The 72,089-nt window shown below is 40.9% G+C and overlaps 1 protein-coding gene across 1 annotated transcript; it reads right to left on the bottom strand.

The window, feature by feature from the left end:
* Positions 1 to 13,336: 13,336 nt before the first annotated feature.
* On the bottom strand, positions 13,337 to 68,971 carry CCDC34 (coiled-coil domain containing 34; the record flags this gene model as incomplete). The annotated part of the gene is made up of 7 exons (XM_082000867.1): positions 13,337 to 13,452; positions 38,116 to 38,226; positions 40,937 to 41,078; positions 42,062 to 42,220; positions 55,398 to 55,505; positions 64,794 to 64,926; positions 68,772 to 68,971. The coding sequence occupies 7 exons, from the start codon at positions 68,969 to 68,971 to the stop codon at positions 13,337 to 13,339; spliced, it is 969 nt and encodes a 322-aa protein (XP_081856993.1).
* Positions 68,972 to 72,089: the final 3,118 nt, after the last annotated feature.

The raw sequence follows: 72,089 nt of genomic DNA, 5'->3' as shown, positions 1-72,089 counted from the left end.
TGGGTGCCTACCATTCTTTCATTAGCTTGCCTGTTACTAAAACCCCAATATCAGCTAAACTAGGATAGATTTACCTTGATACAGATTTTCCAGATCATTTAAATCACTGGAGCACCCATGGGCCAACGTGACAGGTAATGTAGAAATATCCCTCCTAGGAAATGGAGCGAGGGAGGAAGACACATAGTTACTGAGAGCCGAGAACCCTTTAACTAAAAAGTGCTTTAGACTCATTAGTCTTGAACAGATAGAAACATGCAAGTTCTTGGCTTACACAACAATATCCCCTCCAGAGAACTGCTCGCACGGTGCGTGCGTGTGTGTGAATGTAGCAGGTATACAAAGGCAGTTACAATTTAAGGAAGTGATGAGAAGTAATGACTAAGGTCATATATAAGCTAAATGGCATATCTGGAAACCATTCAAACCAGGCATATTCATTAAACACAACCCCACTGTCCATTATTCATTAAATACAACTCCACTGAAGTCTCCATCAAGTGATTTTAACTGATTTAGAAACTGATAGTTGTAAATGCCTGAAACAACTGGGCCCACGGTACAGTTCTCAAAACATGGTGTGGTTATGGTCAGTAAATACCTGCCATTTACATTACAAAACACCCTGTCTCAACTCGGGGCAGCTGTTCAAAGGGAAAGGAGAGCATTTGTGTCAACAGACAAACCACCAAGCTATCGCCTTCCTTTGTTTCAGGTGTTACTGTACCACCTGGAGAGCCCTTGTGTCCAGGTATCACAAAGGAGTTGCCATACACTTTTTGCCACTGTTTTGTTTTTTTTTTTTTTCTTTCTCTAGCGAAGGACTTATCCACCAGCCGTTGGAAAGGGCTGGGGATTATGCTCTGGACCCCACTTGCTGTTCCACTCACGCTGGGAAGGAGCCGTCCCCAAACCCCTGCTTGTGGTGCAGCAAGCTCCCCAGCTCATCTGGAGCTGCCATTCACAACATCCTTGATTGCAGCTGGCTTCGCAAGTGTCTTGAAAATTACTCAAAATTAAATTAAACTGTAAAGCTTGGATAAAACATTATGATTTGATTTGCCAAATTAGTCTTTTTAACGAGCCAGTTAAGTTCCTTACTAGCACGAATTCTTGAAGAGCCAAGAACCGCTGTCTCCCAAAATAGGCTTAGGAAAAATTGGAACCGATCTTGGTTTTTGGAAGTGAACATGGCAGGCGAGGCATTGCCATCATTATTCTAAAAACGCAGTCTGTACATAGGCAGCTAACCAAGGCACTTTCTCCCAGATGAAATACCAATGTTTGGTTTGGAATCAATTTCACAACATGCTTGTGAATGCAGACCATACATCGATGCCAACGCATATCGTGAATTCATCTCTGTGTGCTATTAGGAGAGTGGGGTATAATTTTACATGAAAGGTGTCTACATCTGGTACTGTTCATACGCTCTCTGCCCCTTTCCCATTCAAAATAAAAATAGCAACATAGGAAGAAGTTGGGTAGCTTTCAAGAATTGCTGTGAATTACATGAGAAGGAAAGTTTCAGTAAGTCTGGAGATTTGCCATGGACATTTGCACACTGATTCCAGCAAATTTGTCCTGGTGGCATAGCAATTTGCCAACATGTTGCATGCGGTGATTCAGAGCCTGCTTTGTTTTTAGGAATAGGCCCATGGCCCCTTTTACACCCAAGGAGGACAAAACCTCCTAGGGACAACTTGGAGATGCCCTCTGAGGAGTGTCAAGAGCCCTGTGCTTCCCAAAGTTCCTCGTAAGAGAGGAACTGCTTTAGGAGATGCAGAGCAGAGAACTGGAGGGTCTTTTGCTAAAGTCATCTATCCCTCTCCCAGCGGAGGGCAACACTTGCCCAACAACTGTCTCGGTACTACAGTTGCAAGGAGCACAAGACTGACCACAGCTAGCTCTTTGAAGAGAGAGGCCGTTGTAAGAACGAAACTTTCATATCAGTTTCTTGGTAGTTTTCAAAAATTGTCCTCTGTCTGGGAGACTGTAAAGGGAAATAATTATGAACAAGACAAAAATAAATAGTCACCCTCCCTGACATATGTTCACGTGCAGATACCTGGAAAGTACTAACTGTGTTTAAGCCAAACTATTAATCCAGACTTTCTATTGCATTAACAAAAGGAGGGCTCTTCCCTGCCTCAGAATAAAATGTATTGCTTCTGCCTGTATTTCCTTCAAACTACTAGCATTCTTCTGAAGACGCTGATATGACAAAAGCATCCCAGATCTAGACTCAGCAGTGACAAAAAAAGGGAATATCTCGATCCAATATTAAACAAACATATAATATATATAAAAATATAAAACAAACCAAAAACATATCAGTATTTTCCCCAGAATGCTACATTCTTCTATTCAGTTCTAAAATTCTCATTTCTTCAACAACCTTTAGTTCGTGAGGCCGTGCAGCTTAAATAAATTGACTAAATTTTCAACTAATGTTTCCTGATGTCATAAATGTTTACTGTGAATGCAAATGCTCCTTTACCCCCTCCACAGCACACTGGTATAGCTACCCAGTGGGGCTTGTTAGAATTCCCTGAGCGCTTTTTCACTTCAAGAAATTTTATGGATTGTCCCACAGTGAAGTACTCAAAAATAAAAAACAAACCCCAGAAAATTCATGTTCCAATACTTCCTAATGGAAATAAAGCTACTGTAAAATTTATTTTTAAGTATGTGTTTTATACTAGCGAATACAGTACTGCAAAACCAAAATACAAGGTACCTCCTACTATAGTCCCATTTTCTTCAGTCAAGTTATTCCTCACTTATATTGTACCATGTGGCAAATATCAAAATTTGCCCCAACAAGCCTTAAGCTCCTTCAAACTTTCTGTTTTCAAAATAAGCTAGAAAAACATACTTCCTTAAAAATGTCTTGAAGCAGCGCAGTAGTTAGTGCTGGACTGGCACAAAGCCAAACAGCAACCTTTTCTTCTATTCCCGTTGTACACCTAAGAGCGATATTACTCTTCCTAACCAACAATTTTATGGGCGCCCATCACTGGAGAGCTCTCTAGAAACAGCACTCGCGCTCAGCCGGCGCAGGTTCTTTATGTCTATCTTGCCTCCATTGAGGTAGTTTTACTGTTAGCGCTAAAAAAAAAAAAAAGGGAAGGGGGAGAAAGGAAAGTAAAAGCCAAGTAATATTCCTATCAATATAATAGTAGGAAAAAAATTCCATAGCATGATAATATATGCAACCTATATTCCTTTATTCATTCTGTTGAACGGCAGTAGGTACTTACTAGTGACAGCACAGCTTTTCAGAAACCTGAGTTTGACCTATGCAGTCATAAAAAATGGCCTATCACCACCATTTTTACTTGTATGCAGGGACAGATTTTAGCTAAAATATACTGGCGTAACCTCATTGACTTCAAGGACCTATGCTTACAGGCATGTACTAAGAATATGACCCAATGTTTATTTGTTTTTCAGACCACAAAAGTAGTATTGCACAATCTACCAATGTATTTTAGTAAAGCTGACCAATGGAGACTCCCTTTGCTTTAATGCACGTATTTTCATGTTTCCCACAGATCTGCTACTTTTTCAGGCTCTCACTAAACCAAAAAATGCACGTGACTTCCAAACATCTCCTGACTTAGTTGAGTTTGTTCCCGTTACTTCATTTTTTTCTTTTGCACATACATCAGCTAAGGTTAAACAAAGACGACAACTAAAGCAGAGAGTTTTGCTCACAGGTTATTAAATGACCATTAATCTTTCCCTTTCGTTTTGAAGTTCTCCAAACAGCGATGGAGTTGGCTTAAGTCTGGACATTACACAGTTAGAAATACAGCTGTGAAAGCTGGAACGGAGAACATGGCTGAAGTGGTAACCAAGATGGTGTAGCAAATGAACAGACATGTTTGCGTAATATCATGGCAGCCTCCTGAAAGGCAAAACTATATAACTTGCCAGAGCAAACAGATGGTTACACAGCATGTGAGAATGTATTTCTTTTGCACAAATTTAGCCGAAGGAATATAAAATAATGAGCTCATAGTTAAAGAAGAAATGATGAATGAAAGGTAAACAATGAACAGGAAAATGTGATTAGTCATCCTTTATTTATTTCACTGGGCCTGATATTTTTGTTACCTAAATCAATGACAAAACTGCCCTTAACTGTAGGCAAAAGAGTCTTGAACCCATTGTGTGTGCCCATTTGTGATGTGGTAAGCTTCTAGGGGCACCTGCCAACATGTGCTTTCAAGCACTTGAGCAATTCTTACAGAATTAGCCCAGTTTGTCAGAAATAAAACTGTAGGTTTCAAGAAAGAGTACCTGCAAAGACAAGGTGGTGTAATTTCAAATGTCAAAACACAGTTTAATAATATTTTAAGTGTTATAACCAAAATTTTAAGGCCACCTACGATATTTGATACCCCATTCCTACGTTTCTCTTCATTTGTTTATGTTACACTGCTGCAAGCTGCTGAACAGGAATAGCTGCATTTTAACGATGGATCTAGTAAGCCCATAAACAGAGATTGGGGAATTTAGGGTGAGGGAGAGAAAGGGAGAGGGCATATGTTAAGGAGAGAAAGAGCAAGAGGGCTTAAAGATCTCAAGTGAGGATGAATTCTTGGCTCCACTGAAGATTATGGGAATTTAATCAATTATTTCAGCAGGATCAGTATGGTGGCTAAAGTTCACTTGGATCTTATGCAACAGATTTAAGATGAATGCCAGGTATCCTTAGTCCACATATAGATAATGAACAGTATTTTCTCCAAACTGCCTTTGTACTTGAACTTCATTATCAAATTGCTAGATTATCAGATTATAAACTCTGTTCCCATAAAAAAAAGTAGGTAAATCATCTTCTTCATAACCTCTTGAAAAATCCACTAGCTATAGCACACTGAGTAGAAAGCTGACTGGAAAGAACAAGCTTTGTGATAAAAACAATAAACTAATTTGCTCCTTCCCTGATTAAAAGTTTAGATGACCATTCCAGAAACAAATTGCTGTGATTAAGTAGTTATCTCTTTAAATGGTTACCACAAGAACAGTGAAATAAAAATAAAATGGTTAATTCTTTTATATATGTCTGTGTGGTTCAAGAATGGAAGAGAAAGTAATACAGAGGGTAAGTAAATATGGAGCAAGAGTGAGGTTAGATAGAAATAAAGATTATGAAGCCAGACATAAAGATCACGAAGCCCCTTTTTAACTACAAAATGCAAAAATTCTCTCTATTCCTTACAGGAAGTGATTCTATATGAGGAATGGTGACAGAAGGTCTGGATATAATACTAAGTTCAATGAAGCACAGCTGCTGGTCATATAGAAAATGTCTTCACACCTTTCTCTTCAGCTGCATAGTACTTATGGACAATAGACTTCCTCTTTAAACGGCCTCCTTACAATGTTCCATTAAAAAACCTATCCACAAAGACAGCCTTCAGAAGCTACAAATCTGATCTCATGGTTAAAAATCGGTATTCTTTAACTTTTCAAATAAAGGAGGAACGATTAAAATACTGAGATTTTTTTCCCCGCAAAGACATTTACCATGCAAAATACTGGGAAATGTTAAAAGCTTTTCTTTGGACTACTGTCCATTCGGTGTTCACAGCACCTCGTGCAGTCCACCTGGATCCCATTTCTGTGCTTTGTGCCAAACTTCTCCATGGACTACGCTTTCCATCGTGATAGCACTTCGGTGATGCAAACTGTGCTGTGCGGCCATAGTCTGGCATGAAGGACGTGGCTCTTCCAGCGAACCCAGGCCCTGCAGCAGGAGTGAAATGAGAGAAAAAAAAAAACCAAACAACATTTTTCCATTTCTGAACCGTTGGACAATATAGCTGCGATCAACACAGAGTAATAAGAAGCAGATCTAAAAGGAAAAGAATTGGCTTAGGTTTACAAACCGACGTTTTTAGAGCTAGCCTGACAAAAAGCAAGTGCTTTCTTCTCAGCTGCAATTTCTTTTCCAGTGGCAAATCCAAAACTTCAGCAAAATAGTTTCAAAAACACCTTGTTTCACTTTCCACAAGGCGACAGAGCAATACCCCTCGGCTCACGCAAAAGGGCAATGTTTCTCCCACTTGAAAATTCAGCTTGAGGGCTCCTGCAAGGGCAGACCGTGTCTGACACGGAGCTGCCAGCTTTTGCTGGAGTGGATGAGCCCAGCTACGGCAGCGTGTGTGGAGAGCAGCAGAAAAGGAGGAGGGCAGGATGTGGTGGTGGTTATTCAGTAGGTGGCACTTCTCCCTGTGAGGTTCTTCTGGCCAGAAGCCCCGCTCAGTCAGACCCCAGACAACAGCTATATTGTCCAACGGCTCAGAAATGGAAAGATGTTGTTTGTTTTTTGGTTTTTTTTTTTCCCCCGATGCTTTTCACTTGCAGAACATACACATATGGTAGATTTCAGTCGGACTAAACTAGAGGGGCGAGGAGTCCATCTGCAGCGAGCTGCCTGCCGGACTGACCCCGCCGCTGCCGATGTACTGCGGTCGAAGAGCACGGCCGCCAGCCTCGCCGCGGCGGGAGGCGCAGGCTGCTGCTGCAGGCGGGGACGCGTCGTCGCGAAGCCTTGCGCTGGGTGCTCTCACCAATTCAAATCTGGTCAACGTCGCCCTGCCATCCGACGGCATCTTCAGAGTTTAATTTGGCTGATATGTTCTTCCCTGTGTGCTTCGTACACACTTCTTCTGTCAGCTGCTATTTCTGTGAGAGTGGCTGCTTTCCAGGAACGGAGAAATTGATTTTTGTGTGCAATTAAGGGAGAAAGAAAGAGGGAGAGAGAAAAAAATCCAACTGTGTTCACGGTTCATCTGACACTGTTGTTAGAAACTCAAAGAGGACGCGGTACAAAACTGTGGCCTCCTGAAAACACTTAATCGGGAATTAAACAACACAACAGTTACCTTGCTTTAAGAGAAATTTCTCCAAAGGGTTAATTACAGACACAGAAAAAAACTAACAAAACGAAACAAAAAAAACATGTGGAAGGCATCAAGCTTAAATTTTCAACATGAGCAACACTAATAGACCTTTTCTATAGCCAGGCACAACCCCTGTAATTCTACAAATTAGACTGAGCCCCTGGGAAGTATGTGCCTGCAGCTGCTACGCAGATGTGCAGATAGAAAATGAAGCAGATTCTTCCAAATAACACTGGATGGTTCTGAGGCTAATAAAATTACCACTGATCCAGTGTTAACTGAAAACTTTCCTTTGAAAAAAAACAAAAGGCCATACGTTTTATCTTACAGCAAAACACAATCGGAGCTGAAAAGTACCCTCCCACGGATGGGCAACAAATTTAATGCTTCTCACTTCAGAGTGATTCCCACCTTGTAAATATCAATTTATTGTTAAACGACTCTCTTCGGCAATTCGGAAAGTTGTCCTTGGTGCTTGTTTGGGAGTAAGAGCCCTTCCTGAGGAAGCAGGTCAGTATGTGTCAAGGCAAACAAATACACATACTCTCCTGCGAGTATTTATCAAACATGAAAACACAAACTTAGTTTCTGCTTGTGAAAGACGAAGGAATAGCCCCAGACGACACGTATGGTTGGCTGACTGTCAAGATCAGCTAAGAACAAAGTTGCATATACTGCCTTCCTGCTTTGCTATCATGTGACTACATTAACTGCTTTTCCTACAGTTTTTTGGCCTCCATATTAATGCATAGTGAAGCTTGGATTCTGCAACAAACATGGAAGAAGAGGTTCTCAACAGAGCTCAGAAAAACCAGGTAACTAAACTCAACTGCATTGCAACAAGCACGAAAAGCAAACCCCCATTTCAGAGATGATTAGACAACTAAATAAACCTTCAAAAATCTGGCCGTGAGCACTTAGTCTTTAGCACTTTTGACAACCACAGCTCTAGGAGCTAAAGGATCTGCCTGTGGCAAATGTATGTTTGGCATGGAGTCCACACGGATCCTACAAAGACCTTGCATAATATGATTTGAGGGTCATATGAGCTTGACCAATTGAGAACCTTCTGTACATAAGTCATAAATATTCAGGCACTGAACTGACCTTCAACAACCTTTAGAGAAACCCCAATTAAGAGGAAGAGTGACAGCACACCAAACACTTCGGAATACGACTCCTTTATGAGAGTGTCCTCGTTCATAGGTAGATTCAAAATGACCAAAGTGGAAAGATCTCCCCTGCATTTGAGGAGGGAGAATCAAAAATAAACATGATGATGGATATAGAGGGTGAGGCAGGAGGGGACCAGAAACAGAGCAACCAGAAAGAAAAAGGAGGACAAGGACTGAAAATGGAGGAAAATGGATGAGCGTTGAGAGGGAATGTTACTGACGTGATGTGTTCACAGGCAGGCGGCAGGGGCAAGAGCTCTTTTGCCCACTGGAAAACACAAGGAAGTGGGCAGGGCAGAAAGGAAGCAGAGGTATCCGACAAGAATGCTTCCAGGAAGCATTTTTCCTCCCTCTGCCACCTTACTGCAGAACTGAAATTCATTTTAATCAAAAAGGGGTTTTATACGCTCTTCTTGGAGCCTGATCAAAGTGTTGCCTCCTCAGTCAATATATTTCTTAAAGTCCCCAAATGTGCCTAAAATATTCCCCTTTGCCATAACGCTAATGGCCTACAATCACTTCAAGCTGTGGTCTCCTCGGTTAGGATAAACAATGTTGTGCCAATGTTTGGCTGATGAAAACCTCCAGAAACATACCAGGAGCTTAAAAGGGAGACATTGTAATTTTGTAGAGGGCACTCCTCCCTGTGAATTACTGTTCTGGTAGCATCCCACCATGCCATTAGGAGACACCACGCCGGCACTAGCGGTAGCTGTCCTAGGGCTTGTTTACAAGGAAGCGTATTTACTAAGGCACCGCCACATCAATGTTACTCCCTTTCTACTCCTCAACTACTATAAATCTCTCAAAGCTTTGCCTTACACCCCACAAAAGTCCCAGGGACCCCTGCAATCTTCCATGGAAGTGAGGAGTTCAACGAGAGCGCCCTTTGCCATTGCCAACATGTTTCTTAAGCTAAGTTCTTCCTACACAGTTTCCTCTGGGTGCTGGGCATCTTCATCCGCTTCCAGGCCAGAGCTACTGAAGTGGACTAACGGGTGAGTTATATAACGAGTTGCTATTTTCCACCCTCAGAGACTGGTGGCTGGAAAGACTTGCCCATAACACCCTGTTTTTAAAGCTCTTTTCCGGATAAATACGTGATCATGTTTTTAACGCTGTTTTTCTGTAGCAGTTTAAAACATTACAGACTCTTACACCTACCTCATGGGAAACGCCCTCGCGGCTGACGCCCGAAGCAGCGTTCAGGGCGGCGTCACAGGAGATGATCCCATCCCTACACCTCGCAGATGACCCTCAGCACATGGCTGATTCTGTGCACCCTCCACCGGAGACGTAGGTCAGGATGAACGTCCTGTCACCTCTGTTAGCACACGCCGAAGGAAGAGACACTGCTCTGGCTGCTGGTCCCACTGGAACCCCTTGGGGACCACTCTCATTAGCGGGGCTTAGGCATCAACGTGACGCCAGGACATGAGGAGCAGCTGCTGCTTCCCTACAAGTCCCATTCAGAGGTGAAGGGAGGAAGCTACAGCTTCACTCATGGCTTTTGGCACTGGCTGTTTCTTTACACAACAACAACTGGAAGGCTAGACAAACCAGGGAATTAGTAATAGACAAAATAGTGCTGTTCTGCAAAATCGTAAGTTAAAATGCTTGCTCTCAAAAGCTTGTGTGCAACACAGGTACTGGAAGGAAGGAAACGCTCGCTCTGTTTTGCTATGGCAGCTGATGCACCAGGATGTTTGTGCAGGGTCACATAGGAAATCTGTAGCAAAGCCAGAATTTGAACCCACACCTTCTGCATGCAATTACAGCACTAGCGCAACAGGTCCTTCCTTCCTCTCAAACGCTTGCTGTCTGACTTCTAGCTGAGGGCTTGAACCCAAGGACATCAGCATGGAAAACAAGCCTTAAACTGTCACATCGAGGAAGCAACTCCATCAGCAACCGGCAGTCGAAAATTACAACTGTGCCTGCAGACCAGGACAGAGCCGTCGTTCCACTGGCGACTGCAGTCGGACACAACCTAGCTCTATTTATAAGGTTCCACAACACACGTGCTAGGAAGCATTTTTCCATGCCAAGTTTGAAAGCCATCCATGAGGCAAAACGGCAAAGCCTGTTTTCCTCCTGTATCTGCACCGTGGAGGTGTGAACGCGGTGCCAGGAGACGCAAATTCAGACCTACCCCTACTGGCAGGGAGAGCTGGACGTAGCTCAGGGTATTGCTCAACATCTCTACTGGTTCACTGCTAACATCCCTGTTTTCCTCAAGAACCCCTAAATGAGGTCTTCAGAAATTCTTGTCCTTCCCCAGAATGAATGTCTGCAGATATGGCATTGTCAGAGCTGATGCCTTTTGACTGAAGTTGAGCTTGTACAGAGCAAGTTGCCAGTTCAGAGAACAAGCGCAGTAACAGAGAAGACAAAGAGCAGAAAGGGAAAAGCAAGGAAACTGATAGCAGCAGATACTGTGAAAGTGATAGCCTGAAATTGCTGTGCATCCTTCTCAGGAGTTATGGTAACGGAACATTTCATTTAGTCACAGATTTGAACGAGAAAACGTACGTTGCCTGATTAATAGCACAAATCCTAGTATTAACCGTAAACTAGCATAGCACATTCTACTTCAGAAATTTAAGTGCATTTTGCACTATTTTTCTGCACTTAGCTGCATGTCTCTGAAATCAGAGACTTTCAATTTACACCACTTTTTTTAGATTTTCCAGAAATCTGATAAAATACATACATATGGTGACACAGCCTTTGTTTTCTGAAACAAAATTGTTCCTGGACATGCAGCTTTGTTGCCTGTTGGCCTAGGAACCCAAATGCTTTAAGAAAATGGCATTTCAGACCTGCTGAGTGCCCATTAGAGGTTTCCAGACCCCCAGTTCCCTCACTGCTCCAGCTGGGATCCTTGGCCCAGACCAGGCCATGGGCTTCTAGGCTCTTGCCTCCTGGATATCCCTGGAGATGCAGCTTCTACAGTTTGGGGAAGATGACCATTCAGAGTGACCTGGTCAGGGAGAAGCCGGACAGATAAAGAGAACGAGACCATTAGAGTCCGTTAGAAACCTGCCTGATGGGAGGTGTTCCATTGCAGTTGTGCTGCTGCTTATAAAACCCCTTCATTTCTTCCAAAATCCATCTGATTCCAGAACGTTACCAAACAGAACGTTACCACACTCTCATTTTCTCAACAGTGATTGGGAATGAGACAAATGACAAAAGGTGTTGATCTGATTTGTTGGTCTGCCCAGTGCTACAAATTTCAAAAGCTGTTTGTCATGTAAAGCAAAATCCTCAAAAAGATGGGTGAGAGGAATGTGGATTCACTGATTTTCTTGGCCACGCTTTCAGAATCTTGTAAAGTGACTCGACAAATCAAAATTTTGATGGTTAAAAGGTGGCAGAAAGTTTTACAGGAACAAACAAGCTGCACGAAGCACCATACAGGGCTTCCAGCTAGAAATTCAGATGGAACAGGGAATAACACAGTTAACAAAAATCAAAACTAATAAATGTTAGAATAGTGGCGTTCTTCTCGTGGACCCACAAGATGTTATCCGGAAGGGGAAGGAGAGGGTGTTTGAAGACAGAAGTATACGTTTCTATACTACTCGCAAAAGTCTTTCCTAACACACCAGGTCGTTTAGGAAGTTTTACATACTCCTTTAAAACGCCTTTTCTTCAGCTGTTTTTGACATGCTTTTCCCATTAACATAACTGGGAAAGCAGGCAAATCAAAATAACCCCCTGGGGCTACTGTAGGGAATGTTCCTGCCACTTCCACCATTGCCTCAACTCCGCCCACCACAAAACCTGTAGTTGGAGAACTGGCGTAAAGAAAGCGTTGGTGACCTTGTGCACACAACAAGGACCTAAATCAGTGTGCAGGAGTCTGCTGCTCACAGCTAGAGCGCCCAGTGGTGAAATACTATTATTCAGAGCCTGATTTACCACTAGTACTTCCACATGGTTACCTGGAGGTTAGCAAGCCTAGGAAATACAAGAGCAATGTATAGGAAATACAAGGAAATATGGAGCAGAGCAACCGGCAAGCAGGAAAGGTACACAGGCAGCGTTCACTGCACCCCCTGAGCTCATAAGATTTAAGCCAATATCTGACTGTACAGTATGTATTCATGCGGTTCTGTGCCACTCTGAGACTTTTATGTCCTCCCAGTCCAATTTTCCACCAATATTTTACCAGTTAGCGCATAGTAACTGTTGAAGCAGTTATTATTATGAGCCACATGTAGATATGCTCTCCAGTACAAACAGTCCCACCGAAGCAAACAGCCCCGCTCATGCTGTAAGGCACTAATATTCAACGTGAGAATGCAAAACAAAACCTGTTCCTAAATCTCGAAGGTTAAAATAAGAGAGGAATTAAACACGATTTTTCAGTTACTACGAGACACTTTTCTTTTAGAACCGCTTCTCATAATCGTAATCAGTTAAGTGATTGGCTTAAAATCATTATTAAACCAAGTAAAGTGTTCAAGAATTTGCTATAGTAGCAGTCAGATTTTTATACAGCGAGCTGTATTACTATTCAGTAATTGTCCTCTTCATTGTGGGTATATAAAAAAATTACAGTTTACCTTTTCACAGTAGCAGAACTACTATCAGAACCGGTAAAAGGCTTGTTGAAGTATGAACTTTCGGAACTATTTGTTTCAAAGTTAGAAAAACCAGCTGAACAGCTATAGATATAGGACGCAATCTAACTAGGGATAATCCCTAGATCCAGTAAAATTAAACCCTAAAACCAGCGACTTCACCTGAATAATAAAGGGGATTAGGATTTGATCCCGTGTCCCTGATGTTAATTTGTCACCCTATATTGCCTAGCAGTAAAGAGTGGAGGGTAAATCCTGGAAGGTTGATCGGAGTCCAGGGAACTTAATGCCTGGCAAAGATAAAGAAAGTATATTGTTTCCTGTTTACACTGGACATGAGCTTTATATAATTATCCTACCAGTTAGGATTAACTGGGCAATTACCCTGGCAAACAATGGGACATTGATGACAGCAAAACAAAGGCAGCTCAGAGCAGCTCCGTGGCCCCGCTGCTGCCAGCCCCAGCCCCACCGAACCGCCTGGGTCCTGGCTGCGGTCCCGGCGCTATCAGCCCTCCAACAAGGGCTGCACAGTTACGGGGGGAGCAGCAAGGGAAACAGTTTTCCTAACCTGTCAGCGTTTAAGAACTCAAACATTTTTCCTTACCACAAAAGGAGCTGAAAATTTGGAGGGAAAAACGTCCACAGACTAAGCATATGCAGAAGAACAGATTGGCTGGAGAGAGCAGCTTGGCTTTCCACGCTTTTGAAATGTTTCCTTCAGATTTTGACCTCCTTTATGTGAGCAAAAGCAGCATTTCAACACTGGCATAGAAAAAAGAAAAAGAGAAAATGTCAGAATGGGAATGTCAAAGGGCCTGCCTTTTTTTTTTTTTTAACCCAAAAAACCTCTAAGCAGGAGGCTCAGCTAGCTGAATCTTTCTTGGCAACAATTCCAGTTCAGTGAATTGACTCATTTTGTCAGAAAATTTCTGACCCGCAACAGTCGGTGGTTCACACAAGACAAAAGCATAAAACAACAGTGCCATTCCCATGACGCTATTTCCAGCACAGGGGACTCTGTTCAGGCCTGGCAGGGCAGGCACCGTGCTCTGCGGTAGCATTTCTACGCCTCTTGCCGTACCAGACCTAAACAAAGCCTGAGTCGTGGAAGGCACTCGCTCCGAGCAGCGATTCCCATGTTAGGTGAACCCTTAAAGTTACCCAGCCTGAGCAGCCGTACAACACAAAATATAGCAATTAAACGAGTAATTCAACATTTTAACAATGAATTTGTACTTTCTCAGCGTATTTCAGAGACAACTGAAGACTGCTCTGAAATGCACTGGTGCCTGCTGGTCCCTTGTTAACCCGAGAATCCCAAGACACCAGAAGTTTAGACTTAATTCATAATCTGGCCAATTACATTTATCCCTAATGTTTTCTCTCCTGTACAAAGAAAAGTGAAAATTCTCTTCTTTTCTGAACACAAATCAAAAGATGACTGCGTCTATACAACACCTCACACTAAACCTTAAATACTTAAAAACCTCAATCTTTAGATAGATATTCAATAGATATGGCAAAATTGATCTTTAAAATCTCCGATATTCAAGTATTTCAAGCATTCTGTCTCTATAACCATATCTACAACCACGATTTAGTTATTCAAATTCCAGGCTTTCCAAGACGAGCTGAACCACACTGAGAGCTGGTGCTGCGTACTTGTGACCAACATTTATTTCGGTCGGGATAAGCTCACTACCTTACTGAGGCTTAAGTAAAACCTACAGCAAAAAAACTTGGCACCTCAGACATATTACAAAAGGGACAAATTCTGAGTCTAAGTGGTTCCTGGTCAAGAACAAAGTCTAAAACTCATTGATGACTTCTATGAATTCAAGTTGCTTTTATTCCTCATATTTCATTCTGGGGATCCATTGCCACAGAATACTCACCACTAAACAAATAAAAGTGCCCTTCAGTTTGAGGAAACTAGTTACATAGGTACATATTCTTCCAGAAATTGAAGGCGGCTGTGAGATGATAGGATGACATTTCTTTTCTCCTTTTCGTTTTTTGTGTTTGATTTTTGGTGGAGTTTTCTTAAGGTGAAGAAGAATCATGAGGAGAGAGGGGGAAAAAAATCGTTTGGAAGCTGTGCGGGTTAGCAAAATACACCGAGAAAACATGAGAAAAGGGTCTTAGTACTTTCACAGCGTTAAGCAGGAAAGAAACAGAGAATAGATACTTTTTAATGAACGTGATGCTACTTTTACATCCCTGTTCTCTCCGGACTCTTGTACATACATTTTAGTTTTGACTGATAATAAATAACAGGCTTCCTGCCACTGACGACAAGGCTCCCCTCTCCCCTCCCAGGTTAACCGGGTCTGCCCAAGAGATCTGGCCCTGTGCACACAATAGCTCGCTTGCCGCAGAGCCCCTGCAGAGGCAAGCTGAAAGCACACAGAAAAATATTTCTTCTGCTCTCTTCCTGAACTTCTTAAACTCTAGGTGACCCAGAGTAAAATCCATTTTAATGGGGCCTCAGTTAAATCAGTCAACTGAGTCCCTGTTGAACTAGGCAACACTATGCAGAAATAAAAAAAAATAATTAGAAAAAGACATTCTTGTTTCTTTTTGGGGTCTTGGTTCTTACTATCCCTTCCCTAGGCAGCGTGGAAATAGTTATGTTCCCAGTTTTAATCTTCACTTCACTGTAGAGTTAGGCAGCATTAGACAAATAGTGCAGCTACTGATCATTAAATAGTGGTGCATTTGATTTTATTGCAGTACTCCTCCAGTGCCAGAGCAGATGAGGTCCTGTTGCTCCACTAAACTACTCAACACATGCTTGTGATTTTCACTCAGTAATTCCCTCTGATGGTGACAAGTCCAGTGAGCAACAGTTAGAACTGAGAATTGGTAAGGAATGCATCAAAGCTGGTTTTAATGTAAAAAGAAAGTAAGAATCTCTCTCTCTCTCCCATCAGAACACCAACTTTTTAATCCTCATTTCAGTCTGATGCTGCAATGAGGGAAGCCAGAGATGTTACAGTAGATGTATTACTTTACCTCTGTTGTTCTCTTCTCTGGAGTAGAAGTTACATTAAGTTTAACCATATGGCTACTCTACCGATTTTAAGAAAAGTGCATAGAAAAAGTACAGAATATGTAAGATGTCTTCAAAAACTTATTAGTATCGGAAGCCTCAATCTTCACACATCCAAACTGCTGCAAGTATGATAAATCTACATTACCAAAACAGTGCATTCTCGAATCGAGGTTCAACTTGGATTAGAGTAACAGCGGCAAAAGAGCCACGAAATCTCAGCTCTTGATATTGTCACATGTATTTAAACAAAACTAGTTACTCCAAAGCAGTCACAGTAAGGTAAGAACACACCTTTCCTGTAGCACGAGCAACAAGTACTCTAGTAGGTGTAGGAGATAGTGGGAGAGAGAGATCCTTCCCATCTTCTTATTCTGTAGCTTCTCTTGAAGTGTTTCAGTCTTTCATCGACCTTCGGGCATGTTCCTGTGAGTGACAAACAACAAACGAGTCTTAGGGCTGCAGCATCAAACTTCTGTTGACAGTGGTTCATCTGCGGAGCCTGCAAAGATTAAACAAACCCTGCCACGCTCACTAGCCTTTCAGGACTCCACATCCACAGTTCCTTATAAAATTGCGCGTTCTCTGGATTTATGTGTATATAACACTACTTTTTATGACTGAAAGACCTAGGCACACATTCCTTCAGGTCTCCCTTGCCTTCTAGTATTTCTACATCAGCAGCTGTAGTCTCTACCGATCCATGGCTACACAAACTGCACTTCTTTCAATGCTGGCAGTAACGCATTTCATTCCCTTTTCAAAAGCATTTTTAGGAATGAGTCTGAGGCAAACAAATTTGCCAAAGTGTTAAGCAGTTCCTGGTTTTGAAAATCTTACCACATTGTTTAGATGGCCAGTCTGTAAGGCCCAAGGCAAATTTTCAGTGCCGAGACAACAGAGGAAACACACACTCCTTTTAATACTACCAGTATTTGATCATTTAAACAGCCACGTACATTTTGAAATGCAGTCCTTGGAATTTTTATTCTACCCCCCAGGCACTCTTTAAACAAAGGGTGCCTACATTTGCTGTACAGGTCTTTACACAGAGGTTAGGAAAAACTTCTTACAGTAAAAACCACAGAAACAAGAAAAACACCGGTTTAAATGATGAGCCGCAGCTGGGGATCAAAGGGTCAGCATTTTCACCAGAAGGGAATCCCTTTTCCACTCCTTGTATTATTTATCAAACTAATTACTGGACTTTACTTCAACAAAGAACACTGTTTCTCCACTTCTGGCTGTGTTTGCCTCTGAATTTCAAGTAATTTAGTGAGACTTGCTCTAAGTAAGCAAGCTGTTAAGAGCTACAACAACACTAACTGCCTCTATTTTCTTTTTGCCTCTCTCCCAGCCCATAACACACACCAAGTTTTCTTCTCTCCATTACCCATAACTTAGATACACTATATTCAGATTAAACAGTCACAGTCCTTAGAACAAGATGCTTATCTCCTTTCAACCGTTCCAGTCTAAAAGCGATCATAAGTCCTCAGCCTTTGTGAACTTTACAACTTGTTGGATTTTTCTTGAAATGTGTCTATTCTTAAAAGCCAAACCCATGGAAAAAATAACTGAAACCAAATGCCATGTGATCAGGGCCAACCATAACACATGAGAGCCCTAAAATAACAGGAGAGATACTGCGGTAATGCCTGACCTTCTGAACTGTGCACATGGATTGAAGCAAAACAGCCCATATTCACGTCTTAAATGGTGCATACTAATAGTTTATTTGTAATGCAGAAGAACCCAGTTTACAGAGCCATGATTTTAAGGCTTCAAGGACTTGCTTTAGATGCCAGAAATTACTTCACTTCTGGAATAAGCTTAAGCAAGGTCACTGCTGAACTTTATTAGCTTATATGGTCAAAATCAGTTCAACAGGCAGTTTCGATGGCTGGAGACATTCCCTCTTTCTCTGGTCATGCTTCCACCTCAAAAAGGAAGGTGCTCTAGCAGATTTTCTGTTCTAAACATCTTTGAAATATGGAGTTATTCCAGCTGGCCTGAAACTAGTAGTTCAAAACCTGTTATTTAAAGTATATGGGCAACACAACTTCAATAAGAAGTTTCTTATAGAGATGTTATCAGCCTGTTCAGATCTGCACCCAGCCCTTAACTCGGGCGATAATGTCTATCAGTTACACTCAGGATCATCCCTGTAGAAACTCAGCATCTGTAACCCCAGTAACCTAAAATGTAAATTACGTTGCTGCTGACAAAGATGACCACAGCCCTTCATATATATCCATATGGAGACCATAATGCCACCATGATACTTACTGGCAAGAAATAGTAATCTCTGTGAAGATAAACAAAGAAGCCACGGTACATCAACAAGCAGTAACTTCAGGCAACAAAGCTATGGCAGCGTGGGGATAACGGCCATGGCTATCCAAGCTACAGGTACAGTCAGTCAGGGTGTTCGGTAGCTCTTACTGTTACGAGCTGAGTTAAATCTCTGTACAAAGTACGAGTGCAAATGCTACCTTCTATCCTACCTCAATGTTCGAGATGGTCGGAGACACAAAACTGAACCACAGACACGTCGCCTACACCCCAACGAAATGACATGCAGGTTTGCTCAGGAATTAATAGAGGTGTTTCCTGGGAAATGTTTCTAACAGGATGTGCAACTGTGATACCAGGAAAGGAAAAAGCATTGGGGAACAGGACAGATGCATCAAAGAAGATGACATCTGGGCAGTTGCTGAAGTCTTGGTAGTGTGAATAAAAGGGAAAAACTTTGGGAAAGTTGCTGGGTCCGGTGCTAGCTGAATAAGAGTGACAGCTGAAAGCAAGGAAACCTTTTGCTATTTTTCCTACCCTGTTTTCAGGGAAACTGACTGTCCCACTTTCTTTGTAAATGAACAGGATAATTTCTTTAGAGAGTCCTCAATCCACAGCCATGCTTTCTTCCCTGCAGGAATAACTTTAACACCCTTGGCCTTCCAGACAGGCACACAGTCAGAAGAGTAAACTCTTGCCAACTAGCACCATTCGTGCTACCTAGAGCCTTTATGCTACACACGTACAATGAAATCCGGATCCCATTCTGGTTCAAAGTCCTTCTCCTGCTGGCAGCAACACAGACAAGATTTTCTTTTTAACTTCATTAAAAAGTTTCATATGAATGAAAAGCATTACAAGAACTATGTAAGTTAGTTTTGTCTTTCCCTCCTTTTAGGTCTTGAGTACATACATATCCGCATACCCATGCCTACAGGACTCCTGCAGCAGAAGCTACCAAAGATCCTGGCAGAGGTGGGAAAATCAACAGGTAAAAGATACTGAAACTGTGTGCAATTTGCCATGCTCCACTTGATAGGTCATCATCTGAAACAAACAGTTTTGACAATAAAGGTGAGATGTGGCAGCCAGACCACAGGGGAAAGGAGAACAGTGAAATGTCTCAACGCATGAAGAACTCAAGCAGAAGAATGGAAGCACTTGTACACAGACAGGGTAGAGCGGCCAGAGGATGAACTGTTACAACAGTTGATTTTGGCACAGGATCATACTTCGCTGGACTACTTCCTTCAGGTGAACTCCTGCCAGAAATATTGCTGGGCAGAATCCAAACTTTCATCTGACCAGAATCACCGAGCACAAGCAGAAACTGTTCAAACTGAACTGCAGAGAAGGGGTTAAAAATATAAACCACCACTTCCTATAGGCCTCAGAAAACAAGATCACCATAAAGATATACCTTCTTTGTAGGACCTTATTTCAAGTCAGTAAACTGGATGCTTCTAACTGTTAACAGGGATACTTCTGTGGTTTTGGGGGTTTAGTATCATCCATCCAGAACACTGATTTCTTTCTTCTCTGTTGGTTACAACCTCAAGAGAGAAGATAAATATACAGAGCTAACAGCGGCTCACACAAGAAGGACTTGCAGCAGGCTGACTCTAGACGACGACAGTTAGTGCCAATATACTGTTCCACCATCTTGTACTGTATCTTCTGCTGGCAGCATTCATAATGCTTCCCGTATAACGCTGCAAAGTGTTACTTTACAGGAACGTGACTCTGCAGGGAAAAAAACAGAACAGCTGCTGCAGTGTCCTTCTGAAGTCAGTAATTATAGTGGAAAGTCCAATTATTTAATATCGTCAGGAGAGAAATCCTTCAGCTCTGACATCTGCCCAGTCCTATGACATGAAGGATGATCCTGATGCCTCCAAAAACATCTCTTCATCTGCCTCCTCTCCCATCCCATCAAGCCACTGAGCTATTGTCAAACACTTGTACAAACAGGAAGAGGAAACTGAACTAACATCCTTATCTTCAAAAATGAGGTAGCTCCCTTGTGCTGTATCATTTGCTCCCTTTTGAGTCCTGATGAAGTACAAAACATAACAACACACAACAGCTCTGCTTAGCCTTAATTCTTAACGTTCAAGTTTAATTTACAGCTTACTTCAAAGTACTTTGAGCAAAAAGGTCTTACTCCAGAACTTTGAATTGTTATCTACATAAGATTTTTGAAGTCGTAATTTCTGACTTTGGCAAAATATTTCAGTTCTTCTGCATATCGTGCCCTGTTTCTAAAAATAATCTTAGTTTCCTGTCTTAAAAATCTGTCTGTCTTCAGTCACAGAAAGAGGATGATTTGGAAAATTTTTCCTCTATCCATCTGATACTTTCAGAAGTGCGAGAAGGCAACACATAATAGTGCCATTCTTCATAATAATTTTGATTACACGAGTGTCCTGTGAATTAAAAATTAACAACAATGCAGATCAGGCTCATACAATGTACGCTATTAACAAATAAAACATGCTACATTTATACATGTCCAGGATGGGACATCGCTAAACAAGATGAGTCAGGGAAGGAAAGAAAACTCAGGTTTAGCCCTGTTGAGAAACACATACTGAAATTGGGCACAGTTATACTTTTTCCTAATAGATGCAGCACTCCTCAGAGCAGAAATGCATGACATCATGTCAACATTTGGCTTTGTTAACTGCTTTTGAAGACAGCTTTGTGATTACAGGAACTATCCTTGAATAATATTGGCTCATACATACAACAATATCTCAGTCCTCTCCTTTCACAGCTGGCTTTGTCTTGCCCTACTGGTGTGACTGTTATTATGTGGATTGGTAGAACTGTCTGGCTGCTCAGACCTAAATCACCCAGAATAAGGCTTTTTTTTCCCCTGTAGCATCTTTATTAGCTTGTCAAGAATGGGCCCAAGTGGGAACCAGCAACACAGAACTGCAATGAAAGAGCCCGTTGCAGAGCATCTGGTTTCCCTAAAACACAGAACATCAGCACAGACTCCTGCAGTCTCTTACATGAATCCCTTTTGCTGAGTTACTTGGATCTCAGAAATCATGCACGTTCATTCTTCCTACAGAGATCAAATATAAAGATGTGCTGACAGCATAGATGTCAAAGACAAAAAACCTTCCTTTTACTCAGACAATTAATCTTTCTAGTAATAGCATGTTCTTTTAGGGATTTTTGTACCTAGGTCGTGACAACAGCTGGAAAACAGAGTGAGAAATGCACGTAGCAAGCCACAAGAAATGCTGACGGCTGACAGAGTCCGAAGAATTTGGGGAGCACAATAAAGGGCTGCATGTTTGTAGCTTCCTCTTGCTTGTTCTGTCAACTAGGCTAAGCACCCAAAGAACACTTTAAGAAGTTTCCATTAACCTGGGTTTTCTGAGCTTCGCAACCATTGAGCTCTTCCAGGAAGCAACCACATAGAGCTACGCTAGCAGAGGATGCTGCAGAGCACTGGCTAACCCTAAAATGCTGAGCGGCATAAAAACCTCCTGCCCTGTTACCTGAATTTGTGTGCCAGAGGTTAGACACCTAACTCCACAGTTTGGTTTTCATTCTTAGAGATAGTGAGCATCCTCCCGAGTGATGCCAATGCAAGATGAGGATTTACATCTTTAAAAACAGGATGAACAATTAATGCCTGTGTTAACGTGCTCAAGTTTTTACAAGCTGGAGCCTGAACATTTGAAATCTAATGATAAGTGTAAAAATTTGGACATAGAATTTGACATTTTATCTTCATCACCTAAATCTAACACATAGAATATAAGTTCTTGTATTTCACATGTATAGCATATATGTGAGATATACTTTGGAAAATACAGCCAGGTCCTTTGCCACATATTGAACTGCTCTCCTCAGCTGCTTTTAATTTTTGGAATCTCTTTAAAATGTGCAGATTAGCTCTTTTGTAAATACGTTAGCCAGCCATAAATATTCAGCATTATAAAGAACAGTAAGGTCAAATATTTGCTTTCCATAACAATTTACTCTTTCTACAACATTTTATGAAATATTTTGTGAAAATCAAGCATCTGACAAACTAATTAAATATCAACTCTTTGTCTGCTTTTGTTAGATTAAAACAAACAGATTGAGGTTTATGCAAGTGATGAAAGGAAACATGTGCAATGTTAAGAGTTGCCTCCTTGGTCTGAAAAAGTCTGGCAAAGTTTTGTTGAAAGCACATATACCAACACAAAAGTTTATATGCAATGTCTCTGAGAAGCATACTACCTTCCTGAATAAATCGAAAGGAAACCGTAACTGTATTAGTTACACATGCAGTTAAGACCATGCCAAGCTAGTTCATATCTCATGACTGACTGTACATTAATTGTTGCACCCCTCCCTTATACGGGTCTGGTGATACAAGGAGAAAAGGTAAGTCCTCATATTCCCTTACCTCCCTGTAACCTGCCTGTGCTATCAAGGCTTACTTGGAGGAGGACAAATAAGAGATAAAGAAAACATGATTAGGGGGTTAAGAAGTCAACTCCACAAGAGGAGGCCTGGAAGGTATGCAATGTGCTGAGTCCTAAAGATGAAACATTTGCTTTTCAAAACAGTTGAGCAGAATGAGCTTCCAACAACTACAAGAGAACCTAGAGATCCATTAGGACCTAGAGTTCAACTAGATGAAAGAAAAACCCCTCATTTCTATCAGCACTGCCATCTAAACAGAATATTTTGAAAATGTCTTTAGAGTGAAACTCCTTGCCATTTGCCTAATGCACTGATTAACTGATATTTTCTTTGAATTATGTGCTTTGTGTAATCTTTTTATTATTTAGATCAAGCTGAACGATTACATATTATAAAAAACTAAAGATAATGGGAGCAGTCATATTAATTTTCCACTGGCCTGAGAACCCGACAAACGTTGCAAACCTTTCATTGACACATGGATTGTTTGGTTTGACAGAACTATTTTCAGATTCAAAATGTACCCGTTCCTCCTTAAAAAGCAAAATTAGTGATCTAAGGCATACTGTGTAATCATATCCTCATCACACAGCAGGCAATGAGGAATGCGCATTCTAGATACTAAGATCCAGGAAAGGTTCTCAGATGGGTGGGACTTGTGCTAACAAGTATGGTTCCAAAAAATTCAAGAATGCAGTTATGTCTCAGGTTTTTTTCAAGACTCAGTTTACCAAGAATTATACCATGTCCAGAATATTACAGAGCACCAAGACACCTAGTGAGTGAAAAATATATTGCAAGTAAAATTACTTTACATTATGTAAACTAAAGAGTGTTGGGTTTAGTTATTAGAGGTAGGAAGTCTACGGGAGCATTGCTAGAGGAGTATCATTACTATATGATTTTTTCATATAGTACAATTCTTAAAGTTCCCAGGAAAAGAAACGAGTGGAAAGACACTCTGTCAAAACCCACCTGTGTGGGATGTCCGACACCCAAGTCTATTCCTACACTGCATGCCACCCTGCAATGAAAGGAAAAACTCAAGTTCCACTGGGAAAGGCATTACCCAGCTGGTGCTTTTGCAACTGCCGCTTCCCACTTCCCCTAAAATGGCTGAGGCAAACCCTTTAATCTGTGTCTTTGGGTGGAGTTTTTCTTATCTTGGAGGCTTTTAGCATTGCGATGCTCTGGTCTTTTATCAGGTTCTTGCTTTAGTAAAGACCTTGTACCATAAGAACTCAGAAATAATGTTTACTGGTTTTGCTGATAGTGCAGGTCTGGCTTTAAGTCCTACCCATTAAACAGCTGGCATATTTATCACCACAGACCACACTTATTTAAATTAAAATTCAGAAACTGATGAAGCACACGGAATAGAAGGCCTGAACCCTTCTTTCTTTTTAAAGGAAACATGAGTTTTCCACAACGAGATTGACATAAAGAAGTATGAAAAAAACCTGGAATGACTTAATTCCTGAATCAATAAAAAGATAAAGCTAATTATTTTCCCTATGGGCCTGGCAAACACAGTTCAAGCAATTTACCATCATCGGCTTCAAATACATCAGAACTGTTTCTTGGGGCTCATAAAATAAAGAGCAAGCAAATAAGTTCAGAGAGCAGAACCCCTGACATTCTGCCAAGAAACCATGTGTGGAAGAATACGTAGGAAAGATGTAATGCCGACACATGAATCACGTTTGAGAAACGGAAACATACTCTTTCAAATTGAAGTTGAAATTATCAAATAATCATGACCAAAAATGGAGTTTTTTTTAAAAAAAAGAAATCAATGTATTGATTGGGTTCACTATAAATTGCAAGGGTTGGTAATTATAAGAAACATTCAGGTTCTTAGAAATTGGAAATTAGGTCATAGTCTCTTGTTTACATAATTTTCTTTTTTTTCTTCATCTAAGCAAATTCATATACACCTTTATACTCAATAAACAGCATATATTGGATATACACCGCATCTATATTTGTTTCTGCTATGTATCTTCCATAAGAAAAAATATTCTTTAAAAAAGCAGCAGTAGGACATGATTTTTTTTTTTTTTTTTCCCCCCTCAAGTTCTTGAGGGGGAGGAAAAAAAAAAGTATTTTCGAACCACACACACACAATTACAATTCCTGTTACATTTGAGACTAACTATGTTAGTAGGGCAGGAAAGGCTCAGTGGGAGTTTCTGTTTGTCAGAACCGCTTGAAAACAGACCCCTCAGTCTTTACTCCTACACTTTACGCAGCCGTCTGCTGAGATGGAGACAGACCTTGTATTACCCATTGGCTGGCCTTTTTGCTGGGTCAGACATCCTTGACCTACTAAACTGCTTAGTTTTTAATTGCTTACGTTTAATTGCTTACGTTTGACCTGGTATTTTCAGATTTTTTTGGTCTGTGAACTTTGTTTTTTGTGATGTTGTGAGAAAATTTTGGATTGAAAGAAAAGGGAATCCTGTAAATCTTGAGTTCAGACTGACTTCCGTTACCAGTGAGAGTTTCTCCTTCACATTGATTAGGATCCCATCATTAGTTATGGTTACATATCAAATTACTTTTGACAAATCTCTTATATCACAATCCATCCAGAGGTTCCTAAACCAGGGTTTCTCAGAAATCTCCAATCATTTCACTAGTTGCAGCATGTCTGGATTTTTAAAGGTGTTCGCTGAGCTGCTGGAAAGCGCTAGGAAATGGATAGTTAGGTAATCTAGCAGGGCGGTGAGCAACAGTCCTACTAATAGTGAACACAAAATTAAGGGTTATATATCTGATATTTTACTGGTGCTGTAAAAGAGTGGGGTTTTTTCCAAGTAGGTTAATTAGGTTTCATAAAAACCCTGATGTTTTTCACATATCACAATTTTCAATACTGCAGTATCATTATGAAACTGTATGCTGAGAATTTACGCATATCATCACCTACCTACCTCATCGTTGTAACCACCGCACAAGCTTCAGAAGTCTCATACAGGTTTCTTCACAAAAATAATCTTCCAGACAATTTGCAGGGTGTTCAATTTTCGAGAATAAATAGGCATAACATTTTTTGCTTTTCTTTGTCACGTTGCTTTTCTTGCAACATATAATGCTGCTAGGCACCAGATGCACAACCCATACCGCTCATTTATTTGTGATACGTTTGGGTCCTGCCCGAAGTGACGCTGGAAACTCTGTAAGGACTAAGGATATACAGGCTGCTAGCCAGTCTTCTCTCCTACCAGGAACCTACACAACCATACAGGCATATTACGTCTTATACTTCTAAGATTTGCTTCTTGGTTTCCACCATCTGACAGCGCAAATGAAGTTAGCTATGAGACACAGTACAGCGTGTCTCATATATACTTAGTGCCAGCTAAAATCTAATAGACAGATGCGACTTAAATATGAATGTCTGTGCTGAAAAATTACTGTGCTGTATTCACCTGATGTCTGGGAGGAACTGGAAGCCAAACAAATAGAAATTTATTTTGGACTGACCAGTAGTGCTGCTCACCAAAAAGCATGAGCTGATTCTCAGTAAATTATTGGGGCATTAGCTTACAAATCACAATACTAAACTTTCTCTGTTTTCATAATATTTTGAGGTGGTGGTTGTTTTGGGTTTTTTTAATGAAGGTGAGATTATCATTCAATCCAGGATTTCAATGAAAAAAAACCCCCAAATACAAGACTCAGAATAAAGTTGTGACAGTGACAATACTGATAGACAGTTTACCTCAAGACACAGCAAATGCTACGAAAGCTGTGACCAGAAATGGCGGAGATAGGATAAACCTGACCAAGCAGCAGAGACCTGCACGGTAGATAGCCTCCAAGGTAGCAGTTATATACAATGGAAAGATACACACACTTCTAGAGTTAATTTGCAGCACCCCGAGCGTGCCAGTATCTACTCATTGATGTAAAAGAACACAGAGGGAGTAGTTTACGAGGTAGGTGTCTAAAGTTAGGTGAGAGGAAACTGAACCCAAGTGACTTTCGCTTTTCCTTTTGTCTCCAATTATTTGAGATAAATTCTATGAAAGGTATATCTGATTGAAACTGATAAGCAGTTTCTCAAAATTCACCCACTTGGAGGCCTATCAAAAGATGATCACCGAAGGAAAGAACCAGCACTTAAAACCGCTCTTGAAACTAACACAGCACTGAGACCAACTCTAGACGTTGCAAATCAAGTTGCATTTGAAATCCATGACACAGACTTTCATCCCTCCCCTCCTTTCTCCAGCAACAGGAAGAACTCGTCTTTCCAAAAAGCTGGATTCTAAACTATGCCTCAGGCTGCAGTGAGTCAAGGTTTCATATGGGATTGGTTGAGTGGTTGTTTCTTTTTTGCCCTGTGGTTTTTGTTTTTTCTTCCCCTAAAAAACTACCAAAGGGATTTGGGGTGGACTTAAAGTGTAGAAAAGTTACCATGTTTTATAACTGGTTAAGAGAGAGGAAAACTTTTATTACTAAGTAATAACTGCTCTTTATATAGTATTTATTTGTGCAGTACTGGACGTTACAATTGGTTATAATTTCCTTTATTGCCAAAGGTGATTTTTTTCCTTTTTTTTCCTTTTTTTTCCTTTTTTTTTTTTTTTTAAAGGGCATTTCTGGATTATAATGTTAGTTCCAGACATTCTTTGAGCTTGGTTTGTGCCCTACCAGTAAGCTTTTATTATATTTTTTAGCTTTTTAAGAAGTTCATCTTGCCAAAGTGCATTTAGTTGCCTAGCAGAGCATGTCTTTAACTCATAAGCAAGAACAACAAACGTGGCAGCAAAGATAGAAACAAAATTAAAACAAAGTCGTGGAAAATATGTAGAGATCTGGTTTCGAGATAGTATTTAATTGCATCTGTTTGAGACAGTGCCTCTTATAGCAATGGATCATCAGTGCAGTTAAAGTCATACTGTACATGCTAGCCACTGCAAAAAAGCCAGACAACTGAAAGTCTCCCTTATCGCCCAGCTACTCAGAGGAACCAAGCCTCCTACACCCTGTTTTATATGTGTGTTTTTACCTGGCAATCAGAAGTGCTAATTTATGAAAGCTAGTAGCTTTCAGACACGCTCTAACTTTGGCAGAGAGAAGTTACTTAGCTTGTCCTAGATCTAACAAAGAGTCAGAGGCAGAGTCACATATATAACTTGGGAGTTTTAAATCAAGTTCTTTGATTTCATCACAAGACAGCATTCTTTACCCACTATATATTGTCTCAGTGTTAATTAAAGAGTATACTGTGTAATTCTACAAACTATACACAGCTAGACAAGAACTATTTTTTGAGATCATGATTCAAAAGCTTATGATTATTCATTTTACTTCCCTTTTGTGTTGAGAAACTGAAGCAACACTAAAACTTAGCCAAATGTTTTTCATATATATAAAAATACACATATTATATATATTAAGACTCCACGAGAAGTACATTTGAAATCTTTATGCAAATAAAAATATAATTTCATACCTGCTTCTACTCTTGAAAAAGTCCCGAGATAAAACAGAACAAAAATGTTTCATAGTATTAGAAGGAAGACGAAAACAAACCAACCTCTGGATACACTTTGTAGATCATATCATTAACTTATGAGGTGTGTTTTTTGTTTACCAGTGATTTGGTCTAGAAAGTCTAGATCACAAACTCTTTTTATATAGGACTTAAACATAATTTACAACTGAATATATACAAAATTAAAAGGAAACTAGCACAATATTGCAATACTTGTATTACAAATACAGTCAAAATGCTAATTAATCTTATTTCTCCTCCTAGCTAATTCTGTTGACCACTCAGGGAAACACAAGTTGCCGTGCACCAATATGAGTCACCATCCATGCATTTGTATCCTGCCAGCCAGCTGTGAGCAGCAAAACCTTAACTGTAACCTAGATGCTAAGGGACACAGTTGTAAAAATAATTACGCTTTTAGCATCAGTTGAGGACCTACGTTTTCCCACCTCAATCCTTTCTCCAAAATATCATTCAAGGTGCACCCAAACCCAGGCTAAAATTGTCCTTATCAAGATCAAAAGCCTAAAATATTGCTCACTCAGCATTAAACTTTTGACATAAAACATTTTTTGTTACTATAAATAAAATATAAGATGATTAAAAGAGATTTTTCACAAAACTTCTGAAAAAAATCAAAACACCTTATTTCCCAATAGTCAACACTTACCGGTGATTTCCATTAATTTCTCCCACAGGTATTCAGGTGAGTGGCCTAGCAGCCAAATGAGAATATAGTACCTGGAGATGTTTAATCCCTTCTGCTGGAAATAATTTACTTTGCATATGTAAGTAAACGTTCATGGATCAGAGACTGAAATTCTGAATACCTTGTTTTCTAGGCCAGTGGCTCTGAATTCGTTATTACTTGCAAGTTATTCTATAAGAACACAACAGTTTCAACAGCAATGTCTGAAGGAGGTAAAATTCTGTAAATTTATTGTCAAGGACAGTAAATTAATGATAAATCACCATTCAAAACACTGAACTAGGCATGAAGTAGATTAATATTTTAAGTGACTATACCAAACATTTGAACTGCTTTACAAGAAGATTATGCTTTAAAAGTATCAAAGGCTTAAGGGTAAGCAGAAGGTGCGATGACACTTTTCAATAGTTTTAAAAGGCATAATGTTGAAGCTTAGTTGCCTTACTCCTGTTTAAGTATTTTAATCCTGAAATATTATACCTCTGAAGCAGTCTTAGAAGAAGCCTAACAATTCTATGTGTGAGCAACACACCCAGACCACCTGAAATAACAAAAAAGTGAGGAGCTTTTGTGAAAGATTTGTTTGCGTTGGAATCTGATGAGACATGACCAGCACATCCACTACATTCAGGAGATTACATAAAATCTTACCAATTTTCAAAGCAGTTCAACTTAATCAATATGGAAGTGAAAGTAGTTCCATGGTCAGAATTTAAGCATGGACTTTACAAATAGTTCAATAACACCTTCGGCCTAAAAAAACAAGAGAAAAAAAAAAGAATAAGAGAAAAAAAACATCAGCAGCACCTGGATCATAGAGTTTCTTCAAATTATAGTTCCTGTAACTTCTTGTATTACTAGCAGATTAAATCAGTATGAGAACACTTTCCTTGCTAAATTCATTGGGGTCATATTACCCACTTCCCCTACACCAAGAATCTTGGTACAGTTAAACAGACTTACCCTCCCATTTTCCTTCCTGAGGAGGACAAGAATTTGGATATTAAACAGTACTAGGTTCTGGAAAGGCATCTGAGGTTGAAGTACATGCAAAAGAAACAAGGAAGTTTCAGTACAGTTCCAATAGCCCAGAACATTATAAACAAGTGCTAGCCAAAAGCTTTCATGTTCAACCCTAGATCAATGCAGCAGCTTTGGTACTTACCTTAATAAATATCACACTATCTAGCTTCTACTGATGAGGGTACTTCAAGCTGTCGTCATTCATACTTGGCTTAGGATAATTTTGATGTGCCTCTGACAAGCTGTGCACAGGGTGGCATAGAAAAAAGTGCTGTATGAGCACAACTCACTCGTTCCAGTTCTACATTTCTACGTCACGTGAAATAAATAATGCAACACAGGTACCATATTCTGCCCGTTCACAGCTGCAGCCACAGTTGCCATCTGCCTTTCATCTTTGTTTCCTGCATCTCTGGCAGTTACATCTGGCGTGGAAATTGTTTCTGCCAACTTCACATGTCCTTTTATACATTTGTCATTGCCTAACTCAACGTGCTGTGAGCTATGCTCAACTGGAACAGATGTCCCAACAAACAGAGACAGAAATCACTTCTGAAGAGCGGAAATAAAACCGTTGGTGTTAGCCCTTTAAACTAGTGCACTCACTTAGCAAGAACAACACAGGAATTCCTGGGACCCATCCTCTATAACTTGATCACAATTTTGTTAGCGAAGGCTGAAGTGTGGATTTATTTGGGTATCTTTGAAGGGCTCTCTGAACTCAGGCATACCACAGTCATCTTGCTTTCCTCCTGGGTACTGATAGATATTCTGCAGAGCTTTCAGTAACTGTTATTTAAAGTTGGATGCACACATGTCAATATAAAGGGGCAATTGAAGAGCTTTCTTCTTACCCTGATCAACATCTTCACAAAAAGGGCCTATGCATTATGGACTTCATACCTGTACAACCATATATGGTGGCATTGTATAATAAAACTTGTAGGGATTTTTTGGGTTTTGGTCAGACTCAAGCTACGGAGAAAACATTCTAGCATCTATTAACATTTTGGCATTGCTGGATTACTTATTAACAACTTGTTGCCTTAATCCCAAAACACATAACCTTGCATTATGTAAACGAATTACCTGTGAAAGTCGAAGACCCATCTTCCACAGAACCTGTATAAGAAAGCACCTATGATGAGATTTATCTAGCTGGATTAACCATTTGTCATTGTTTAGCGCCAATAATATTGACATTATTTCAGTTGTGACTTCAGTAGAAGAAACCAAAGTCTGAGTCCTTTGTAACAATATCATTTCCATTAACATAACGAATCCACCCTTGCATCTGCCCCAGCATAGTTCAATAGATTTTGACATTAAGAGCTTCAAGTATCTCACTTTTCAGATCACCCACCCTGCCAATTTTCTGTAAATTCAAATTTGCCTGAGTTAAATATTTGCAATCCTTGCTTGCGTCACTAAGTTAGACCAAGCAAACATTTAAGTCCCTTTATTAGGAAAAAGCCTTCGCATTTTGCAAAAATTTACTCTCACTTAACTACAGTTTTAGAAAATTGTTTAATAGGTCATTATAAAATGAGTTACACGTGTAAAAACATGGACATAGCATTATATATGAAATGGAGGCTACGCTAACTGAATAGGCTTTAGGTCCTAGGCCTCAAATCCAGGAAAGCGTGACCGCTTTAGCCCTGCTTTATCAATGATCTCCCTAACACATTTCAAGTTAATCAAGTGTTTATATGCTTTACTAGATCAGGGTGCTCAGATTTCCTTCTCATTACTGAATTTAAACGCAGCTCGTGACGTTGCCGAGGGGACAGCAGTCTGGAACACTCACCTTTTGACCACAGCAATAAATAAATATTTACGCACAAAAATCTCCCAGTGAAAATTGTATCAGGACTACTGACTGCTCTTCAACCCGGTTTTCAAAATGATAAATTAAGAAATTAATTTTACAATTAAACATTACACTGGCAAGGACATTATTAGAATCTGATGTGATTACTGGGTTCAGGTTGAAGCCTTGGCTCCATACCAGAACCAGTAACAAAACTTCCAACAGAGAAGTTGGAAGCAGCATTGAGTTGCATAATGTTACATTAAGGGGACTACTCCTAAGAATACAAGGGTGCCTACCTTAATAGTGACCTCTTACTCATCATATGCTCTTCTGTGACTTCTTTTGATCCACTTTACTGCTTGTAGACTTTCAACCCTGAAACGTCTGTGTGAAGATCTGCTGTCAATTACCGGAACGTCATGCTACTTTACGGAGCACCTACACAGTAATTTTCAAAACCAGAACAAGTTCATAGGAGATGTAATCCTTCACAGTGAGGTTCAATGCGGCACTCTATTTATGACTGACAGATGGAGAGGAGGAAAGGTTGTGAATCGTAGAAGGATGCAGCAGCCAGGATTTTGAAGTGGTCTATGAATTCTTACAACTAGAAGTCCTGCAAAAACCAGGGGATGAAAATTAAGCTGAGGTTGAGTCTCATATTATTTTAGTAGCATAGACATCAAGATGCAAGGTCTTGGATTGTTTCTAGTGAGTAATTCTAGATTCTGCAACTTTATCTACTGTGAAATTTCATGAGCAGAGAAATCCAGCAGAGAACTTAATAAGAGACTGCAGAATGCTGTTTAAGCTACAACAAAGTATTAAGATTTTATCTTTCTAACATCTGAGAAAGAATGGTATAAATTAATTATTTACCACAACAGCATGAAATTATAGCTTTCTGTAGCATACAATCTTAAATTATGCTACAAGGCCAGACCATTTTATTGTGTGGTTGATATGCTGTTGGAAAAAATCCAAACAATATTCCTTTTCTTTGCTCAGCAAAACCATCATGTTGACTGAATCAGAGCCAACTCATGAGCTATCTTGCCTTATTTGTAATTTAGTTAGGACAGAACTGCATTTCTAATGCTATAGATAAGCTACAGCAAGGGCCTCATCTTAAAGCTGCTGTTTTAGGGGTTGTAAGTCCACTTAAAGCTGGCTGTTGCCAAATGAAATGTTGTTCTGATTCTGAAGACAGAATAAACCTTTCACAGAAAATTTGGTGGAGGAAAAATAACACTATCTTTTGTTGGGAGAAAAAAAAAATTAATAAGGGTTTTAGAGATTTATTATTATTTTCTAAAATCTCTAAACCTGAATTCCCGTAAGTACTGAGCTCAATTATTCTGGCTGAGGCATCTGAAAGAAAACTACTAGGTTTCAACATTTACTGATATATTCCCATTCCTGAACCAAACACACATTTAAGATTTATTTAGCACTTCACCCTGGGTGCAGACATGCAATCCTGAAGGACAACTCAATTTGGGTTAGCACAGCAACCCCTGTTAAATGTCCATGTGTCACTGTTCAAGCCAACAGAAACCTTGTCAATGATGTGTTCCAGCAGAATCGAGCCATAGGTTTTTTCATACTTGGTTAATATAAATGCTCTCAATGCTATCTTCATACGATAGACCATGTAATGGCACTACAAGCAAATAAATGCTAAAACAAAGTCATAAATATGCACTCAGGTAATTATGTCAACATACCTTGCTGGTGGCCACATGCTATTTCAGAAAAACTATTAGAGAAAATACTACTGTGATAGTATATGGCTCTTCAACTAAATCAGTGTCCCAAGAAATCTCTGTAAACTAATCCAAAATCAATGATTTACATTACAGTAAAATGCTGTCCCTTCATCTAAACACTAATAAGCTTCAGGTAGCTTACACAACTGTCAAACTTCTGACTGTCATAAGACATCTCCACACGGCAAGGTTGGCTAGAGAGATGAACAGCTAATCCATTCTTTTACTAGTTTCATACCAATCCATCGTGGACCTCCTTACTTTTTCTGGCTTCTTCTGCCAGGCACAGAGTTCTACATCCTGAACATAACATGCAGACTTCTGTGAAGCCCATGTTCTCCTACTTAACAGAAACACAGTTTGAGACTCCGCATATTTTATGGAGTCAAGACTTCTCCTAAGTGTGCATCATAAAATTACTATCAAATTAACACACAGAAGAGAATAGTGCAGGAACATTAAAATTATTTTCTGCTCTTAAAAAAAACAACTAACCTGCAGTGAACCAAAAGCTGTACACACTTTATAATATGGAAATAACCTATAAGCAGCATTAAGAGAACACTCTAGTAAGCCATGGCGATAGGAGTGTTTATTTTCTTTCATGAGAGATGCGTTAGGTGTCTTTTTTTTTAACATATCAGAATAAAAAGGAAAATAAACTATTAAATAAATACAGCATTAAAAATTAACAGTTTTTACTCTGTATGCCCTATGACAAATATTAGACTGCAGAAAGCCAGGTACTCTTAACAGATATCCATTATCTAATATAATGATAACCCATGTTGTATATTACATATTCATAAATGTTTGGCCCTTGATTTACACACTGTTACAGAAGTAACAAGAACAGACCCATCACGGACACTGTGGAGCCTAGATACCTTACTGATAGGGGAAGCGAAATGCATCAGATCAGCCCGTGTGCCCACCATTTGTGACAAACATGAATATACAGGTACACTCGTACTAGCTTTTGTCTACTTTATCAGCTTAAATGATGCACCTTCAAGCATTAAAATGGGCATCCACTTGTATTTAAATCTGTAGTACACAGCAGTCCCAACTTCAGTTATTTGTAGCCACTACTATACTAAAATGATAGAATTGACTTAAGATTCATATGTTGCTCTTTAAAACATTTTTTTCTTTTCGTTCTGATGAAACAGTTTTATGTTCATGACTTCACAGTGTAAACTGAAAAATTAAACTCATTTGCATAATGTCCTTTGCATTGCTTTAAAAATAGATGAATATGAATTACTCTCTGAAAGTCTAAATATGTAAGACTTCACACAAATGCATATCATAAATTACTGACAAACACAAACCAAATAATCTATGAACACTAACTACTGCAAGCTGTTGCGGTCTTGCTAGCATTTGGCATTATCTAGAAAGAACAGTCACAGGCATATTGTATAAACTGATTCAGTCAAAGTAAGGGTACAAGTAATGTTTTAAGTATAAACTTGACACAAGGTGGTTTAGTATTTTTCACAATTTGCTCTCAAGAAATTTTAAATTTATTGTTACGATTAGAAGCAGAATCAGTATATTAGACTACTTACATGCCAGAATGTGCCTTAGTACTTTTTTTTGCCATTTAAAATTTAAAATGCCTAATATACCTTTTAATATTGTGTAATTTTTAAAGGATATCAATGTATTTCTTAAAGTGATACAACTATGATAACATATATGCTTTCTCCTTTTTACCATTAATCACAGAATTGTTGAGATCAGAGGGGACCTGTGGAAATTGTCTAGTCCAGTTCCCTTGTTCAAAACGGCCAACTACAGCAGGTTGCTCAGGACTGTGTCCAGTCAGCTTTGAAGTATCTCCAAGGATGGAGACTCCACAATATCTCTGGGCAAGCTGTTCCAGACTTTGATCACTGCCACTTCAAAAATTTCTGTCTCATGTTTAAATGGAATTTCCTGTATTTTAATTTGAGCCCATAACCTGTTCTCCTGTCACTGAGAAGGGTCTGCTCTGTCTTCTTCACCTCTCCACCCATCAGGTATTTGCAGACATTGGTAAGATCTCCCCTGAGCTTTCTCTCTTCCATGCTGAAGAGTCTGAGCCCTCCAAGCTTCTCGTTTGTCAGATGCTCCCATCCCTTAACTTTTTTGTGGCCCTTCACTGAGCTTGCTCCAGTATGTCCATGTCACTCTTTTACTGGGGTGCCCAGGATGTGGTCTCAACCAGTGCTGAGTACAGGGGAAGGATCACTTCCCTCAACTTGCTGACCAATGCTCTTTCTCATGCAGCCCAGGAGGCTGCTGGCTGCCTTTGCCGCATCCATCACCGTTCTAGATGACTGAGGTGAGGCTGACTGGCCTGTAGTTCTCCAGGTCAACCTTCTTGGTCGTCTTGAAAATAGGATTGACATTCGCTTTCCTCTAGTCCTCAAGAACCTCCCAATTGCCACAACCTCTCAAAGATAATTGAGAGTACCATTACAATGACTTCTGCCATCTCCCTCAGCATTTACAGGTGCACCCTGTCAGATCCCATAGACTCATGTATGTCCAGCTTGATCAGATTATTTCCTAAACTGATCCTCCTCCACCAAGGTTGTCCTTTCTTCCAGATTTTCCCACTGGACTCTGGGACCTGTGATTGCTGAAGTCAAACAGCAGATTGCCAGAAAAAAATAAGTGAAGAAGGCATCAAGTTCCTTGCCCTTTTCTGTGTCCATTGTCACCAAGCCTTTGCCCCACATGGCAGTGGGCCCACATTTGTCCCAGTTTCTCTTTTACTGATGATATACCTACATAAACCCTTCTTGCTGCCCTTCACATCTGTTGTGGTTTAACCCCAGCCAGCAACTAAGCACCACACAGCCACTCGCTCACTCCCCCACAATGGGATGGGGGAGAGAATCGGAAGGGTAAAAGTGAGAAAACTCATGGGTTGAGAAAAAGACAGTTTAACAGGTAAAGCAAAAGCTGCGCACGCAAGCAAAGCAAAGCAAGGAATTCGTTCACCGCTTCCCATCGGCAGGCAGGTGTTCAGCCATCTCCAGGAAAGCAGGGCTCCAGCACATGAAACGGTTACTTGGGAAGACAACACCATCACTCCAAATGTCCCCCTTCCTCCTTCTCACCAGCATTTATACTGAGCATGACATTGTATGGTATGGAATATCCCTTCGGTCAGCTGTCCCGGCTGTGCCACCTCCCAGCTCCCCGTGCACCCCCAGCCCTCTCGCTGGCAGCCCAGCCTGAAAAGCTGAACAGTCCTTGACTGCTCAGCAACAGCTGAAAACATCAGTACATTACCAACATTATTTTCATCCCAAATCCAAACCACAGCACTGTACCAGCTCTCAGGAAGAAAATTAACGCTACCCCAGCTGAAACCAGGACAACATCTCTTGCTAGCTTCAAGTCCAGATAGGCTTTGGCTTTCCCAATCCAACCCTACACACTTGGACAGTGTTTCTATATTCCACCAGGGTCACCTGTTCCTGCTTCCCCCCCTTCCTTTTTATATTTAATTTTAGTCAGAGTTTCCTTGTTCATCTATGCACAGGCTTTCTGCCACTCCTGCCTGACTTCCCGCTCATTGGGATGGACCATCTTTGAGCTTAGAGGAAGCAATCCTTCAAAGTCATCAGCTCTCCTGGACCCTTCTTCTCTCCACGATCATACTCCATGCGATTTTTCCAAGTAAGTTCCCGAACAGGACGAAATTTGCTCTCCTGAAGTTCAGGGTCGTGAACCTACTATTTGTTCCCTCCTCTCAGGATCCCGAACTCCACCATCACATGGCCATTGCATGCAAAGCTGGCTCCAACCTTCACACCCCCGACCAGTTCTCCCTTGTTGGTACATACCGGGTCTAGCAAAAAGCCTCATCAGCTCCTCCACCAGCTGTGTCAGGAAGCTGAGAAGTTACAAATGCTCTCCAGAAACTCCTTTGACTGCTTACGCCCTGCTGTGTTGCCCTTCTAGCAGATTTCAGGGTGGTTCAAGTCTCCATATAAGAGCAAGGCCTGCAAGCATAAAGCTTCTTCCAACTTCCTGAAAAATGTCACACACATCTTCCTGATCAGGTGGTCTGTACTAGATGCCCACCACAACATTGCCCACCTTGGTCTCCCTTTAATCTTAACTCATTAGGTCTCAGCTGGCTAATTGGGTCCTTGGGCAAAACTTCGTGCGTTCCTCCTGCTCCCTCCCCTCCTCACTGCCCCAGCCTGTGCTTCCTAAAGAGCCTGCATCCATCCGTTGCAGCAGTCCAGCGATGTAAGCTACCCCACTACATCTCTGCGACCCCAATGATATCATAGCCCAGCAACTGCACACAGGCCTTGAAGTCCTTCTGCATTAAGCCAAAAATTGTTTTAAAGTCTGTTATAATTAGCATCTTTAAAATAACGGAGTAATACTGCTGCCCGAAAGAATAACCACATACACAAAGGAACTCCTTCAACAACAAGAGGAGGAAAGCAAGAAAAAATCCTGTATGTTTTATTGGTCTTAAGGTACAGTCCCATTACAATTGACTTTTTTCTTTCCTTTTAAGCTAAAATTCAACATATTAAAAAAAACATTAAAAAACTGATTGGTCAGTTAGCTATAAATACAACATCTGTTCACAAAAAGTAAAAAAAAAAAAGCAGACTGTTTTGGACATATCACTTCGTATTTATGGCCCAGTTCACTCAAGATCATAAGAACAGTTTTGTTTTCTGGACTATAACTGCTTTCTGCACAAGGATCCAACACAAAGGTTGTTCTTGGGCTTATAAATTACCATAGGCAAAGACACATGTGACTGACAAGATACAGGTCTCTTACTCTTCTTCATGGTAAAAACACTGTCTTCCTTTGGAGGAGGCACATGTACAGGTTTCCAAGGAATGGGGTTACAATATGCTGGAACCGGATACGAATTTCCATCAGCACACCCTAAAATGTTTAGAAAATACACATAACTAAAAAGGAATATTTACACTACAAGCTTTACAATGCAAGCAGTTATAATGATCATCTGGACTAACGAAGACACACCAGTGTCTTCAGAGGAAGACAGGCACATCACATAATTTAAATGATTCAAAGTAATAAAACTTGCACCTTTGTTTTTTTTACCAGTATCTGGCACGTTCTTCATTCCTATCTAAAAAAATAAGCACATCAAATGCTGTGTAACATTCAGAATGCTCAGTCCTTTGTGTATTTAAAAGCCGTAAATGTCTACGAATTGGCTACTTTGCATTATTTCAAAGCATTTATCAATACAACTTCCTGTCACCACATATGCAAAGCTCATGTATTTTTCCATCTTTGCTTAGCTGTTATTGTTCATTTTATTGAGAAGAAAAATACACTAATTATCCACATAAACATTAATAATCTGCAATTAATAACCTGGAGCCCATAAAGCAATATCAGAAACCTAAAATGCAATGGAAGGAACATGTTGCCCTATCAGTCATTCGTCTGCAGTGAAATCTCAATGCACACAACATATGGTTGGGTAAAACGAAGTCTGTCATATATTCTATTGCGTGAACACAACTGAGTATAGAAATATTTTCCACAAACTGCTTAAACAAGTGATTGTAACTGTCAGGAAGTAATGAAGGTCAAAAACAAAACATGAAAGCAAAGTGTATCACCATCTATAAAGAGATGCAAGCAAAAGAGCAAAGGTTGTTCACCTGCTTTATACATTTTCTTAAACATTCAGAGCCTGGAATTTAGGTCCTAAAATATTATCTGTTGTGAATTCAAATAATAACAATTATTTTAATTTTATGAAAAAATAAAGACAAAAGTATACATATATTTTGAAAGAAAATTTAATTAAGCGCTCAAGCATAAAATGCAATACTATTTCTTACTGGTCTTCTGTTGTTGTACCATGTGGGATGACAAAAAATACAAAAATAAAGTGAGACTTGCGAAACACCACACTATCAACAGCATTCTCTTTAACGCTTCCCTTGAAAACAAAAAAGGAATAAGATTACAGAGGCCAAGAAGGTGCGCTGCAGGTGCAAAGCTAAATGGAAAGGAAGCCCTAGCTCAGAACACAGGTCGATTCCCATGTCTCCTTTTTCAGACAGGACTTCTGTCAGCCTCTTATTAATCTCTGCGTCTCAAAAAACCACCTCTTTTCTAAGGGAGATTCAGGTGCAAAAAGGTGGTCTACACCTTGTGTAACACAAACACTAATTTTACAAGGATGCTAACATAAATTATATGCTTCACAGGAACCAGTAACTGGCTCTAGTGATTCCTATGCCTGGTAAGGAAAATGAGATCAAAATCAGTTATAATTTGGTATGCCACATTATTCTCTCAAATACTACCATTTTCCTCCCAAATAACCCTCAAAGTAAAAGCTTCTCTGACTTATACCATATGAGATATTCATTCCCATGTGCCAAAATTAGATACTGGATGAAAATCTTAAGCAGGTGTATTGTGTTTGCGTGGCAAGGTTTTGGTAGCTGGGGAGCTACAGGGGTGGCTTCTGTGAGAGGCTGCTAAAAACTTCCCTTGTCCAACAGAGTCAATGCCAGCCAGCTCCAAGATGGACCTGCCACTGGCCAAGGTTGAGCCCATCAGCAATGGTGGTAGCACCTCTGGGATAACATATTTAAGAAGGGGGGAAAAAACCTGCACAACTGCAGCCCGGGAGAGGACTGAGAGTATGTGAGAGAAACAACCCTGCAGACACCCAGGTCAGAAAAGGAGGGGCAGGAGGAGCTCCAGGCACCAGAGCAGAGGTTCTGCTTCAGCCCACAGTGAAGACCATGGTGAGGCAGCCTGTGCCCCTGCAGCCCATGGAGCTCCACAGAGGAGCAGATATCCGGCTGCAGCCTGTGGAGAACCCCACGCCAGAGCAGGGGGTTCCCTGAAGGAGGCCGTGACCCTGCGGGAAGCCCATGCTGGAGCAGGCTCCTGGCAGGACCTGTGGAGAGAGGAGCTCACTCTGGAGCAGGTTTGCTGGCAGGACTTGTGACCCCGTGGGGGACCCATGCTGGAGCAGCCTGTTCCTGAAGGACTGCACACAGTGGCAGGGACCCAGGCTGGAGCAGTTTGTGCAGAACTGCAGCCCGTGGGAAGGACTCACGTTGGAGGACTGTCTCCCGTGGGAGGCACCCCAGGCTGGAGCAGGGGAAGAGTGTGAGGAGTCCTCCCCCTGAGGAGGAAGGAGCACCAGAGACAACGTGTGATGAGTTGACCACAACCCCCATTCCCCGTCCCCCTGCGCCGCTCGGGGGGAGGAGGGAGAGAAATCGGGAGTGAAGTTGAGCCTGGGAACAAGGGAGGGGTGGGGTGAAGGTGTTTTAAGATTTAGTTTTTATTTTCTCATTATCCTACTCTGATTTTGATCGGTAATAAAATTAAACTAATTTCCCCAAGTCAAGTCTGTTATGCCCATGACAGTAATTGGCGAGTGATCTCTCCCTGTCCTTATCTCGACCCACGAGCCTTTCATTTACTTTCTCTCCCCTGCCCAGCTGAGGGCAACAATGGAGCTGCTTTGGTGGGCACCTGACGTCCAGGCAGGGTCAACCCACAACAGGCTTCATGTTACATTAAAAGATTAGAGGGAAGGAATCACAAAGCTAAGTCACTACATACGTGTAGTAGAAGTACAAACCTGTAGACTTCCCACGTAGGAAGCCATAACCATTTAAAACAGGGCGAGGTTTATTTCTAGCATTATGTAGCCATTCCTTAAAGATCTTCTCTGATCTTGCTTTCTTCTCCTGTAGCTCAGCTTCCCTTTCTTTTTCTTTTTCCTAAAAATAAAAATAATCTTACAGATATAGCCCTGCACAATATACACAAAATGGTAAATAAATCTTTTGCAGATTCCCATACTGCTGAATATATTTCAAATATGTTTTCAAATACAAATATATTTTCTGACAATAGAGAAGTTGCATTTTTTTCTTTACATCTGGGGGAAGAAAAAAAAAAATCAACCTCTGCATTAATCCAGTGTTTCTCTGAGAAAAAGCTCTCAGAAGAGAGCTTTTGGAAGACTACATGTAGAAGATATTCTGAACATAATGGGCAGAGGGCCTACTGTGCTGCAGTTAGCCTGAAGAGGCTATTGCATCTGTGACAGTCATCCACGCTTTTCATTTACGTGTATGTGTACAATCCTATGTCATCCATGACTGAGTTGCCTCCAAGCCTGGAGCAGGCTTGGGGAACCATTAATCAGAAGTAAGAGTAAAAACAGTATGTTTAGGCATGGCATTTGGATTTAAACTAAGTTTAATTGATACTGTGAACATGGCTTCTGAAGCTCACTATAAAAATACACAGGTGATTAATTAATATGAAATAACATTAAAATTAGAACTTCTAGCATCAGATTGGTACAGGCAGATATGAAGAAAAATGCTTATAATTAGAAGCATGTGCAAGTATAATAATAATATAATTGTCACGCTGGGAGAAAAATGCATATAATGCCGCCTATTTTCTGTCTGGGTCACCCTGCAATGGATTGAATAATAAAGGTACCCTGTGTGGTTTGTATTTCTCTTTCCCTTGCCACAGCACAATTACAGTGGGTTTGCAAAGACTATTAACAAAAATGCATTAATATGCATCTTGCTTTGCTGACCATACTTTAATGTCTTCAATGCTCTAATATTACAACTTTTGAAAGTTTTTTCCATGTACAATGCTACCATTTGAAAAATTCTAATCAATTTAATCAAATCAGATTAGGTAACCCCATCCAAATAAATGATTAGTTGATGAATACCTTCTCTTTCTTCTTCTTTTCTGCCTCTTCAGCTCTCTTCTTCTTTAACCATTCTTTATATTTTACTTCAGCCTTTTCTTGTAACTGCATTTTTTCTAGTTCCCTTGTGGTTCTTTCTGCCATTTCTTTGCTCAGCTTTTGTTCCCTTTCCCTTCTTTCCTACATGAAACAGATCAAAGAAACAGAATAGAGACTTTTCAGTATATTTCAACAGGAAATTCTTTTGAGGAATAGAGTTAATTTTTTTTACATAAATTCCAAACAAAATTATCATAACCCTAAAAAAAAAATCATATTGCAAGTTCTTTGAAGACAGAACCTATTCATCACTAGGTTCCAGATGAAATAGTTTTAAACATATAAAATTGTCACAAAACACAATAAAAAAAAATTTACTTTTGGGACTCCTTACGCTATTATGTTTACTACTCTTTTATTTATTCAGACATTTTTTAAAACACTTCAGACAATTCTCAATACTTCTGGGAAAGAAATACATGTTGCAATTCTTGACAACGGTGTGTCACTTTTCAGTGAATCCAGAGCAAACTACAGTTCCAAATGGAAGTCAGGCACACTGCCCCCTTCTAAGAGTCACTGAGATATGCAGATTGTTCAGCACACTCAAGCATAAATTGATATGACAATAAGAAGTTCACATGAGAATCCAGTTGATGTCTTGTGGTATTGTCTATATTTTTCATATTTTTAGTTTATTCACATATGGACTTCTTCTGTGAATCAAGCTACACATTTCTCCACTTCAAATGATGAAAGGGAAAGCAAGAAAACACATTCAAGGGTAGGCAAAAAGTGGTAACTGAGTGTGAAGTGAAATTGCTACCTGTACAACTTGGAAGATACAATATGCAGAGGTGTCATTCAGTTCTACATCTTTCCAGTGTGTATGTATCTAACAGTACACCACAATGTTTTGGGGACCATCCTCTAAGCGGCCAAGCACATATCAATGGCCTTTTCTTGATCTGGAGAGGGAATTATTTTCATTTGAAGACTAACAACAGCTCTCACTTCCCTTTATGAAATGTCTGGGATTCTACGGATTCAGTACTACCTTCTACTTAGCTTGCTTAGCTCTGAAGAACCTGCATACACACATTGAGGCAAAAATCTTTACCAGACAAGCTGTGCACGTGACTTGGAGAAGAGGCAGAACACTTGAGATCAAACAGTTTCCACAGAAAAGAACTGCTGAATAAAAACGTTGTTTTGCTTTTCAGAAATCTTTTTTTTGTATGCTCCCCTGCATACTCCTCTTGCACAAAGGAGATGTGTATTTTTTCAGGAACTTATGTTGACTCAAAATTATTATAGTTGGCAATATGGATGTCAAATGCCTAGAACTACAACTGCAAAGTATAATAAATAAATGGAAAAGAGGAAAAACACTGAATTTACAAGAAGAGCAGGAATATACTTCCCATTTTAACTCTTATAAGCACAAAAAGGCAGAGAGATAGAGCTCTGGTGTGGTCCATCCATGGGCCCCTCCACCACCTTTTTTCCAGATTCATTGCACTTCTGTAAAAATCAGTTGTACATAACGAAGCAGAAGCCGTAACACTGGAGCTGGGGACCAGCATGATTCTCTCCGTCTGGTCTAAAGAGGATACCTGCTGGTTCAATACTTGTCCGCTGTACCAAAATTCACCAGTAGTTCAATAAAGTAGCACCATATGGAATAAAAACCTCAGCTTATATTGCCCTGCAAAACACTAACTCCTTTCTTCCATTTACTGGATTAGATGATGAGGTGCAAAAACACAGCCAACGAAGAGAAAATGCATTGCTTTCGGGTTAAAACATTTGCCAATTTTTTGTAAGACATAGTACTGGATAATAAACTCTTTCATGTTGGATTCTTTATCCACACTACACAAAAATGTCTCGATAAAAAAAATAATTCTAAACATAATATTAGCTTACTCTTGGCATTCATTTTTTTGAGCATGTCATAGTGCTAAACTGCAGACTTCTTATCAGAAAAAGCCAGTTTAGAGAATTGTTTGAGTTAGTGTGCCCCTCCCTGTGTTTGCCAACACTACAAGCATTATTACAATTTTAACATCAGCAGCCAAATTATGCATTAACTCTGGGGGTTTTCCCCGCCTTTTACAAGCTATGCCTTATTAACTGCATTTACCATAATCTCCAAGGTGGGTGTTTCTTCACCTTAACCATTATGATACTCTCAGTGCCACTGTTTTGGTATACTCTTGTGAAATATTCTTATCTGATGACAAGGAGTTATTTGTGTATACGCTGCACATAATTTCACAAAACAATTAGCTATTAACTGTATTTTCTCCTTGGTTTTGTTTTTGGTTTTTCTTTTTCATTTCACTTGCAATACATTCTAGCGAACATAACCTGATTTTGTTCTGCAGTGTAGGGAAAATAGTCAGATATGAATACACTCCAGTTTCAATGCATACACTGGAATGTAAAACTCCACAGAACTACAAAGTAATGGAAGTCTTATAATATTTCGCAATAAAGTCTGTAAGGCCTGTACATGTGATAAAATTATTATTTACAACTAAGACCAATGAAAAAAAGAATTTCATTCTTGGAAAAAAAAAGTTGAGATTCTGAAATATTTTCATACTAGTGAAGAATGGAAGCAAGACCTTTCTTAATGTGAAACAAAACCTTCCATGCTTAAATATGTTAAAAAGGAAAAATAATCTATTTTTGGCAAGTTATGCAGATCATAAGTATCACCTGCCTGAAAAACAAATAACCAATTGTCTAAGCTTTTCCTCCTTCTTCATCTAAAATTCATTTTAATCTCTTTTAATCAGAGCTGTTCCTCTGTCCCTTCATTACCACATATTTCCCACATGCATCTCTCAACAACTCCTGTTTCGAGACAAAGCTAGTCTGGGACAGCTAAAAAGCATTAATGTAGATGAGAGATATATGCTAAAACAGTGAGTTAAGACCATTGGTGAAAAAGGTTTACAAAGATTTCAAATATTTTGTTGTTTGCTGGCTTATCTCCATTGTACATGAAAGTAAGTTACGAAGGTAAGGATCTTTCAAAGCTACAGTCTTTAGATAAGGGGTTTATCGTATAAAAAGCATGAAAATAAATATAGGAGAAAATCTAAAAAAAAAAAGGGGGCCCTTCCATACATAGGGGAATTGTTCAATAATGGACAACAATTATAAGGAGAAAATAGACTAAAAACATTTCTAAAGACAGTAATTAGAAGACAGAGAAGCTTTTTCAATTATGTATCTTTAATCACAATACTTCAGATGAGTTTAGCTACTCTCTAGGCTGACCCAAAGTTAAAGTAGGTCCTATGTAAACAATGATGTGCCATGCACACTACCATGAAAGCCGCAACTATTGCTAAGTTTCACTTCCAGTAAGACATCCTTAAGACAGGGAGAGTCCCTGTGGAATTGCAGACTTGGCAGCTGCTAGAAATTATTCTACAGACTAATCAGAAACGCTTCCTCTTTCTCTCATGCACAGAACAACTCTTCGTTCATAAGTTGGTGTACACCACATTCCCAGCTGCTTTAATAACCTGTTTCATGCAAGCTCCTGTCACCCTGGCCTTCCCAGCTTCCCCCATCCTCATTACTTTCCTTTACACGAGTCTATCAAAAATGCTAGGAATGTACATATTAACGTACATGTCCATCAATCTTCCCTTCACTCTCCTTCCACGTATATACGGGGGGAGGGGGGGAAATTAAATAATTTGTTTATGCTTGGTGTTGTCAGATGGGGTTTTAAAAATTCTCTTTGATCTTGTGTTCAAAACAGACATGATCTATTCACTAAACCACTAGTAAATTTACATACACTTTAAAATACGATCACACGTATTACCTAAATTAAGGTATTGATTGTAAAGCATCCAATTACTCATTGCAAGAAAGGCTTGTTCTCCCACCACCCCACCCAGGCACATTATTAAGGAGAAAGGATACAAATCTGGCCTGCGGGTTCACTGCTCTGGGCTGTGATCCTATCAAGCCTCGGAACCTAATGAAGCCTGGGCTAGGTCAGTAATTGGAAATCCCCCACCCAAACCAAATCCATCCGTCCCACAAAGCAATGACGGTGATTCAGTAGGCACCATGTGTCTCACTGAGTCAGTACCAAACCAAAGTCTCATCAGCAAAACTAACTTCTCAAGAAAAATCAGACCTATGTAGAGGTGGAGAGCTGTCAAAGGAACTCAAAATTTGAAGAAGCATCCCACTTTCTGACAGAAGGTAAAAATACTAAACAATTTTCCAGGCAGAAAACAGCCCAACTGCCACTGAAACAGAGACACTATATCCAACTGGAAGAAAATTAATAAAAAATATATTTCTGTGTTTTCATATCAATGATCAAATGAGAAGCTGGAAAGAGTCAAGTGCAGAGCTGCTTTCTATTCCGCATTTTCTATGTAGAGTGTCACTGACTAGAAATATTTTCAGAAATTAATGTTGTGGTTTGTATTTTTAAGATACTTCTCACAGCAATCCTTCTCCATTTTCTGGTCTGCAGAATGTGACAACGTAGATCTTTTCAGAGATAACCGATGGTTCTATTTCACAGCTGTTTGCTCTGACATCCTAGCTACCATAATCTAGCATCATTTTACACTGACTGATGGTGAAATATACACACTGTCAACATCAGAACATACATCCACATTTCCTCATTTATCCTCACAATAATCCTGAACGTCAATCACATTTGGTAGCCTCAGAAATCTGGACTGTTTGGCCAATTGTAATTATCTTTTCAATTTAGCCCTATTACACAGTTCAGTCACCAAGTCTAGCCTACAGAAATACTTCTTTAATCTCTACAGAACTGGCATGTGAAAAAAACAAGAGGTTAAAAAGGAGGCCAGTGAAACAACACTGAGCTGCAGTTGTCTGCTGACAGGCGGGTTTACAACGATTTATGGCTCAAGCTCACACAAAGTTAATGCAGATCCTGCTGCAGTATAGAAATTGGAGAACTGTAAGATGGTTACAAACATGGATCTTTCTCTCAAACTGTGCTTCTTTCATGTGGGTACTCAATATATATGAGAAGCAGAAAGTCTTAATGTACTTAGTTCCTCAACACTCTCAGGATCTTTAGAAGAATGCAGACTCCACAAATGCTGCTGAAATACACAAGCACTCATATTTTAATCATCTGCCTCCCTGAATTCCTTCTCCACAAGTCTATCTAAAACTCATTCTAACACTAACCATGAGAAAGTAGTTCATTCTACTTACAGAAATCTGAAGGCAAGTCTGGATACAATTAAGATTCAGGTATAACCTAAAATTATAACCATGGCATTGTCCATGCACGACCTCATAGAAAAGTTTGTGTAAAGACATATCAACACTGTGCTAAAAAACAATAAAAAAAGCAGCCTCTTTTTTTAGAGTACTCCAGGTCTAGATTCTGAAAAATCCACAATATGCAGAAAAAAAACCTTAAGAAAGTCCAGAGTCACAAAAGAGTTTATATATGTAAAGACAGACTTGGGCATGTAAACAGAAAATTTGAATTCTTAAATGCCTTTGGTTCTCAAGATTGGAAACTATTTATACTAGGTTTTTAAGCTTCCCTCACAAATACATTTCTTGAAAGGGTTCAGTCTTGAAAAAGGTGAACATCTCAGCATCTCTTTCAAGTCTAAACTGTCATCAGCAATAACGATAGCACATCAGGCTCTACATAAAATGTAGCAGCAACCACTGCTTTGACTGCGAACAACAGTTCAGCTGTTAGAACATTAACCTAGGACAGGGAAGATCCGGACTTCATTACTTCTCTGCCTGAGAGGATTCAAACTAACATGTCCCACTGTGGGGAGAAGACTCCATCTACCAGGCTGCAGGCTGGGATGACAGGATTCTCCACCCCTCCTGTTGAAGCAGTACCACTCCTCACAAAATAATTAACGATTCACTGGATGAAAGAAAAAGAGCATGAGTGAGCATGACTCTAACTTGAAAGTCAACGCTCAAGCTCCGGAACAATCTGTGTTCTATATTAACAATGGTGAGACAAAGTATGCATTAAACAAAAAGTCTTTGGAGTAAGAGTTGTAATCCAAGTCTCTCTTCTGGGAGGAATCACGCAGCACACCAAGAAAGGGAATTCTGCTCCAAGAACATTGTCATTCATTATTTTACTGTGTTGGTTCTAGGCTTTCATATTTCTTATTGCTTTTTCCTTCTTATAAAGACTATCAGCCAATAGCAAAGTAAATTATACGAACAAAATTCTCAATGCAAAAGCATCAAAACAGGATTTTCCCATTCTGTACCTGTTTTCCATTAAAATTATATTTTCCCGTAAGTAATGGGGACTTACTAAAAGAAAAAAATGAACAAGAAAAAAAAAAGTTGAATGTCAAAGTTCTATGATAAATGCCTGCTTTACTCATATTTGCTTTTAAGGAAAAATAAAAAGTGATGCCTTATGGTCTATTCAACAATGCAGAAAGTGTTTGAAATACTACAGTCAAATTAACTTGGTACTAGAACAATTAGTTTTTTCAATGTAAAATGTGTAACTTTGTTACTTTGAAGTTACTTGCTCTTACAACTCTTCTAGATATCACATTAATATAGCATAAAGTATTATATGCAAGTTAAAGACTAAAGACAAGCATGTTAACAACAGTTATTTTGTGATGCAAGCATTTCACTTCCGAGATTTCAGTTATTGTTGCAAATACATGTATTACATATATATAGTGGTTTTTGGCTGGGATGGAGTTAATTTTCTTCAAACCAGCTTCTGTGGTGCTATGTTTTGGGTTTGTGACCAAAACAGTGTTGATAATACAACAGTGGTTTAGTTATTGCTAAGCAGCGCTTATGCACCTTCAAGGACTTTTCTGTTTCTCACTCTGCCCTGACAGCGAGTAGGTCAGGAGTACACAAGAAGTTGGGAGAGAACACAGCTGGAGAGCTGACCCTGGCTGACCAAAGGGATATCCTGTGCCACATGACACACTGCTCAGCAATAAATGCTGGGGAAAGAAGGATGAAAGGGGAGGACATTAGAGGAGTTATGGCGTTTGTCTTCCCAAGTAACCGTTATGGGAGATGGAGCCCTGCTTTCCTGGAAAAGGCTGAACACCTGCCTGCTGATGGCAAGTGCTGAATGAATTCCTTGTTTTGCTTTGTTTGTGCACGCAGCTTTTGCTTCCCCTATTAAACTGTCTACCTCAGCTCACAAGTTTTCTCACTTTTACCCTTCTGATTCTCTCCCCCATCTCACTGGGGGCAAGTGAGCTACTGTGTGGGGCTTAGCTGCCTACTGGGGCTAACCCACAACAATATATAATACAAATATTTATATGTACACATACACATGAATTGAACACTCTAAATATTTCTAAACTTATATTCTATTGTCATTCTGAGAATGAAGTAGTTTTGCAGAGCCAATAAAGGTGAATTAAATATGATTGAAAACACACCATATTAAATAGAACAGAGAGGGTGGAGTGCACTACATCAGTCTTAATTTTTAAAATATTTAATCAAAAAGCTGTTGTCATCAGACCTGACCTTTAATCCTAATATTTTATCCAGCATTAGGAGGTTCATAGGAGGTTCTGAAAATGTTCTAAAGAATTAAACAGTCACATCAGTTTACAGACACTTCACAGTTTATGCATCCACAATGCATTTCTCAAAGCTTTTGGTACTTTGATTTGAAGGCAATTAATCAGTAATTCAGGAATTACGTGTACCTTACTTAAGTTTTCAATCCCACAGTTGTTAATAGGAATGAAAGAGACTCCACATTTCAGGATCAAAAGTTCATCTAAAACAGGAAAAGAAAACAACTTGCTACTGTCAACAACAAGCTTCCTATTTAATGACAGAACATTAGGAAGTAAGTCATATATACCTGGGGTTCTTCAAATACAGTCTTGTAAACACAACACTCTTGATAGGCGGGCAAGTCTTAAACCCAAATTACGCTTACAAACTATAAAGGCAGGGGCTGGGTCCCCATTTACTTGAAGATAAGAACATTTCACGTGAGACTACATAAAGGTCTATAGTCAAAACCATCCTCAGTTCTTTAGAGAAATACCAAGAAGAGGACACAGAATAAGGAAAAAAGGGACTCTGAAAAGACAAAGGTTTGTAAAGCAAACTCTAGCAAGGAGTTCTTCATACTGCACCTCATTCCTGGGAGATGAGGTTGTAAGGGTAAAATTTTCCTCCTGGAAGAAGGCTGCATTTGTCTTGAATTGATTAATTCAAGGGCAAAAGAGAGAAGAAAAAAAAAACCAACCAACCCAAACTGGCTTCAGACAGCACCTTACTTATTTCCCAGAAGAGAGGAGAAGCTTTTCACTAGCATCTCCAGAAAGTTCCACTGAGTAGAACACAGTAAGTTATCAGGTGGTAGAACCAGAACCTGGTCACACTGTGAAGGAACTTGAAATTGAAGCACATTGGACAAATTCTGAATACTGGTGGTCTTCAGAGAAAAGAAAGTATGAAAGAGTGACCAGCTCTGAACATCTGTCACCTCATCTATCACTCTTTTTTTTTTTTTTTTTTTTTTATATTTTATACCCAGTGTCCTGGTTTCAGCCAGGATAGAGCTGGTTTTCTTCACAGAAGCTAGTGTGAGACTCTGTTTTGGATTTGGGATGAGAAACTGTTGATAATGTGCTGATGTTTTGGGTTGTTGCTGAGCAGTCAAGGACAGTCCAGCTTCTTGTGCTGGCCTGCCAGCAAGCAGGCTGGGGGTGCACGGGGAGCTGGGAGGGGACACAGCCGGGACAGCTGACCCAGACTGGTCAAATAGATATTCCCTACCATCCGACGTCATGCCCAGTACATAAACTGGAGTTGGCCGGGAAAAATCGCTGCTCGGGGATGGGCTGTTGGTCACGGGGTGGTGAGCAACTTCTGTATTGGGCATCACTTGTTCTTGTACATTCCTTTGTTGGTATTATCATTATTGTTCCCTTCTTTCTTTCTGTCCTATTAAACCGTGTTTATCTCAACCCACGAGGTTTTTTCCTAATTCTCACCCCCGTCCCACTGTGGGAGGGAGAGTGAGCGAGCGGCTGCGTGGTTCTTAGTTGCCGGCTGGGGCTAAACCACGACACCCAGCCAGAGTTTCGTCATCACATATTAATCCATCAGAATTTAGATGAGAGAAAAATCCTTGGAAGGAACCAGAAATGGGATTCCCACATACTTTGAAGATGTTAAGCAGTACTTTTTATCTTTCCTTAAACTGTTATTTACCCAAGTCTGTAAACAGTCTAGGTATCATCTACAGCCTCCTAAGCCAAACAGTCACAAAACCTTCATTTGTTAAGCGAGAACAATTTTGACAAGACACGAGTCAAAGATGCCACTATGGAGAGGAGATTTCCAAAATGTGTCACACAAGTAAGTCCCCCGATCCAAACAATTCCAAGATACAGTTTGGGGGGATGAAGTGAGAGTGGTGTTGGTTTAAACTTATTCAGTGGTGGAGAACAATGACTGAAGTTAACTGATCTGTTCAGTTTCTACAGGGAATCAGCATATAAACAAGAAATAGACTTTGAAGTTCTCTCTTTTTTTTTTAAGTGATAAATTCTAGCCGTTCTGTTCCTCTTGCTTTTCTTTTCAGTAAAAAACTTAATTCTACTAAGAATGGGTCCTTGACTGGCCCTTCAAATACTTTATCTTCTCTGCCGTTAATACGAGTGCTGTGTATTTGTTCAGAATGCTTCCATAAACTGTTCAGGTTTAGTACATACTTAGCATATCAGCATATTAAACTACATAGTTACACTAAATATATTTAACTTTTAAGAAAACATTCAGCTACAAAATCACTGTAGACAATGTCAGAAGAAGCTACATGCAAACGGATTTTCAAAATCAGTCCAACATTGAATATTTTGCAGTCTAATGTTTTCGAGAATTTTTCAAAGGTTTAATCTAAACCTTTGTATTTAAAAAGTATGAGTCTGACTACTGCCCCTTCTATAGTTCTTGAATTTGAACAGAAGAATCACATATTTTCAAAGAACTTGGAAGAATGTGGTCAGAGAAATTCAAGATTTAGTTCTATGATGAGATGGGGATTGAGGACATCAATTCCTTTCTTTTCAAACTTCACAGTTCAGCTATGAGTTGCCTATGCAGAGCTCCAGCAAACTGGAGTCTAAATACAGCAATTACCAATCAAGCAAACATTTTAACATTCCAGAAAGATTAACACAGATTCTAACAGCTTTGCTGATCTATGTCCAGTTCTGCATACCACTCAAATCAAGGCTGCTTTAATAATGAAAACATGACACTGAACACCAACTTTGCTTGCTCAGCACTTATATCATGCCCACCTCATTTTTATCAATAAATCTAACAATAACTCAGAAACAAAAGTTTTAGTTACATACAAAATCATGTTGGGTTCAAGCAAATTTTCTTCTGGAATCAAAAGCATGTTTGGTGATATTTTAGAGTTAAAATATTTTGATTGATATTCATGTGATTTGTTAAAAAATAGAGCTCTGTTACATCTAAAACAAAACAAGTCAAACAGACAATTTACTGTTTGCCCACAAATGACTCAACCTTAGAAGAGAGAGAAAGTAAGACTGGTTTTGTCCAGCAGAGATCTAGTATCTTCCTGACAACTGTAAAGGCATTAGTAGAACCAGGGTAGTGCCTGACAGTTGATTTTATTAAGCTTTTAATTTCTAGTGAGCTGCAATATTTTGCCATATTTGCATAAACATATTTCATGGTTTAGAAAGGTCTTTCATTGTTCGTATTTCAATATATTACTCCTAGTTCATTTACAACCTTTAAAATCACAAAAGCTATTTACACAGAAGAATATTAAATGGTTATGATTCCTTTATTTTAAAAAATAGTTTATGCAAAATGATTGAAAGCATAAAAAACTTCACAGCATATAGTTTTAAATATATATTAAACAATTAAAAAAAAAGAAACTGACAGTGAACAAAAATATTGCACAAGCTTTGCTTCCTACCCTGACCCTAAAGGACTGTATTTAAGAGTCAGAGCATCACGACTGACATTGCCATGCAACAAAATGCAAGAAAACTGGCTTGGCATACAGAAAAAAAGCAGAATTCTTTTATGCATATACAAACATTTTACTTCTGACATAAATGTCTCTCACATTCAAGGTATGAGGATTTTTCCAGCAGTCTCCCCTGGTGCTGGATGCTCAAAGTGAAGAAAAAAGTTTCAGGGACACTCAACCATCCTTTACTTCCTTCGTCAGTACAGTATTCAGCAATGGGAAAGGATACAGACTGGTGGAGATCATAAAGGTAACATCCCCAAAAGTACTGCCTCCTGTCAAGTAAAGCGTCTTCTGCAGTCTACACACAGGGGCTCAGAATCCACAACTGGATATGAAAAAGGTGACTGCTTAATGGATATTTCAGTAAAGAAAACTGCGAGTTTTGCCTCAAGGAGCACCTTTTGACACTTCTCTGAGGAAATGAAGTGAGCCTTCCCAAATATGAGATGTACACACACTCCCCAAGAAAATCATAGCAACTGTCAGTGCTCATGAATCTAACCTTAAACTTCACGTGAAAATCTTCATACAATTTTAAACACCTTCTTAGTGACTGAACTGACACATTTATGCTTCAGTCTGTGTCCAGATCCACAGACAATCTTGTGGAAACTTGACATGGTAATGTCTATGCAGCACAAATGTTAATATCCTAACAACAGCTAAGCTTTTAAGTTCCGTTTGTTCTTGATTTTAGCGTGGTTTACAGAAAAGACTAGCCAATGAGTCATCTGATTTAAATGAAAATCAGATTACTTTTGGTAAAAGCTTGGGACATGGCCTAGGGATGACCTTATCCTTCCAAAATATAATATGATAAAGTCCAGACACAAATATAGTTTTTCCTCTTCCTCTGGGCTGATGTGATTACCATAAAAAAAGACTTCCTATCCCCATTCACAACAGAAAAGAAGTTAATTAGTAAATCCACAAAGACAAAGGTCCAAGGAGGACCCAAATACTTAGAAGTTCACAGAAGTTGAAGGCGGGGGAGTAGGGGAGTGCGGGATGGAGGATAGATAACAAGAACTTTCACTGGCTTGAACTGCAAACAATTTTAACAGGCATTCCAAACTCTTGCAACCCAATGAATAGTTACAGACACCGATAATTTAATTTGCATTTTAGAAGAGGAAAATGGCATTCTTTGTTCTGAATAATAAATCTTCTATTTTTTGTTGTGTGCTTTAGTAGGAAGGACCCTTTCTATATCATAATAAATGCTTAGAACACGATTGGTTTGGGGGTGGGGTTATGCCAATCATCCAGTCAGCACTGAGATTAAGTGTAATTAGGTTAGATCCAAACACAGGTTATTGTAGTGGTTCTACACTGAATCTGAACAGGGACTTCTGAAATGGTGAAGAAAAACGTATGAGGTCTGAATATCTAGCCCAGCTAGTGCCATTGTGATATTTTTAATCAATTTTCATCTGATTTTATTCAGAACCAGAAGTACAGAACAGTAAGCAACTGATACTGCTACAGACCATAAAACAATGAACACACATGCCCACGAACTACTAGGGGTTGAACAAAACCAAGCTTCCCAAACGGTTCCATTTTTGCCACCCAATACACATGCTTGCTTTCTGTGACACAGAGCTGTACAGTGCCCCACTGAGGTCAGGATTCTGTCTGCTTCTGACCCTGGACTTAGGCATCCCTCTTAAGAGAGCTTAAAAAATGTTTTATCCCACTCAGAAATAACTTTTTGGATGAAGGAATTCCCAATTGCTAACTGTGGTCTACTGAGAATTTCCTGAATCTGGCCTCACACCTCAATTATCCCTCTAAACTCTACCATACTATTTGCCTGTCCACAATGGCACTTAACCAAATCCTTTTTCTGGCTCTGCTTTGTGTACAAGACATTGCAGACAGTTAAGACGTACACTTTACCCAAAATGCTTGGGCATTGAACCTAGGAAGTCAGAAAGAGTAGGGTATACTGAAGACCAGAACCTCAGCTATAATTAGCAGAAGGCTACTGCACAAGATGTAGGCCAATTGTCAGTTATCTGACTACTCAGAAAACAGATCTCTCTATACCTTACGGAAAAAGAAGAAATCAGTCTTGGAAAAATATTTAACTGCATTGGCATGGTTTTATAATTTTCAGTTGAAACAGCCATTCATTCACCCAACTAAAAACATGGTTGTCCAAACAGTCTAAGTAAATTTTACATAGGTTTACTTAAGCATGGTATGTTCTAGAATATTTGCAGCCAAAGCAATATTTACCTCTTCTCTCTTTTTTTGTACCCATTCCTTGTGCTTCTCTTCAGCTATCCTTTTCTTCCTTTCACATTCTTGCTTTTGCTTCATCTTCTCAAGCTGTATACTCATTTCCTAATTAAAGAAAAAGTATGCATATTAGGTCTGTGGTGACTGTCTACACCATTACACTCAATACTGGAAATAGTGCTACAAGCCAAAACAATGTAAGCATTAGATTTTGGAATTTTTTCTTCACTAAGATTTTGGAAAACATGGGTGACAGTCAACACAGAAATATTATGAAATACAATCAATGGAAATGTATAATTTTTAGAGTGTGAACTGGAAATACTTATTTTAATTTGGCTTTGGAAACAATTCAACATAAGAAATCACTCCTCAGCTTATTTTAATGTCCTTTCAGTCAGTGGAATCTTAGTTTGCAGCAATACTTTTCCACAATACTTAAAATTTACATGGTATAGTGCTCTGCATTCAGGAAGGCATCAAAAGCTAAGTGAAATATTACTCACTTGTGAATTTTAGTACCAGAACTACAGGAACCTTAAGGCTTAACCCAAACCTTATTAAAGACAAAATTACTGTACATTTTAGCAAACTTTGAAAAGGGGGCTTTATTTTGAAGATGAGAGAAGACATTCCAAAGTATATTATCTTTACAGGACATACAGTATATAAGCAATCACTTCTATCTCTCCAAGGAAATTAATCTATGAAGAAAGAACATGACTAAGATGACAGTTTGAGATGTCTAGCTTCTCTAACAGTATCATTAGCACAAAGTGCTATTTTTCAATGAGAATTCACACCTTCAAATACAGACAGATGGAATTATTTGCATGAAACTGATTTTATGGTCCCTACACTGCAGTCAGTTTCAGAGATGTCCTGGTTTCAGCCAGGATAGAGCTGGTTTTCTTCACAGAAGCTGGTGTGAGACTGTGTTTTGGATTTGGGATGAGAAACGGTAGATAATGTGCTGATGTTTTGGGTTGTTGCTGAGCAGTCAAGGACAGTCCAGCTTCTTGTGCTGGCCTACCAGCGAGCAGGCTGGGGATGCACGGGGAGCTGGGAGGGGGCACAGTCGGGACAGCTGACCCAGACTGGCCAAAGAGATATTCCCTACCATCCGACGTCATGCCCAGTACGTAAACTGGAGTTGGCCGGTGGGTGGAAATCGCTGCTCGGGGACGGGCTGTTGGTCACGGGGTGGTGAGCAACTGCTGTATTGGACATCACTTGTTCTTGTACATTCCTTTGTTGGTATTATCATTGTTGTTCCCTTCTTTCTTTCTGTCCTATTAAACCGTGTTTATCTCAACCCACGAGTTTTTTTTTTCCAATTCTCTTCCCCATCCCACTGCGGGAGGGGGAGTGAGTGAGCGGCTGCGTGGTGCTGTTTAGCCCCAGTTGCCGGCTGGGGCTAAACCACGACAGTCCTTTTTGGCGCCCAACGTGGGGCACGAGGCTTGAGATAATAACGGTTGCAGGTCACAGTATCAGTTTATTTGATTTGCATGATGCTCTCGTCTTTGCTGTACATGTTAAGGATCGGTGTTGGTTTCTGCGGGCTGCTGCACTCTGCGATGATTAGTAATGTCTCACCTGTGAGTTTTGTTTTTAGAGCACTGACCTTGAGCTTAATGTGGTATCATCTGAGCTCTGTACTAAAGCCGTTACTGTATTTTGGCTACTGTCTTGTGGAGACGATTAGCCATTATACTTCCGCCTCTGAAAGGTTTTTTATGGAGGAAATGCAGAGTGGTACCTTTGCTACCCTCTATCATAACATTTCCTCCTTCATCACAATAATTTTTCAGTATTTTGAACACCCTTGGGTAGTTAAAATACCTCTATTGCTACTTCTGGGGAACATTGTTTCGGTTTTGTCTAAGGTTGGCAAGCAATTTAAGAATATCACTCGGAGATCTGCCCCACGGCTGGATAGTTATGAATGGCAGGGTGTGTGGAACAGCATGGGCAAATGCCTGGGGCGGTGGGCACCTCCAGGGTTTTGGAACTTCACTCCCAAACAAGTGCGGAATCCTGATAAACTAGCAGAATATTTGGAAGAAGTATGCTGTCAGCCTGGCAGCTCCAAGGAGACACAAATCATTGCAATGTGCTGGGGCCTGGCCCATGCCTACCAAGCTCTGTTTAACACTATGCAAAGGGGAGAGAGGCTCTCTGGGTCTGATGGCAATGTGGCAGGCACTGTGACTACTCCAACCCCCACGGCGGGCACTGTAGCTACTCAGACTGTTGCAGCTGAACCAGAGAACCAGCCCATCCCGGTATCAGTTGCCCCTGTACAAAAGAAGAAATCCTGGAAGCGGAAGTCAGCTCGTTTAGTAAGGGAAGAGGAAGATATTTCTAAGAAGGAGCCAGAGGAAGAGAGTGAGGAGGCAGAGTGCTCTGAAGCAGGGCCATCACAAGGATGGAAGAGGGAAGAGAGCGAGTCATCGCTTGAAGAGGAGGAAGAGGAAGAACTCATAAAAGAGACGGTAACTACCCGATCTCTATCCCTGAGTGAATTGCGAGATACGTGAAAGGATTTCAGCCGTCGTCCAGGTGAGCACATTGTCACCTGGCTGCTCCGATGCTGGGATAATGGGGCCAGTAGCCTGGAATTAGAGGGTAGGGAAGCCAAGCAGCTGGGACCCCTTCCTAGGGAAGGGAGCATTGACAAAGCAATTGGAAAAGGTGCACAAGTCCTCAGTCTCTGAAGACGACACCTGTCAGGTGTGAAGGAAAGGTACCCCTTCAAGGAAGATGTTCTATGTCACCCAGGCAAGTGGACCACCATGGAGAAAGGTATCCAGTACCTGAGGGAGCTAGCTGTGCTGGAAGTGATTTACGGTGACTTGGACAATGGACAATCATCCAAAGACCCAGATGAAGTCAATTGCACACGACCTATGTGGCGGAAGTTTGTACGGAGTGCACCCTCATCATATGCCAACTCATTAGCAGTAATGGCCTGGAAAGATGGAGAGAGACCAACGGTGGATGAATTGGCTGGCCAACTCCGGCAATACGAAGAAAGTCTCTCTTCCTCCCTACGGGCCTGCATGTCTGCTGTAGAGAAACTGTCCCGGGAGTTCCGGCAATTCAAAGAGGATATGCCCTACCCTCCACCTGGACGGACCAGTGTCTCAGCCATTAGGAGTAAGCGCTCTTCTGTTCAAGAGAGAAGATATAGAGGATACACACCACGAGCCACCCTGTGGTTTCAATCGCGTGACTACGGAGAGGACATGAGGAAGTGGGATGGAAAACCTACCTTGACCCTAGAGGCACGAGTACGTGAGCTGCAAGGAAAGACAATTACAAAAGGGGGTTCAGGTTCCTCCAGAAAAATCGTCGCTCCACTTTCCAGTGGGCAGCTTCCCAGAAAGAATAGAAGAGCTGATCTCACCTCTGATCCTCTTGAAGGGACTTCTGATTCCTATTTACAAGAAGTGGGTAACGAGTACTATGACCAGGACTAGAGGGGCCCTGCCTCCAGCCAGGCAGAGGAGAGGGACAACCGAGTTTATTGGACTGTGTGGATTAGATGGCCTGGCACATCAGACCCACAGGAATATAAGGCTTTAGTGGACACCGGTGCACAATGTACCCTGATGCCATCAAGCCATATAGGGGCAGAACCCATCTGTATTTCTGGAGTGACAGGGGGATCCCAACAGCTGACTGTGCTGGAGGCCGAAGTGAGCCTAACTGGGAATGAGTGGCAGAAGCACCCCATTGTGACTGGCCCAGAGGCTCCGTGCATCCTGGGCATAGATTACCTCAGGAGAAGGTATTTCAAGGACCCAAAAGGGTACCGGTGGGCTTTTGGTATAGCTGCCTTGGAGACGGAAGAAATTAAACAGCTGTCCACCTTGTCTGGTCTCTCAGAGGACCCTTCTGTGGTGGGGTTGCTCAGGGTCAAAGAACAACAGGTGCCGATCGCTACCACAACAGTGCACCGGCGGCAATATCGCACCAACAGAGACTCCCTGATCCCCATCCATGAGCTGATTCGTCGGCTGGAGAGCCAAGGAGTGATCAGCAAGACTCGCTCACCCTTTAACAGCCCCATATGGCCAGTGCGAAAGTCTAATGGAGAGTGGAGACTGACAGTAGACTATCGTGGCCTGAATGAAGTCACGCCGCCACTGAGCGCTGCCGTGCCGGACATGCTAGAACTTCAATATGAACTGGAGTCAAAGGCAGCCAAGTGGTACGCCACCATTGATATCGCTAACGCGTTTTTCTCGATCCCTTTGGCGGCAGAGTGCAGGCCACAGTTTGCTTTCACTTGGAGGGGTGTCCAATACACCTGGAATCGACTTCCCCAGGGGTGGAAACACAGCCCTACCATTTGCCATGGGCTGATACAAACTGCATTGGAACAGGGTGAAGCTCCAGAGCATCTGCAATACATTGACGACATCATCGTATGGGGCAACACAGCAGAAGAAGTTTTCGAGAAAGGGAAGAAAATAATTCAAATCCTTCTGAAAGCTGGTTTTGCTATAAAACAAAGTAAAGTCAAGGGACCTGCACAAGAGATCCAGTTTTTAGGAATAAAATGGCAAGACGGATGTCGACAGATCCCAACAGATGTGATCAACAAAACAACAACTATGTCTCCACCAACTAGCAAAAAAGAAACACAAGCATTTCTGGGCGTTGTGGGTTTCTGGAGAACGCATATTGCAAATTACAGTCTGATTGTAAGCCCTCTTTATCAAGTGACACGGAAGAAGAACGATTTCAAATGGGGCCCTGAGCAACAACAAGCCTTTGAACAAATCAAACAGGAGATAGTTCATGCCGTAGCTCTCGGGCCAGTCCGGGCAGGACAAGATGTTAAAAATGTGCTCTACACGGCAGCCAGGGAGAATGGCCCTACCTGGAGTCTCTGGCAGAAGGCACCAGGAGAGACTCGAGGTCGACCTCTAGGGTTTTGGAGTCGAGGATATAGGGGATCTGAGTCCCGCTATACTCCAACTGAAAAGGAGATATTGGCAGCCTATGAAGGAGTTCGAGCTGCCTCAGAAGTGGTTGCTACTGAAGCACAGCTCCTCCTGGCACCCCGACTGCCAGTGCTGGGCTGGATGTTCAAAGGGAGGGTCCCCTCTACACATCATGCGACTGATGCTACGTGGAGTAAGTGGGTCGCGCTTATTACACAGCGGGCTCGAATAGGAAACCTTAATCGCCTGGGAATCTTGGAAGTGATCATGGACTGGCCAGAAGGCAAAGATTTTGGAATATCACCAGAAGAGGAGGTGGCGCGTGCTGAAGAGGCTCCACCATATAATGAACTGCCAGAGAACGAAAGGCAATGCCCTGTTTACTGATGGGTCCTGTCGTATTGTAGGCAAACATCGAAGGTGGAAAGCTGCTGTATGGAGCCCTATATGACGAGTCGCAGAAGCTGCTGAAGGACAAGGTGAATCAAGTCAGTTTGCGGAGGTGAAAGCCATCCAGCTGGCTTTAGATATTGCTGAACGAGAAAAATGGCCAATACTCTATCTTTATACTGACTCATGGATGGTGGCAAATGCTCTATGGGGGTGGCTACAGCAATGGAAGCAGAGCAACTGGCAATGCAGAGGCAAGCCCATCTGGGCTGCTGAATTGTGGCAAGATATTGCTGCCCGACTAGAGAATCTCGTCATAAAAGTACGTCATGTAGATGCTCACGTACCCAAGAGTCGGGCCACCGAAGAACATCAAAACAACCATCAGGTGGATCAGGCTGCTAAGATTGAAGTGGCTCAGGTGGATCTGGACTGGCAACATAAGGGTGAATTATTTATAGCTCAGTGGGCCCATGACACCTCAGGCCATCAGGGAAGAGATGCAACATATAGATGGGCTCGGGATCGAGGGGTGGACCTGACCATGGATGCTATTGCACAGGTTATCCATGAATGTGAGACGTGTGCTGCGATCAAACAAGCCAAGCGGTTAAAGCCCATCTGGTATGAAGGACGATGGTTGAAATATAAATATGGGGAGGCCTGGCAGATTGACTATATCGCACTTCCACAAACTCACCAAGGCAAGCGCTATGTGCTTACCATGGTGGAAGCAACCACCGGATGGCTGGAAACACACCCTGTGCCCCATGCCACCGCCCAGAACACCATCCTGGGCCTTGAAAAGCAAGTCTTATGGCGACATGGCACCCCCGAAAGAATTGAGTCAGACAATGGGACTCATTTCCGAAACAACCTCATAGACACCTGGGCCAAAGAGCACGGCATTGAGTGGGTGTATCATATCCCCTATCATGCACCAGCTTCTGGAAAAATTGAACGATACAACGGACTGTTAAAGACTACCCTGAGAGCAATGGGTGATGGGACATTCAAACACTGGGATAAACATTTAGCCAAAGCCACCTGGTTAGTCAACACTAGGGGATCTACTAATAGAGCCGGCCCTGCCCAATCAAAACTTTTACGTAATGTAGAAGGGGATAAAGTCCCTGTGGTGCATGTGAGAAATATGCTGGGGAAGACAGCCTGGGTTGCTCCTGCCTTAGGCAAAGGCAAACCCGTTCATGGGATTGCCTTTGCCCAGGGACCTGGGTGCACTTGGTGGGTAATGCGGAAGGATGGGGAAGTCCGATGTGTACCTCAAGGAGACTTGATTTTGGGTGAAAACAGTCAATGATTTGAATTGTATTATGACATTACTACTATGGCTGCTATCTACCATATCAATGGTATTATAGTAAGAATCACCCAGACTGATGAAGAATGAGCTTCACTGAAACCAAGCAACATGCAGCAGTGATGGAATCAGAACTGGCTTCAGCAGCTTGCGCCCAACAAATCCCTCGAGACCGACATCTTCGACCTGAAGATCATGGACATGGACCGTGCCAGATGACAATCCAACACTACAACCCATCTCCCCTGCCCCGAGAGACTGCTATGATGGATGAAGCCTGGAGTCACGGACTGACTGAACTCCACAGACATTTTAAAGTGATGGCCCATGGACTAAGAAAGTGATATCTGTGTATATATATTAAAAGACAGGAAGAGTAAAAATGAATAATTGGAATGTATTGAAAAGTATAGGACCTGGGCATGACGTAAATGGTATGGAATAAGGGGTGGATACTGTCCTGGTTTCAGCCAGGATAGAGCTGGTTTTCTTCACAGAAGCTGGTGTGAGACTGTGTTTTGGATTTGGGATGAGAAACTGTAGATAATGTGCTGATGTTTTGGGTTGTTGCTGAGCAGTCAAGGACAGTCCAGCTTCTTGTGCTGGCCTGCCAGCGAGCAGGCTGGGGATGCACGGGGAGCTGGGAGGGGGCACAGTCGGGACAGCTGACCCAGACTGGCCAAAGAGATATTCCCTACCATCCGACGTCATGCCCAGTACGTAAACTGGAGTTGGCCGGGGGGTGGAAATCGCTGCTCGGGGACGGGCTGTCGATCGCCGGGTGGTGAGCAATTGCTGTATTGGGCATCACTTGTTCTTGTACATTCCTTTGTTGGTATTATCATTGTTGTTCCATTCTTTCTTTCTGTCCTATTAAACCGTGTTTATCTCAACCCACGAGTGTTTTTTTTCCAATTCTCTTCCCCATCCCACTGCGGGAGGGGGAGTGAGTGAGCGGCTGCGTGGTGCTTAGTTGCCAGCTGGGGCTAAACCACGACAAGAGAGAACCCCCTCTTCTTATGACATTGAATTTCAATTTAGTAAGACATCAAGAAAAAACAAGAGCCTACAGAGAGCTCAAAGAAAATACCCACAATACAGACGTAGTTTGAAAATATAGTTGTTGCCGTACTGAGGCAAAGGTGCACCAACTAACACCTCCTTTAAGTTCTGAGACGTCTGTATTGCAGGGATTCTGGTTGCTGTAAAAGGTGGTACCATCCACTCCAAACATGTACTCACATTTCTGACACTCAGGGCAGACTCGCTGCTGCTGTCAGCAAAAGATCTGGGACTTCACAGTTAAGATATCTTAGGATATTTGTTTAGAATACTTTTTATATGCAAATGTACTAACACGTTTTTATATTGCAATCACATACATACTTTGTTCTTTTCTGGCATCTTACAAAAAGGTTGACTGTATTTTTTCCCCTGATATAACCTATTTGAGTTGCCTACATTGCACTTTATCAACTAATATTTTCCAAATCTCACAAATTAAAACATATCATTCCACTGATTTCTAGATGGCTTTAGGTAATGCTTGTCCTGTGATTGCTGTTAATATATATTTAAGAGAGATATCTTCTAGATTACATTTAGTACTGTACAAATGCTATTGTGTGATACACAAGAATAAATTGCCTTGGTTCCTCATCAAGACCACATAAGAAGTCCATACACAAACCACATTTTCTACATGACACCAGAAATTACTTTGGTTCATTTTTTGTATTTAAAAAACAAAACAGGGAGAGACAATTACCAAACTGGAATCTAGAGGGGAAGTCATGAAATGTGTGGTGAATATTAACGGATCAGAACATATTCCTCAAGTTTAACAAACTATTTTGGTGTTATGCTGAACTCTAAAAGACTGTTCCAGAACCTTCCAGTGGTGGGCGTTTTATAAACAGCATGAGGTAGCCCATATAAAACAGCTGTACGTTATATTCATTTTCCAGACAAAATGAATCACAGAAAGGTTAGGACATTGCTCAGGGTCAAACAGTAAATCTGTAACTAAAGTGAGAAATTATCTAACTTTGATGCAATTATTCTAACCACTACCCAATACTTCCATTTTGATTTTAAACAACAGTATTGTTTAATCAACTGCAACTACAAACAAGACAAGTTATAGACAACTACAGTCAAGAAAAGTTATAGTGCACTCAACTAATTCTGCCCCAGTATTCAAGAACTGTTCATTTGCACAGAGGCAAAAGATGGAAGGAGGGAAAGAAATGCTGGGACAGGGAAACCTATCCTGGGAAAGGACCCCAAACAATTTTATAATTGCACACTAAGCAAGTAACAACACTGTGTCTCATATCTAACCAAGCAGCTTAGCATGCTTACACCCAGCATATGCCCTGTTGTGTTTTACTACCTACATGCAGACGTATGTACCCATGATGAAAATCAAGGTACCAATTATAAGCAAATATGTTTTAATCCTTTAAACTTGAACCATTACCTGACAGTTGGATAAGCAAAATATTATACAGCACCGCTTCAATGAAGAGTAATTTTTAGCAAAAAAGAATGCATGTAGCGTGAATCATGTCAGCACTGTCAGACACAAATACTACAGAGGCTCAAAACACTAAAAAATAATGGACAAAACTACTCCCACAAGCAAAAGAAAAAAAAATTCCTGTATGTTGGTACTTGCCGTCTTGTATTAGACTTAACACCAAGTGAATCGGATGTATTCACCTCTGCAGCTCTAGCCTGTAAGCGAGCACGTAGTTCCTTCTCTTTGCCAATGAACCATTCTTCCCACGGTGAAAGATTCTCTTTCAAAGGTGACTCTTTTTCCCCCTCCGCTACTTCAGAGCCTTCAGCCTTCCTGAATTAAAAACAAGAAATGTAAAAGAATATTATCTCTAATATATTTGATTGAAAAGTTAAGTAGTGCTACTGCCTTGAAAAATGATATTTCTTTTATGGTATATTGTGACAACAATGACATTATTTGTCTGCTTGCTTAGTAATCTCTAGAATGGATAAATGCCATTTGTAGTGTACCTCTGACCATCCCTCTTATGTTCTACTTATGAAATTCTAGCTTGTTAGTGATTTTCCCTGCCCCATTCCAAACGTGGAATGGATTCAAGCATTACCTTTTACGAATTAAATAAAAACTAATACCAGAAACATCAAAATGTCACCTTTCTTCTCACATATGGAAACCAAGGGAAACCAGAGACTTAACATTAACATCCTGTCCGTGGTCACAGAGAGGCTCCATGTATCAAGTGGTCTTTAGCATGAGCAAAGGCTAATCAAGAATATCTTTTCTTCTTTCAAGTCCTATAGAACTAGATTCATGGTATCAAGCAACCTCAGCATGAAGAATCCAGTCACTCTAATAGGTAAAGTTTTCCACGCTAAAAAGCTTTCACAGGAAACATACTTAAGAAATACGGTTTGAGTACAATACTTGATGATATTATACAAGGTTCTATTAGACTTCTACTAGGGCACCTTGCATAATTAACTCATAACTTCTTTACTCGTGAATAATGCAGCAGTCATAGCCACAGGCCAGAAGCGTCTTTTATAATATTCTATACATGTACCACCTCATAAGTAAGACAGTATATTAGGTTCTAAGTCAATGAAAATTGAAAACGTGCCAATAGATTTATTTATAAGATTTCTTCTATCATATACAGAAATTTTCTTAACAACAAAACAGTAAAAGTAGACTTCATGTTAGTATTTTATGTGGACATATGGGGTCTGGAAATACCTATCCTACATACTACACTACAGTGAGTAATTCTGTTTGCTGAATTCAAGCTGCAGAAGAGGCATCCAAACAAGCATATTATGTTAATGCTCCTGAAATACATCCTTTAAGCGTAAGATATCTGTTTTTTATCAATATAAAAGTATTACATGTTCACAGGGAATAGAAATACCCTGTTGCAAAACATGTTAAGCTCCAGTAATCTTTAGAACGTATTTCTGTGATACAAAGCATTTGGAGACAATGTCAGTGTTAAGGAGTTTTGTCCTACTCTTCTCCATTGTTGTTACCCCCACACACACATGTGCACTGACATGACCACTTGCTGGTCAAGCTGTGACATGTCCAGGGGAACTGATTCATGCCAAAACTAACCTGGAAAAGGGTTATTTTTCCCACACAGAATCTGCCCGCAACCCTCTTCCTACGGTGCAGCCACAGGGATGTGGTAACACAAGGGAACTGACAGGACTCCTTGACACACAGACAACATGTGGACAGAAGCAGCACAGGTCAAGCACTCCCAAGCCCAGTGTTGTCCAACACATTCTGCTGCACCCTAAGGCTTTTACACTACAGCGTTAAGACCAAAAATTTAACAGAGACAGTTGTTAAACAGGTACATATAATAAGGGATGCAACTTAAGAATGCATAATTACACATTTTGTTAGAAAATAACTCTCTGAAAGTTTATTAAAGATAAGGATAAAAGTATTACGCATTCAAATTCAAGAAACCAACACGGCTTTGTTCAGACTTGACATCTTGGGCAGGGATACTTCCTCAATACATTCTTTTGTTGTGCACAATTTGCATTATGGCACCTTGTACTAGAATAATTCTGACATATTAGACCAACCTGAGAAAAAGTACTAGTAGAAGGAATGAATTAAGAAAAAAAAAAAAAATTTATAATGTGTTTTCTTGTATCAGTAATTATAAAGTTCAAGCTGTTCACTTATAAAGAAAAATTCACAGTAATAAATTAAAAACTTATTGTATACAAGTAAGAAAAAACAGAAAATGAAGTTTAAACAGAGGAAACCACAAGCTCAATATAAAGAACTATTAGGAGAAGCGTTTCTCCTCTTCTGCAGTACTGTGTCTAAAACTCTTGGATTACAGCAGAGCACAGACTGGAACCCAATCCTTCTCAGTGGGCATCCCAGCCACTGGTCGCACTCTCCCTGGCACACTGATTATGTATTTTGAGCCACACAGACCTTTAATTTCACAGGACCATTTTCTGAAATGCTGGTATGTTCATGGCTACGACCTTCCTCAGAATAATTAAAATAACAGACTTCTCAAAGCACCATATTCTCAAGTGCATATTTGTATTTAAATAAGAATCTTAAATTGAATTAGATACATTTGGCATTAGAACTAAAGTCTGATTAATAGAAAACATTGTGATTATCATTTCCCATATATTCACTTAAGTCACGCCATCACATGTAACACTGATCCATAATGAAAGTATGAAAATGCCTAACACCATTTCACAAGGCCTTGTTTTCAGCTTTTCTTTTTTGCAAATATTCTATTTCCCACATTAAATGTCTGCCTCTGGCTAATTTTTGTGTAGTTTTAAGAGGACACCACCACCAACAAAAAGACTCTTTGAGAGAGTGTGTGCATATGTGGGGAGGTAGTGGCTGTGTAAGAAGCGTTTGTTATTATTATACCTTTTGAGATCTTAGCAGCTATACACGGAAGCTACTATATGAACATTTGGTAGACACTTATTACAACACAGCAGCAGTATTATTCAGATGTGGTGTCTGCATGAGTGAAGTATATATTGGTCCCGCAAAGCTTAAATGAGATTGTTCCAATTCAGGCCCTCACAGAGGTTAACTTCAGTTGCATCTTACAGCTGCCAGGGAATACTGCAGCAACAGGCCCAAAAGGAGAGCTGTTTCAAGTAGCATCTCAGGCTGCAAAAACACTAAGTAGTTTGAACTGAGCACTACAGAACTTCAAGGTACATGAACAAAATTGCTTACTGGGAAGGAGTAAAAGGAGAGGCAACAGAAAACCTGAAACAGGAGGGACCATAAACAGGCTAATATCCTTTTCACTCTGAAGCTTCTATTTCTGACTACGTTGGAACACTTTGCCTGGACTTCTAGCACCTTTTTCAGGAAATGCTTGTAAGAAAAGCTCAGCATGGCCCATATTCCCTCAGTCTGTCTGGGAGCTGTGCACTGCGCTCCATAGGAGCTGGAGAACCACACTGGAACCCTGCACTCCTGTGAAGCTCAGCAGTCCTTCCCTTACCCCACTAGGACTTTTAGCTCAGTTCAGTCTTGCTAGTTACATCCATCATCAGTTACTGCACAGATCTGCAAAGTTTCCATTGCAAAGGTCGTATTCCAGGCACTTCCTGCTCCACCCCCTTCTATTTTAAAGGGAGGAATAAGGATTATTTATTCGTCTGTCAAGCGGAGGAGATCCCGAGGGAAAGAAGACATATTAAGTTTGCATATAATTAAAAGGGAATGAGGTTAACCCACAGAACAAGAACTGTGCGATGCATACACATGAAACTGACTCTGGATATAGCTATATATGCATCGCAAAACAGCCCTGTAGTCTCCAAGAACGTTTAAAAGGATGACAGGAATGGCTGTACCTTAGCTTGCAAAGACCCTGAAGCTCAGGTCAACAGCTTATTGATAATTTACAAAGCCACGAAAATACTCAACTACCCACAGAAAAGACTGCCATAACCTGTGACTTCCCAAGATAGCATAAAAAGGGAACGAGGTGCCTACAGCTCTTATCTATGCAAACAAATCTGTATTTATATGAGACAATCTTCCATCCCCAGCAAGGCCTCAAGCTGAGCGAGGCAGGCGCAGGAGTCCTGCTCCTCAGGCAAGGGGCGGCCCCGAGCTCCCTGCTCGAACCTAGGCCCAGACGCACGGGTTACCTATCGCCTCGCCGGCTCCGGCAGGCCGCCGCCCGCTCCTCCTCCTCGCCGCTCGGGGAGCTGGGGCGGGATGCGGGGGAGAGCAGGGAGCAGCCTGAGGGACTGAAGGGCTCCTCGCCCTCGGAGCTGGCGGAGGACGGCGGCCTGAGGGCGCCAGCCCTCCTCCTTCTCCTGCCGCGGGTCCGGGCGCCGCTGCTCATGCCGACGGGTGGCACCGGAGGGAAACGGCGGCCGCTAACAGCAGTTAACGGCCGGCTCCCGCTCGCCCGCCCACCACCACACAGTTGCGGCCTCCGGCACGACAGGGCCCGCGCTCCCGGCGGTCCCCGCGGCTTCCACACACACATACACCTCCCCCCCCTCCCCGCCGCCGCCAAGGCAACCGGGACGCCGCGCCGCCAATCGCCTCTCCCGCTCGTAGCGCGCGCCCCGCCTCCCCCGCGCGACGGCCGCCTCCCTCCGCGCCTGCGCCCGCCTCCCCGCAGCCACCGCCTGAGGGAGGAGCGCGCGGCGCCGGGCCGCGCCTCGCCCTCCCGGCGCCGGTCCCGTGCGGCGGGGGCTGCGGCCGCGCCTGGGAACGGGCAGCGGGACAGTACGGGGGCAAAACCGGCGGCCGCTGGCTTCGTGTTGACCACTAAAGTCCGGCCAGGACGAGGGAGGAACCCCGGCCCAGGGGAGGCTGCAGGCCCTGCAGCGCGTGCCGGCCCGGCTCCGGCCATGTCCACGGTCATCACTCTCGTATGCTAATTTGCATGAACTCTTTACACTTGTTCCTTCTTAGGTAATAACGTTTTTGCACATTTACTAGTTCAGTAAACAGGAACCATCACCCTCATCCAGTACGTCAGAAGGCGGCAGCTTAGGCCTTTTCTAACAGCTGAGTCAAAGTTTGTAATCTAGCCTTCTATTAAACTGCAACACCCCATTTCAGTCCCTAGAGTTTAAATCAGGAACAAGATTCTAAGTTGTAAACACTTTTGTTTTTCATACACCTCTGCTAGGCTAATGGCGTCCTTTCCCTTCCCTTCTCTCAGTTAATTCTCCACTGCATCTATAACTACTCATTCTAAGTAGATCTTATTTTTTTTAATACACTCCTGTCCTTTCCTGTTTGCCACTAGATCCTTCATCAATACTCCATCGTGGTTGCAAAGCCTGGAAACACAGTCTCTCTTCACTGCCGCTGTTGGGCCACCTCGACTGTCTTTTAGCCAAATCCTCAAGCAGGATCAGCAACAATCGTATGTATCACCAGAGCTTTTACTTACCTTCGAATGTCATCTACTAAGGAGATAACTGCTGACTAGCAGCAAGTAGATTTTTATAACTTCATTGAGTCATTTTGCTGTGGCTGACTGAGCAGAAGCGTTACTGATACTAACATGAAATCTAGAAGTTTGAAAGTGATTGTAAATTTGGTTACTACATCGATATAACTGTTCTTACCAAGAATCTCCAGGTAGGTGAGTTTAACAAGAAATATATTTTTAATTGGATAGGCAAGCTGAAAAACAAGTAACAGTATTAAAAATGCTTTCTCTAAAATGGGAAAGACATTTGTAGCACGTGACTTGCCGTAAAGACTGAATTTCCCTGGCTCCATGATTTTAAAAGGCCATCCAATGTACACAACAATTATGTGTGCCTAGACGCCACCTAAAATGAGTGCCACAAAGTGGGAGACATTCCAACGCCATCATTAACTTGGTCCTAAAGAATGCCCAAGTGATCATACTTGGGAATTCTGAGATGGCCTGTTTGGTGCTTTGGCTGCAGATTCGCAGGCACTTGTGAATGACAGACTCATCATTTCTCCACGAAAAGGGCGGCATCTCTCCTGTCTCTCAGGAGCACAGACTTCTCCCTCTCTCTTGCTCACCAGACCCTTCACTGAGCCACATTACCTTACTATTGTAGTAGAAAAAATATCCAGCTTTGGCCAAACAACTTGCAGTCTGAGCAAGTTAAAGCTCAGGGAGACATCTGACAAGTGCTGAGGCCAAAACAAGGCAAGTGCACGGCCCCGAAGTGGAAGGGAGGAAGAGGCAGAAGTGAGGTGTGAGGGATTTCCCCCTTTCAGTGGTGGAGCTTCTTAATTTGGCTTACCTTCTCATGGGAACTGCAGTTCTGGCAGCTTGGAGAAACATCATTATGGTTCCTGTAAGGAAAAAAACAAATGTTATCCTATAGCTGATAGTATGTGCTGATAACCAGCTGATCATCTGGAATGGTTTTCCAGCAAGCTGAAAAATACAAAAACGTCCTGATCTAAACATCTCTGATCTAAGCACTCCTATAACATTGACTACATTTCTATGCAGCAAATCAATATTCATGATGTTAAACTAACTCCGGTCACTTGCCGTAAATTGTTGAGCTGGTCATCGTCAAACAAAGATTCAAGTATTACTTGCTACAGTCTCTAACAGACAACAAATTACACCTGTTAAAATAATTTAAGCTGACAGTTCTGGTATTGGAAACAGCAGAATATCATTAGAACCTAAATTTCATGCAAAATAAAGTTACAACAAGAAGAAAATCTCAAATTGGACTGAATTCTTAGGAGACAAGATGCACAATGCAACGCTTCAGCTTTGTTAAACACAAACCATCTATGGTTCTCCATGAAGGTTTGCATATGTGCTGCAGGCAGCTAAGAAGTAAAAGAAGTAAAACAGTTGTTCACTCCATGGCTAAACAAGCACTGCAAGTAAAGTTTCACATCATGGCAAGCATGAAAACTTCAAGTATTTCGACAGGTTGAAGACCAAGGTAATTTCAAAACATCTTAAGAAGGCTTGAAAACCTCCCCCTGACCTTAAGGTCCATTTTGTAACAAAAAACTGGCAACAGTCTTAAATATTAATAGACAAAAGAAAAAAAATAAGAAAAGTCCTGTCTCGCTGAGTTGACGAATTCTGGAGCTCACTGCACTAGGCATCTCTCGCTTCTGGAGAAGCCCCACAACTGCTCATCCAGGGTGGCCAGACACTGTGAAATGGATGTCTCAAGGCAAGGCAGCAGCCAGCTGCACTCTTGCCAAAGACACAAACATGCAAGTCTTTCTCTTCCCTCTCTATATTATACAAAATAAGGCAATTCCTTGGGGATTCAAGAACAGGAACTGGGACAAGAGCTTCTATTAACAAACCCTGGTTTTGTGACAAGGTACTACAGTTTATGCATTGAGACTGCCTACACATAGGGTGGCAAAAGCCAGTTCACCTTTCATGGAATTAAAGCATTGTTAGTGGAATGGCAGAGGCATCCAACTTTGAAGAGAAGTGCAAGTATCAAATGATATTACTGTTATCC

Source organism: Phaethon aethereus, assembly GCF_964289735.1.
Source record: "Phaethon aethereus genome assembly, chromosome: 5".
Taxonomy (NCBI): Eukaryota; Metazoa; Chordata; class Aves; order Phaethontiformes; family Phaethontidae; genus Phaethon; species Phaethon aethereus.
This window is presented reverse-complemented; position numbering and strand designations above follow the sequence as displayed.